Consider the following 60,564-nt stretch of genomic DNA (forward strand, 5'->3'; position numbering starts at 1 on the left):
TATTTTCTGACCTCGTAGAGAAAGACAGTACTTTTGAGTGCTTATTGATTATCTTGTTGTCAAACGAGATCGTTATAAGTCACACTGTTGTCAGTCACGTCATAATGTCGGTGTTAATGACCATGCGAGTATTCACGTGATCGATTGATCGCTCATTTCTAAATCGTATATGCGGCTCATTAGAGTTTAATATACTTAACGATACTTCTAGTTTGTCACCATCTTCATGTGATACAAATAGACATCGCTATAATGGAAACCAATGTGCGATTTGTCCCTTTCACGGATGAAGAAAAGGCTAAGCTTAATGAAAAGGTTTGTGTAGAGGCCAATATTTTTTCAAACTGAACTTATGTTATGTTTTCGAATCTCTTGAACAATTGAGTCACAAATTACGATGTTTGATGAAGGGATGACTGGTTGAGTAGCGCTTGAGGTGCTCTCGTTTTCAATCGATAGCAAATATTTCGTAAACCGTGCACATAACCAGAATTGTATAAATGCACCACCCACCTCAAATTTCCGGCTCAACTACAGAGCACTTTTGTACCGATCTTCTTTTGCTGATAGGTTTGCCGCTCAGAGGACTGAACAATTGTTCGCGTATTCAATACGTCTAGTAGTAATTGCTCTTTTGGGCTAAGTACTGATTTTGTTTAGTACCATATCGTTATCGGAGGACTTCAAATATTTATGAACTTTGCTCTGTTTACCCCCTCACCTGAGGACCTCAAGATTGAAGATTAATTAGCTCTATTGAGTCATTGTGGTTGAATAGAAACCCTCGTAAGAAGCATTGGGTGGTGCAATTAGTTTTCTGTATTGTTAGAACTTCACTTCAATGACAAGCACGTACCCAACTGAAGTACATGCAATGAACAGTTTAACATAGTAAATTAGGTGAATTGTTCAAGATGTATTTTTCACGAAGATTTTGAGTTAAAGTTTCTATGTGTAAGCTTTTTCCTTCACATAGTTAAGCTTATTCACCACTGATACTACACTAGGAACAACAGCATTGCGAATTATGATAGTAGCGACAAGTCCGCACTGACTCAGCCAAATTATCGCAATATCGGTAAAGCCAGGAATTCCCCGTTCCTGCGAGTTTCGAAGATTCGTATGAGCATGAGATAAAATAACAGTTCAGCCGGAGAATGCTGTCTTTTACCTCTTTTACTAGCTTGATGGAAACTCGTGCGATTCATCCGTCTACTTAATTTTATCAATTAAAGGTTATTCATTCCCCTTCTGTTTAGGTTCGAAAAATGAAGTTTTCTCGGCCGCCACCAAAACTCCCTTCCGTAAAGACGACGGCAGCGATAACCCCGACTCCGCAAAAAGTACCGCAACTACGTTTAAGCATGGACTGCGAGAAAAATGGTAGTTTCTCGAATGTTCATTTGGCAGCTTGTAGTGAAATTGAGTAGTTTTAGATAAAAATTCATCTATAGATGATAGTGGAATATCATCATGTGGTTCGGAGAATTGTGAAACCCCTGTGAATTACAACTCGCTCACTAAACTTATGGAACAGGTATTATTGATTTCAAAGATCCTATGTACGAGACATGAACGAGTTACCAGTAGTTGATCGAGAAGCCTCAGAAGTAGCACCGTACGGCTCGAAAATTAAATTTAAAAAAAGCTAAGAACTCGGAACTGCCTAGGATCATGGGGAGGGCTAATATTGCATAAATACAGCGTATAAATTAAATTATCAGTTAGAACTGCTTCTTGTGGCTAACCTGAACATTTACTTTATACAAACCGCATTTGAACTTAAATTTCACAATGTTTCATTGTTGTACTTGCTTTCTACGTCTGAAATTACCGCGAAAAGATCTCATCAACCTCAACATCGTGTCCCACCTACTCCACCCTCCCCAGATACCCTGGCGCCAAGATCTGCGTTTTTGTTTTACAAATTTATAGTTGACAATTTTATATCTGACTTATTTTGGGCTCTAGTCTTACCAAAATTTCTCAGCAGCTGTATTCGTTCGTTGAAATTTATCCCTAATTAACGATCTTCCGGAGGCCAGACCTCTTTATCGCTTGTATGTCTTCTTTATACTTGCTATGGCACAATCGTGGGAGGGATAGGGTAGCTTTAATTTTTGCTATCACCCTCATCATTACTGACTGTGAGTCGAGTCAGCTAACGTGTAATCTTCTCATGTTATTCAAAACCAAGGCAAAATAAATTCGTGAACTATAGTACTTGTACATCTGTTATACTTCTTCTTCAAGTTAAATGCAGCACGTCGCGAAGCTGGCGATTTTGGAGTCACTGTGGGTTACAATAGAGTTCGTTATGTAGATTACGAGTGGGATCGTCTCCGCGCTCAAAACGCCCCTATTTGTTTTGGAAAACGTTTGAGAACCTCCCTAGTTCCTACGAGGTATGTTACAAGGGCAACCCTTGATCACGCTTCGCTTCTGTTAGCGGCCTATTCATTAATTGTGGTTGAATAGGTTGTTGAAAAGACCTCATTAATTTCAATCACTCGCTCGTGGATGCGGTGCGTGCACGAGAGTGATTCTTCTCCGTATACCTCGTAGAAACTAACGCCATTTTTGAGGACGACTATGGGAAATTGAGCATAGCCATGCTTACACTTGTAATGTACATCCCGAACTTCATATTTTCTAGCAGAGACCCCAACAACGTCAGTTTCGTGATACGCTGCCTTTAATCAGTGATACGAATCAGAAAGAGTTGCACAAATGTACTCCGATCAGTAGTCAGGAGGCTTAAAATTCTAAAAAAAGATCGTAATAATAAAAACTTTGTTCTGTAAAGTGAATCTCTTAGCAAGGGAGTCAATATTTGCGTCAAGTAACTACAACTTACTAATGTGGTCAAGTATGCTAGTTCATGTATTTTCCTTGAGGTACACCAGTAATTTCAACACACCTCGATAAAGTTTTCAAGAAATTCCGAGTTGAATATACCGTTTTTAGTCCTTCGAAGTTGCTTGCGATAAATATGTTTGCGATGGCGATGACTGGGTACAGGAAGATTCCTCGGATGAACTAAAGAACGACTTAAATATTGGTGATTTATTCTTTTTTTTACCAGTGTTATTTTGGTTTTCTGTGATTTTCCTCGAGTGCAGTGGCTCGGTTACGAACAAGCTTAATGAGGTATTGAAGGAGAATGATTCATTTCTACTACTGGCCCATGTCTAATTCAAATGCTGTTCCAATTGTTCATAGGTCACAAGTTGAGAAAAAAAAACCATTTCGTCTACTGCAGTTATTCAATTAGATTCGGTCCGATGGACTAGAGATTACAACACTTTCTAGAAAAAAAAAAATTCGCGTATTCTAAACGGGATAAACAGACTTTTTCAAATTACGAACAGAAAAGTACAATTTTTGAGCACTTCTGCAAGGAAGATACGGTCATATTTTGCTCATTGATTTAAACACCGCCTACCACCTGTTCCCACAATAACTCTCGATTGATTTGAGCGGGCGCAAATAAACTCTCGAGTCACCCATGCTACCTGCAAAAGTAGCAGAAGGACACAGGCACGGAAAACGGAAAAATCACAATTTTCATCGAGGGAATTCGTGAAAAGATCTTTCCATTATGTTAGGGCCCTTCCTTTCATAGGTTTTTTCGTTTCGTTTTTCCAGGTCTAACCCAGTAATAGAAGATTCCGCTGTGGCTGGATCATCGATGGTTCGAAACCGCCCCCCTCTCAACCAAACCTTCCATCACTTCAGGGTTGATACATTGGTAACAAACTTGTCTGGAAGGGTAAAACCAGTTGTTTGATGTATTGACCGCCTTCCGCAAGTCGCTGTTGCTCCGCAGACGCCTTCATAAAAACTCGAGCTGTTCTGAATTGAAGTCGAGTGTGCTGGCGCACCCCAAAGAGATTGATTAATGCCAAACACACCATCCCTTATCCTTTATGTCCTGTTTACCTCATTCGTTCATGAGTCCTGTAGTTAAGATCTCATGTCCGGCTCACCTAACTTTTTTAGAATATGCAACAGCTCGCTTGAAACGTGATACACTATGCTTCACGCTTTCAAATGAAGCACGTTTGATGGTGTTGGTAGCATTTTCTTCTCACCTGCGAAGTGTCCAGATTTCCGAAAAGTGAATAGAAATGAAGGAGAAGGCTTTCCTAGACATTTGTTTTTATCTTTTTTTCGTATGGGGCGAGCAGCTGGAACTGGGTCTATCGCACGGGCGCGAGCTCCATAATCACGTGCTGTATACACCGAAGACACATTCACGATGTATATTTTCCACGGATAATATATACGCACGCAATACAGGCCCTCATCGGGTGAAGCACGCCAACTCTCCCGATAGGTAAACAATGACCGGGCGGCAGCCTGCCTTCGCATTTCGTATCGAGTTGCTATTTTGTGGGTGCTTTTTTGTGGGTTGGATTGGATATGAGGGATGAAGGCTTATGTAATTGGACCAATCATGAAGTCTGGAGAACACAGAAAAACAGCCACATAATATGCCTTTTAATTGCAGCCATTGGTGGATGTTGTTGTCTGTTCAGCGTTAGGGAGCATCCTAAATAACTGCTCCTGCACAGTAGTTGTACGTCAAACAATGTAACATTTGGCATAACCCCATTCCTCAAAGATGTTCTTAGCCGTTCATATAATCAACAGCCATTCATATAATGCAAACGGAAGCACAAAGGGGTGTTATCTGTGGTAGTACGCTTAAAAAAATTAAACAGTGCAAACTGAATAGTTTCCCACATACTATCAAATATTCGAAGTAAATTTTATTATCAAATATCCGAAATGTACAAGGAGATAAATTTTACATAGCAGATCCGCCCTTAAAGCGGGTAGACGTTTGAGCATTTTTCTGATCATACAGACATATTGCAATCAAGGTCCAGTGCAAAATTTTATGAAAATTCCCAGCATAAAATATGGAGCGGCGTTGCCTTTCACAATAAAAGGAACAATTTTTACAGATATTGGTACTGATGTAATGCAAGAAGACTATATCAAACCGAGCACCAGCGTGGATTTGAACTCTTTCCAGTCTGACGATTTACGACTTGGTGAGATTGGGAAGATAGAAGACGATATCAAGAGTACCGAACTTAAAATCGGTACTGATTCATCTCTCACTGTCGATGTCACATCATCAAGCCCAGTTGAGAAAATCGATGCGACCAGTCCCGTTGTCTTCAGCGAACGCCTGCAAGCAACACTTTCTCGGAAACGCGCCGAACTTGTGGAATTATCTCCTCGTCCTGACTTACCTATTGGGAAGTTCGAGGAGCCACAATATGGACGTTCATTGTTGTCCACTACGTTTCCTACGGCGTCTTTGCAAAATATCATGGAATCGACTTTGGGAAATTTGGCAGGCTACAGGATCCTAGGAAGACCAATGATCTGTCAGGCGCGAGGTAAACCACCTCCAGATCCGTCGATGATAGCTGAAATAGAGACGGAGTTGAATAAGGAATGCGTGGAGATACGGAAACCGACTCCAACAGTGCTGAAACGGAAGCATGGCAAGAAGAGAAAGAAAGAGCCGGAGGACGGAGAAACAGCTGTAATGCCAAAAGATGGTAAACAAACCGATGCACCGTTGGTCACCGTGTTGCCGGGAAAAGAAATGAGAGGGAAAGATGATGCGCGCGCAGTTGACGAACCTCCTATAAAGATCATTTTCCGGAAGGATGCAAACAGGAAGATCTCAGGTGTTCGTGTGGAGATCCCAGATGTGGCACCCACAACTGCGGTGGTAATGAAGAAGCCGGAACCTTCTCATAGGTATCTCTTTTCATTCCAATACACAGGTTTTACCAAACTCTCTAACTTTCGTTTCATCTTGACGAACTTCGCTTTTTTACTGTTCCCGTGGTTCTAATTGTCTTCAATTCACTATTTTTTCAGTTCACCACAACACAGACCTGCGCAGAAATCTTCAGCAAATCCTGTGTCCTCAGTCTCTGAGTAAGCCCCTTAGTGTAGCTGTCTTTCTGGAACCTGTTAGCAGCATTCTTTCTATCTATTATAGAATGAAAGTTGTAAGTCGTCAACATAACGAATGTGGTACTGGTCTGAAAATCCGTATCAAACTACAGCCACCGAAGCCACTCAGCAGCAGTGAAAAGAGTCCGAGTCAGTCATTTTTATTCGCGTTCTTTTGAACAGTGGTTAAATTATGGTTTTTTTCTTTCGAAATCTTCGAGAATGCATGTAAATTTTTGCAGTAAAACAAGAGCCAGCTGCAAGCGTGGAGAATGAAAAGTTACCGACTAAGTAAGTTTTCCTGTATCTGGCTACGTCTCTTACTAGTTACATTTTTCTTAATTGAATTCAAACGTTTAAGGAAATGCTCCAATCCCATCAACGTGGCGCCCGTGAGAGCTGCGGTTGATGCAGACGCAGAAAGCGACGACGATATTATAATTGTTCATGAAAGTATAAGGTAACCTATCCAGTGATCTTTTTATTGATTTAGATGGGAACGCATGCTTTTCAAATAGTCGTGATCTAACAGCTAATTTCGAATTTGCTTAGGAAACCGTCCGATCCGGTGAAACCTCCTCTTTGGGCTCGACTAAATGTGGTTGAAGAATCGTTTCTGGCCAAGCTAGCATCCCTACTTAAAATTGGTGAAGTTGATATCTCAAGACCAACCTGGTTTGAGGAAGTTTGTGGAGAAGTGAGTTACAAAGGTATTATCAGCCATATGTGTTTTTTTCTTTAAAATTTTCTAATCAACTAACCGACACCATCTTACAGGGTTGTAATGCTTCGTCCTTATATCTTCCAATAGTCCGTTGACAAGTCCACAAGTTCACTGTGAAGCTTTTTATTTGATTTTGATTTCTTAGAACTTACCACTTACAACTTACTTAGAAAGTCACTTAGAATGTCCAAACCGATTTATTTAAATCCACAAGAATAACTTAGTAGGAATATTTTCCGGGTGAATTCAAGTGAAGCAAAATGGCTCTAATGGAAGAAAAAGACAGAAATATGAACCAAATAATAATATGAAACAAATCTTTGCTTTTCTTGCAACTGTTGCTTCATTTAAATCCACAAGAATAACTTATTATGAATATTTTTCGAGGTTCGCTGAAATGTGATCAGTTACCAAATTCTGTTATGCATTGAAGGTGGAAACACTTATTTAAGGTAGAGAAGTCCGTGTATCACCTGGAGTTCAACATCTCTGCCCTCAAAGGAACCAAGATGAAACTCAAAAAGCGCCTCGAACAGCTACAACTCACTAGCCATCATTTAAAGGTGCTCCTAGCAAAAAAACAGAATAAATCCTTGGATAGTAGCGATAGCTCGTACAGGTTAATTTGTTTAAAACAAAATGCCATTATTTTTAATTTTGAGAAATAATGTGATATCCCAGGCTAAGAAAGGGTGCAAAACAAAAATGGCAACATTGCATCGTTCCTCCTACTCCATCGGCAGTACACTGTAAGAGAAATTGGTTCAGATTCGTTATCGAGAGTAGAAGTAATCAACTTTCGCTTCAGGTCAGCGATCGAATTCACTGGATTGTGAATTTGGCATTGAAGAACGTGCTTCTCAATGTGCTGCGTTCACCGATTTTTACCGGAGAAAAGGTGCGTTCTTAGTTGTCCGACTAATGGGACAAATATGTCTCATTAGTCTTTTGAGTCCTTAGGTTTATGTGTTATTCAGGTCCTGGTACAATAACATTGCCACCAATTGCTCCTGTCCACATGCTTCCTCCGCGGTTGCAATCGCATCAATCGCTCCGGCGAAGTCAACGCAAACTCGTAATCAGGATGCGATCTCCGCCAGGTTAATTCTGAGGTAGCCACCCACAAGTTAACTTTTTGATTGACATTCGTCGTTTTCAGAAGTTGTCCCAAAAGATCCAGTGCCTTCCTCCTCTCAAGATGCCTCTTTATCTCAAAAAGGAAGTGGAGGCAGTGGGACCGTTTTACAAGCTGAGAAGGAAGCTCGAAAGGGGGAATCCTTGAACTGCACAATCGCTAATAAACGTTTGTGTACTTTATAGAACTACTTTTCTCAGAAGATTAGTTTAAAAACCAGTTTTCAGTGTCATCTCCAGAAGATTTGAAGGTATTCCACATAGATGCATTGAAATCTTTGGCAACAATGAATAGCCGCTCACAGGACATGACTGAAACGTCGCCATGTACGGTGTTGTGCTTTCTTCTTCTTTAATGTTTCTGTAAACCTTACATCCTCGAAATGGACATCTCACTTATGATGTTCTAAGGATGTAATGATTACTTGTAGCCAGTCCGTTGTCAATGTCTCACAATCATATATGAGGTGTTGCAGATTCGTCTGATTTTGTAACGTCAAAATATTTCTACAAGAATGGGGTGTCATTTGAGAGAAGATATGAAAGATTGCAAGGATCTCATGGTAATTGATTTTTATGTTTTCTGTAGTTATTATTGGCATTCCTAGAGGAGCTGTAGCCAGAGTTTTCAACAATTTTTACTGATTCTCTTTAGTTTTTCAGTAATGGGATTTACTCATCATAAGGTTGATGTCCCGTTTTGAAGTATTGGATGTTACCAAGGAGTTTTTTCTGTCCCCGTCGTTTTGATGGGGTTTCTGTTTATTATGCTTTTTGTATGTACATTTTCTGTTTTTTTTTTCTATCTCTCTATGCGCTTTATTGACTTCCATTTCGTTTAGACTGAAAAGTGATACATTTAGTTTTGTACGGGATGTAGTTGCATTACTTGCACAACTACGTGACCATAGACATCCGGTTTTATCTCAAAAGTGCTACGATTCTCATTCATATGGCTCCTCCAGTTGTTACTTGATAATTTATAGCTAAATAGCTCACGCTGTGGATAACTAGGTAATTATTTTCAATCGCTACGTAACTAAAGTCGTCGCCCGTCACTCGTAGTGAAAAAATTAATGAGTTTTTTTTTTTTCGAGTCAGCTCTCACTGAAGACCTCTTCTTAGGTCCAGATGCACTCACACCACTATTTTTATTTCATAGCAGGTATAAATTACTGCTCTGGGTGTAATCATACGAGGATGAAGAAGGAACCACCCGAACCTATATCTTTACCCTATTGAAATGTGTTGGCGTTACATTTTTCCCAGCTACATATAGTTGGATCAAAACGACATGAAGCACGGACAATTGCGCAAGTGGCTGCGCTCGAAGCGGCGCGGTACAGCGTAATTGTTGGGATCGTGTATGGATCCTAGTTACCGCCACCCATCTCTGCAGTTTTTCATGCTCCCACCTCGATTCCAACCGCTGTCTCCTTCGCACCGCTTCGAGCGGGCAGCCGCTTACGCAAACTGTCCGTGCTTCATGTCGTTTTGACCTGACTATAGCCAGACTTATGTTCACAAACAGTGAAGCACGACGGACGGCACTTTTAAGTACTAGTGGTTATACAATATACCTGTAAATTCTCCTCGCTATGGTTTCAATTCATTGGTTTTTCATTGGTGGCTTTAATATGATATTCACTTGCGATCAAGTTTGTGCTTTGCTGAGACTGATGATCGATTGACTGCGTTCAGCACGCAGTAATCGTCGATACGGCCACAAATGAAATGAAGTCATAGAAGGGGCCGTTATTGTTAATATTTACCTACTAAATTTCTGTACATATTGTTTTCACATGGTTTTTCTCTGTAATCAAATAATCTGTGTAGTTTATATTGTTTTTGTCCGTTGTTACTTGATGAATTGTTACTGCATGAAGTGTTCTTAGAGAAAAACACATCAGGATATGCAAACCAGTAGTTATCCTTTCTAAGAAAGCTTATCCCATGGGATTCAAAGGATGCTTATAGATGCGCGGAGAAAGATAATAAAACTGCAGAGAAGACTAGTTGGCGACGGATTTCCCAGAATGTTGGGGATCGGTGTTATTCCACATGCATAGGAACTGCGTGGACTTCCCCGGTACGAAACAAAACATATCCTCCTCCGGTTTAGCGGGAATTATTGAGTGCCGTTATTGCAATGCTGCAATCATTCTAGAGTTCTCTGCTGCACGGCAACCGTCTTCCGCTCTAACGTTACCGCAGGACTCTTCGGAGCACGATAAAGCCGAAATCAAGCAATGTTAAAGTACTTATAACAGATGGAGAATAATGGGTGTCGATAGTAATTTGTGTATCCTCCTCCAATTTATATCTCTTTATTACTCCCGGTAAACTTTGAATATGAACACAACGATACGGGGTTGAGCATTAATAACGCATAATTGCCTTTTCTCGATATGATTTTCTCCTTTGAGCGTTTAAAATTATGGACTTGGCAGGAAAAAAAAAATAAAAAAACTAGCACAAAGAGCACTCTAATGCAAAATAGAAAGACTACAAGAAACGAAAAAAAAGAAGAACTAAAAGAATTGACCTGGCGATGAGAGAAGTTAAGAACAATGCATGAAAGCTCGTTTAAGTTGCTACATCGCAGCACCATTAACAGATGGGATAAAATTCAAGAAATGAAAAAAAGAAGACAAATAAATACTATAACTATTATTACACAGTTTTACGACTTATGATTAAGTCGAACAAAAGGAAAACTGTACAATGCAGGCTGTGACACGTTTCACTCGCCACGAGAAGGCAACGGAAACTAATAGGCATCGAACGGTCGTATCCTTGTTGGATAATGTGAAGCCACATTAGAAGGTGCACAGATAGCTGTTCGTGCAGGTGGATTCCATACACCGTCGAATTGTTTGACGTTAGTTCGGGTACGTTGGCTGAAATGAACCGATTTACCTGAAGAGGTACAGTAATCCTCACGTTTCTACACAATCGCTCTTAAATCTTCAAGACGTCTCTATACATCACAATATTTTAATTTTTTGCAAGCTCTAGGTTATACATAGGGTAGCGGTGCTAGTAATATGTATATTTAACAATTTACTTGTCAATCTCATCCAGAGGACGCCATTATTAGATCGTTAAACTCTGGTTGTAGTGGAACAACTTACTGTTGACCATGGTTATTCATTTTAGGTTACTCAACTCATAATATAGAAAATGTTTATAGGACAGATTCTGGCCCATAAGGTGGGTTGCTAGCCCTGCAGCTTGAGTAGAGTCAGCGATGGTAACCGTAAAATCGTAACATGCTTTTTCCATGAAAGCCCGTAGTAAAGACGTTTCTTTCCGGAATCTATTTTGTGACCACATACTTCAATCGTTTTCCAAAGTCCGATAAATATCCTCTCTCTGAAAATTGCAGTGATGCGACATTTACGGATTGCTCTGGATAATCATTAAGAAAACACGGAAAAATCCTGACCTGATTGTTACGCTTGTCGATTTAATGGCTCCCCTTAGGTTAGTGGCGAGAGAATAGCGAGCAAAAAAAAAGGCAAAAAAAAAACCGAGGCAAAAAATTAATTATCTGTGTAGTGTACACCACAAGAGGTGAGAACTACTAAGCATCACTTACAAATACAAAAATAACTTCTAATGCAAACAAAGAATATTCGAGGCAGTTGACAGCTTCGCAAATTTCACAAGTCATGATTTACGGACTTTATAACTCAATTTACAAGTCTATAAAAACTATTTTTAAAGAATATAACCATTCATTTAAGCATTTTCATGGGAGAATTCTGTTTGAAACAATTATAACAATTCTACTAAGAAAAGGTGACGGAAAGTGAAATATTCCGCTCAATAGTGGGCTTTTTTCAAATACCATCAGTCATTAAAAAAGACCTACCCATTCTTATTCTTGCAACATACAGCTATGACCAATATCACAAGAATCACCCAAATCGCACAAAGTACAGCGGGACCAATCAGAAACAGTACTGTAAAGATGCGTATTTTCGTTTTCTTTTTCTTTAAAGTCGAAAAAATCAGTTGTTACAAGTGAAACGTACGAGTGGTTGCATCAGCTGATTCTTCCTGCTTTTCTTTGCTTGTGTTCTCCTTTATTTCGACTTTTGGTTTGGTTGTTGGAGCTGTAAATTGCCATTTGTCAGAAATAGAAGAGTAAAGGATAAAATCATTGGAGTATCAATCCGCTTGGGATGTATCAACGCGTTTTACAGCAATTCCCAGTCTTCGAGGATTTCTGGAACGCCTGCTGAGCTATATGTACAATGACTTGCAGGGGCCAGCCAATGATCAAGTCAGTGTTTTTATCCTCCCAGACAAGACTGGTACCAACTTATTGACCACAAAGGGATGAAAGGCTTCGTTGGCACAAAGGCGATTCCGAACTATTGACCATGTGGCTACAGCGGACCTCATACCGACTGCGCTACACCCGTCCCTATCACAGAAAAATTCTAATAATTCCCGTTTTCCAATCGTAAAATGAGTGCTTACTTATAAATAGTGGAGATCGAGGCCGTGAAATTGGCGGACGAGCAGTTGTCTTATCATCCATTCCGTGCCATGCTGTCATCACGAAAGGATGTTCACCTACGTCAGAAGAGTCGTTGTCACCTGGATTGAAATGAAAAATGTCATTTCGCATCTGTTATGGAAGGAACAAATATTTCAATATATATTCACTTACTTGAGCTTTCAGGATCTCTCAAAAGATGTGTTATATCCTCAACGGAGGAATGAATATGCGACTGAGGTGTGCATACAAATCCATCACCGCGATATCCAGGCGCACAAACGCATCGTGGACCATCCTCGCGTTCTTCGCACGACCCATTCGTTGAACAAGATCGTCCAAAGCGAGAGGTGCATCTCAGTTCAACAGCTTAAATGTTTTAAAAATTATGTTTGATTGATAGTTATTCGGTCAAACATACTTACGGGTGCATTCTTTTCCGTTGCCAGAAAATCCCTTCCGACATCGACACTCATAACCACCAACAGTGTTATGACATACTGCATTCTGCCCGCAAATCACCATCCCGGTGAGGCACTCATCAACATCTAACGGTGATACAGCATATTTCAATTCAATTTAAAGTAATAAATTCCTAAGTGGCGAAAACCTTGGTCGCAATTAGATCCTGTCCACCCGGCTGCGCAACCATTTGCACAAACGCCTGACGACATATCACACGGAAATCCAGCAGCACAGTGACACGATCTTTGACATGAAAAACCGTATCGTCCAGCAGGACATTCTGGAAATCATCGGAAAATGTGCTCCGTTTTAAAGGAAAGAAAAGTGAAAGAAGGAAAGTAATAGAAATTACCTTCGTCGCATAAAGGAGGTCCCATTGTACCAGACGGACACGGCCCTATGACGTCATCAATCCGAAGCATCCACTTCCCTGGCTGGCCGACATTCGAATATGATGATAGCATGTTGTTCGGGAGTGTATGGAATTTAGTTGGTGAAGCGATTCCTGAAATAACAAGTAGTTCAATCGTATGGAAGTAGACGTTAGTAAGAAGGAAGAGTGAAGTGAGTTGCAGCTCCAAATTTTTACAACTAACAGTTTTGCTTCGCACTTTTACTGAAGAGTAGTATTGCAATCCACCGGCTACTCAGAGCTTTCATATGTATAGTCGGGTCAAAACGACATGAAACACGGGCATTTGCGCGAGCGGCTGCGCTCAAAGCGGAGCGGTGGAGCGTAGCGGTTGGGATCGTGTAAGGATCCACGCTACCGCCACACACCTCTGCAGTTCGCCATGGTCCCACCTCAATTCCAACCGCTGTCTCCACCGCACTGCTTCCGAGCGCGGCCGCTTGCGCAACGGTCCGTGCTTCATGTCGTTTTGACCCAACTATATAATAGGGTCAAAGTGACATGAAGCACGGTGCATTTGCGTACACGCTTGAAACGGCGCTATGGAAATCAGCAGTTGGGGGACCGTCGCAAACTGCAGCGATGGGTGGTGCCAGTAAGGATTCCAGTACGCTCTTAGCCGCTCCGTTTCACCGCACAGCCTCGAGAGAAGCCACGTACGCAATTGCACCGTGCTTCATATCGCTTTGACCCTACTACGTACCCTGTCGTCTATTTACAGCATAGCAAAGAGATTTGATTTGTGGTGCATAACGGCGTGAACTCGTTACGTACAATGCATGGGTCTCAATTTCTGATCTCTTTTTTCGCATATTCAAGAGTTGTTACATGCTTTTTGATTGGATCCTTAATTTTAAGGATGACCATAAATTCCGCTAGCTTACATTATTTTCAAATGCACATGTCTTTCTTCGCACCTAATTTGTACTAGACAACTTACCTGGTCTCTAACACGCGCAGCGCTCATCCGGACAAACATAATCGTTGGCATATAAAATGATTTAAAATAAATGCCAATGCGTGTTTTTGCAGAACTCCACCTGTTATCGGCCCTTTCGATTGCGTTTTTTCGTAGATTAACGTCGCTATCGTGGCCTCATCCGATTGTGCGAGAACAATTTGGAACGAGTTCAACTGGAAACAATGGTAGTTGGACGAGCCTTTCAAAGCTCAAAAACCTCTTAGAAAACCAACATTTTCACTTCCTTCTTGTCTCATCCGATCAAATGTGAACAAATGCAAGGTTTTTGTACGGAAATTCGATAATCGGAAGTTATTCTGTACACTGGCGGATGAGCGGCTCAGCAGCGAATATGCGGAAGAGTCTGATTCTGGAAAGTATTGCTAGTGCTGAACACTTGACTCGTAACTCGTTTAATAAGTACCATTTATGTAAGTGTAGGCGACTAGACCCTCTCTAACATAGTCATATTGGACATGAAGAGCAAATATGGCAGCTTCACGTAAAGTATCCGTCCTCTCGACAAGCCCAGGTAGCGGTCGATCGAATGAGAGGATTCCATTAGATGAGAGCTATAAAAGATTCAATGTTTAGGATGGAAAAGAAAGAAAAAGAAGACATCTTCGCTGGAAATAGGAGATTGGAGCTAAATAGCGCTTGATTGTTCAGGGAGGCAAATGACTCACGTATACGGTATGATATTGCTTTCCAAATACGAATACCGGTGACGGAAGATCGATTGTCGCTATAGCATTCATCTTTCTTGGAACAACTACAGAATCGTTAGCGATTGGATAGAGGATCGTTTCTGAATAGGTTATTCTTTAAAGATCATAAATTAAAGTTTCCTTTTCTGGATTTAAAAACAAGCAGTTGAACGAAGTTAGACCGAGGAGACACCAAGGACAAGTATGACAGAACAGGTTAATGTCGATTACTTTGAGTAAGTCCCGAATTCAACCCCTTTTGAATTTTGGCATTGTAAAGTTGAATCGTGGATTACTTTTCTCAAGCAGAACCAAGATTGTTATCGATCATTATTTTGGCTAACGTTTCGGCATCGTCGCCTTCTTCAGAGACTTGGCAGCCGTAAAGCCGTGATGTTAGCGGACAATCGGTTGTCAGAGTTTTATTCATCTATTTATTTATTGAAATACACCAATGGTGCACCAAAAGAAGAAAAAAACGCATGTCTAGGTTAGAGCATTGATAACAAAAGAAAAATCTACCACGTCATTGTCAGTGGAATCGAAAGGAGTGAAGTTGCGCCGAAACGTTAGTCAGAATAAAGATAGATAAAAATCTTGGTTCTGCACAAAAGCAGTAATGCAGGATTCCGCTCATTACTTTAAATAATTATATATTATAAAAATTTGATTAAATATTCCTGGACATGTATCGTTTATCAGTTGATTGCTTTTTCAAAATTTGAAATCATTTGGGGAACTTGATGTCCGATTTAATACCTGTTGAAAAAAGCAAGATTTATAAAGTCTTACCGTGGCACTGCATTCCATCGCCAATAAATCCATCCGGACAGGTGCATGAAAAGGATCCTACCAGATTCGAACACCTTGCTGCCGGATGACACATCGACAAAAAGCACTCGTCAATATCTGTGCATCCAGCTCCTTCAGCGATTCGTTCAAATCCAGAAAAACATTCGCATTCGTATCCACCAACCTGAACAATCTCTTTAAATGGAACGTGAGTAGATGTAGACAGCTATAAATTACCGTGTTAATGCATTTAGCGTGTGGTCCACAGTGTTGTGACCCTGTCGCGCATTCATCAATATCTGAAAGCGCTAGAATGTTAGCAACGTAAGACAATGTCTAATACTTATCTAATATGGGAAAGTAGCGCTTAGTCTCTTTTGATAAATTAGCGTGAAAATTCTATTCATATTAGGATATCGAAGATTAGATGCAGGTAGTAACAAAGTTTAGAGTCAGGTCAAAACGACACGAAGCGGTTCAGTTGCGTAAGCGAATGCGCTGGATATGGATGGATCGATGGAGATAGCGGTTGGAATCGAGGAGAGACCATCGTGAACTGCAGCAATGAACGGTGGTAGCATGGGTCCTCACTCGATCCTAACCGCAGCGCTCAACCGTACCGCTTCGAGCGCAACCGCTTACGCACCGTGCTTCATGTTGTTTTCACTCTACTATATGTCGCTTGCTGGACTTCCCCAGCGTCCACAAACCGATTATAGGACAAATAAAAAACAAATGTTGGCAAAATTTATAACCCGAAGCAACGTAACTACACGTGACCTACCAGTGCATCCTATCCTTGCATCTCCATCGAATCCATCCTTGCACATACATTCATAGGAACCTGGTCGATTTAGACATTCTACACCAGATCCCCTACCGCATACGTTTTCATTCTCACGACATTCATTGATATCTGTAAAGAATGAATATGAAGCTTCTGGTCATGTCATCTCTCTTTTTAGAAATCCTGGTTTACAGAAAATGTTTCCTTTTTTTCATATAAATTGTATGTACAAACCTACACAACCGCCTTCCTCGAATCGATAACCCTTGTCACAAGTACAATCATAACTTCCTGGTCTATTTACACATTGAGAATGGGCTCCACATACAGAACTCTCAGCACATTCATCAATATCAATGCATCTGTAACAATGAAATTTTACAGATGTATAGTAAAGTTAAAACGACATGAAGCACTTGCGTAAGCGACTCAGCTTGAAGAGGTACGGTAGGGCGCAGCAGTTAGGACCGGCGCGGGATCCCTGCTACCACCATTGTTGCAGTTCGGGATGGTCTCACCTCGACTCTAACCGCTCCCTCCACCGCACCGCTTCGAGCGGAGCTGTTTACGCAACTGCACCGTGCTTCATGTCGTTTTGACTCGACTATATTCACAACGGAGACACTTTTGACTAATAGATAGAACTGACTTTTAGAAGTTTGGTTACTGTTTTAAAGTAAAACAACAGTCAACGAAGATCATTTCAAGAAAATATATAGGCGTCGGCGCTTACTTCTACCGGGACGATTGCACATTCGATTGAAGTAAGGCAGAAATCAGAAGAACAGCATGGGTTGACGCAGATACATCACGGTTAACTGGATTAACATAACTACCGATGACTGCACACACAATGTAACAAACAGTGTAGTTGTGCGCGATATAAAACGTCTTATTCTTGGTTAGGAATTCAGATCACCAACTAATTAGTGATTTAACTATCATGTATAGTTGGGTCAAAACGACATAAAACACGGTGTAGTTGCGTAGACTGCACATCTTGAAGCGGTGCGGTGAGGAGAGCGGTCGGAATCGCGGTGGGACCATTGCGAACTACAGCGAGAATTCAGGAAAGGAGATTTAGACTTTAACCTTTAGATTTTAACCGCCTCAATCGCTTATGCAACTGCACTTTACTACATGCAGTTTTGACCCTTCTATAATTTCATCCTTAGCAAGTTGTTGTTAGAAGGAGATAAATGGGGCTAATTTTCACATCCATCGATTCAGGTTCAGAAGTTATCCATAGTAACGCCGAACTTACATGTTCTTGTATGGTTTCCATCCTGCGTTGCACTCGCATCTTCCTTCCCGATATGTAGCATGGGTATCGCATGGAGGACATATTGGAGTCGACTAAATACTTCAGAATATCAAAAATGACATGCCGAATAAATAAAACAAATGTCAGTGGAAAATTAGCTTTCGATAAATTATGACTGCTCATTAAAGACGATTAAACAATGTTTTGATGTAACGTCCGCATCAAGTACATTAAGTACATTAATTCGTAGTATGTGATAACCTTACCGGTTTGATCTTTGCTGGTTTAAATTCCACAGGTTTGATTGTGGGTGCTAGCTCAGTAACGGTAGTTGTTGACATGGTTGTAGTGGGTAGTGTTGTTGATACCTGGATATTCAAATATTTTTCTTAAATCAGAACTTGTGGCGACAGCAACTCTGCCTGTATTACCGCCGTAGTAAATCGTCTTGTTGTTACTGCAGTGGTAGTTGTGGGATGTGTGGTGGATACGAATCGATTACGAAGCAATGCTGGCTTTGTTGCTGCTGTGGTACGTCCAAAAGATGGTTGTACAGGTACAATCTGTACTGGGATCTTCTCTTCAGCGTTTTGAACCGGTTTTGAACCTTAATTCGAAATGTAACTACATGAAGTGGAGTGATTTATAAGAAATCAATAATTGATCTCTCACCTTTGCATATCTTGCTTTTCTCATCATATTCGAAACAAATGCAGAGGTATGATCCCGGAGTGTTCAAGCAATCCGGCTGGGCCGACGGGCACACATCATCCAGTTCGCATTCATCTTCATCTGCGAAGAAAAAGATGAACGAAATGAAAAAAGAGATGGAAATACTAATAGATATATGTGAATGTTATTCACTGCTAATATGGAATGCTTACCTTCGTCACATGTCGGTGCGCCTTTCCATCCCGGTGAACATCTTCCGTTAGGGCAACGTCCAGTTTCTTGGTCACATGGATCTCCACCATCGCAATGGCAGCTGTAGTTGAGTTAATGATCAAACAGGAAACAAATAAATGACTGAATAAAATACTGAAGAAATAAAAATGAATGAATAAATGTCTAAGGAAGTGACCCGAGAGGGGATTTTCTCTTTGAAATCATAACGAGATTTCCTTCCTTCGTATTTACAGAGCAACATTGAGAGAAACTTTGAAATTAAAGCTGTATGTATCCAGAAATTTTTGTGCGTGTATAGTTGGCGTCGAATGTATTGAACCGAGGACTTCGGAGTGCGACATGGCAGAGGGAGGAGGTCACATGTTTCAAGCAGGGAAGAATTGTTTACCGGTGCCGGTTAAACATATTCGTCACCGTCCACTTACCGTTATAACAAAGGCACAAGGGTCCACTTAAACTAGAAACTACTGTTCGCGAAATATTGTCGTGGGATTAAAGGTGTCAATGCTGGAAAGTGCTGCCTGTTAAAGGGAGCGCATCATTAAATCTTCGATGATTGGATTTATCTTGGACACTATACAGTTTGGTTTGTAGGCTATATGAGCGATGTCACGTTCAATTTACCCTAGCCGTCCTGAAAAACGATGTGGGAAACGGTACCAGCTCCTATGAGGTACCTCAGAACAAACCACCTCTGTATACCACCTCAGTAGCCTTATTCACTGGTTTTACTTGAATAAGCTGCTGAGGAGACTTAATTTTCGACAGCCCGCTAATGGATGCGCGTGCACAAGGGTGGCACGTTCTAACATTTCACGTATTTCGTCCTAAAACCGTTTTTTTTAGGATGATTAGGGAAAATTCAGCTTGGTCACGCTCTTACTCGTAATCCACACTATGAACTCTATACTGTGATCCAAATATCGAAAATTTCGTGGTGCCCTGCCTTCAAATTCTCAGGTAGGCCCCAACTATTATGGAAAAATAGAGTTCCTGGAGGTTCTTGGGATATTTCACGAACATTTTTAAAGTCAAAAGATTCCAAAAGATCAGAACGGGCAAAAATCAGAATTGAGAGCACATGAAAGAACTTCAATTTCAAATCATTTACGAAATAGAAAAGCGGTATGATGTTATTTCTATAAGATACTGTCTCTGAGACAAAGGAGCAACGTATGAGTAGCGTTATTGCTAGGCGGACAAAAAGTTGAAATTCTAGACGGCAGAAATTCCGCTCAGAACGGAATAGTGGAATTAAGCTATTAACATATTAATAATTAACCTATCAAAAACGATAAAGGATAAAGTCACTGACGAATCAATCCTCGAAGGATGCGCCAACGCCTTCCCCGGCAATCCGTAATCGCTGAGGTTTTGGAACGCGTCTAGGCCTACACAATGGGTTGCGGGGGTCAGCCGATGATCAAGTCAGTGTTTCTATCTCCCAAGACGAGTCTAGTACCAATTTATCGACTCCGGAAGGATGAAAGACTTAATTGGCAGCAGAATCATTGACTGTGTGGCTACAACGGCATTAAGCCATTAGAGCCATTAAGCTATTTAACAAAAAAAAAGAGTGCGATTGAGTTAAAAAGTAAGTCATAACAGGTTAGGGAAAGGATGAACCAATTGAAGCGCCTTCAAATGAAATGAGGAAGAGGCATATTCGAAATACTACACGGAAGTCAATGAAAACAATAAATTAATTCATTAAATTAACGAAAATGAAACAAAGGAACAGTTACGATGTCAATAAATATTAGTATCACAGCAAACAATGAACAATTCTCGATAAGAACAGAAAATAGAAGGGATTTCAATAAGTAGTGTCAAATTAGCTCACCTTTTAGAGCAATCGTTAAACCATTGTGACGGGGCGCAACTATCAATACATTCCAGTCCCTTGAATCCAGCACCGCATAGGTAGACCTTCAATTAAAAAACAATTCTTTATTGTCATTGCTTTTTGAGCAAATTCTGATTGAAACTGCATCAGAAATGTGAATATACAGTAACTGTCATCTTTATAACTATGTACCTGACTCTCATCAACGCGGAAAAGCCATTCTCCGGGAATACCGATGTCACTTTTTTCGGATAACAGTAAGGCATCGTGGGTGGCAGAGTCGGGAAGTGAGTAAGAAGTGTTCAATGTGGAGAATCCAGCCTGAACCGCTGATTTGCGGCTTTGCGAGAAAAAAAAGACGAAAAAAAGAAGAAAAATAAAGGAGTGTATAAAGAATAACACAACAATCGTACCACAGCATTATCATTGGAATTTAGTTTACTGTAGACAATATGGGCGAATGTCATCGAATCACCAACAATCAAAGCTAACTGGAAGACGTTCCCATCGGCTTCCTGAAACATTTATCGCGGAATATGACGAGAGTAATGAAATAACTTCAAGATCAGCAAAGAAATAAAACACATCATGTTTACAGAAGGAGAAATTTCTAGAACAAAATTAAGTAGAGACTCTAGTCTGAAGAATAAGCCAACTAGTAAGAAAAGAAATAGTAATGGTCTTCCTAATTCGACTGTATTTCCCTCGGTAGCACTTGCCGTAGGATCCCCGTACACTTCACAAACGTGATGGAGTCCTCGACAACTAGTTAATATCGATTAGCGTGTTTAAGATACGCTATCGCGTCCGTAATGTGTGCAAGAACCACACACCGTCACGTGTTCCATACGAGTCATGTGCGCAAGCCAACGCAAAAGCGGATGCGCTACACTGGACGTAGAAAAAAGACTCGCATATGCAAACACATTTGCGTGACATACGGTAGCAATTGACAAATAACATTGACAGACCCAAGAATATGTCTAAAGTGACCTTGAGTAGATGTAATCACTGACAGCAGTGATGTAAACTGAAGGTCCTGTGGTGAAACTGAACACCTTCCTAGTGTAACATCTACATCACCCTTCCATAGAAAGGCAGCGTATCACGGAGCTGAAGTAGTTGGGAAAAATGTGGAAAAGAAAACACAGGCACGCAATATAGATTACAATTATGGACGCCCCTACTCAATTCCTCACAATCGCCCTGAGAAACGTCGTGGAAGTGGCGTTTTTTCCTACGATGCACGTAAAAACGCTCCTCGCTTGTACACACGCTGCATTCACCAGTGTGCGATCAAAGATCTGTGAAGTCTCGTCGCCAACTTTTTCAAATAAAACCATTGAATAAACTGTTGGCTGAGGAAACCGGAGCGGGTACCGGAGGGTGGGGCGTTCTAACGCACCTCGTAGGGAAAAAAAATTCCCACGCCGTCTTGCAGGACGATAAGAATGAAAAGAGTGAGGCAACGGTTATATTCGTAATCTACACTCCGAAATCTATATTTTCCCAAGGGTTTCCCGATCACGTCACTTGCGTGACACGCTGCATCCGAAGAAACTTCGAAAAAAAAATTAAATGAAAGAAAATACAATATATAACATTACCGAGTTTGGCGGCCTTCCTCCTTCCCAAGTGATAATCACGACGCTTTTCACTCGAAATTTCGATCCATAGCGATACTGTATATTCACCTCATTGTGAGCGATGTTTACTATACTGGTATCTGAATGTATCTTCTTCAGTTTAGAAAAAAAGAGCTTTCTGAAGAAAAAAAAAGATTTCAGTCGACATTTGTAGTTTTTGCGTGAGCTGAGTAAATTTTAACTGTATAAAAAAAGCGCTCACCATCGGTTTCTCTGTAGAAAACCCGTGCTCCTTCAGTGTTCATCCAATAAACCGCTAATACTGGTTCATCGATCGGAAGAGCAGCCGGGGATGGAATGCTGGGACTGAAATTCACCAGCCCCGAAGAGTGTATCTGAAAAAGGAAAGACGTATTGGTAAACAAAATCAACAAGGAGACTAGATGTCAGAAAGGCCCACACCTTAATAAATAAACAAATTTAGATCCAAGAAAAAAAGAGACATTTTCAAATAAATAAAAAATAGACGTTTAAATAATAAAAAGGTGAAAATGTGAAAATGGTGAAAAGGGGAAGGGGGCATTCAGTCGTGCTCTGAAAGCTTTTTGTTACTTTTCTCAAAAAAAAAAAAAAAAAAAAAACTTAGCTTACATGTCATACATCTACTGAGCCTAATGCTTAATGCTCAGAGCCCCCTATGATTTAGTTTTTCACTTCCAGAAATAACGGTGAGTCCCACCATCCAACTAAATTTCACCCTAATAAAAATAAAAAGTCATTCCAGCGGCCCTTTAACAACTTCAGGATACAACCTCCATAGGAAAAATCCACTGCGCAACTGCGCCGCATCCCGCTACCGCATTTGTGTTCACGACGATTGGCGTGCGAATACCGTAGGCGCGTGCGTGTCGGGAAGCCCATTGTAGTCATTAGGACACTACGAGCCGGTAAAAACACCGCCGTTATGCGCCGTTAACTGCTCACTCTAGTACTGTAGCGTAGATAAAAGTTTTCCGATCGGATTTTCTTTCCCTAACGTATAATTTGATGATCCAGCGCTATAATTTCGCTCATCTATGACCCCGATAATACGAATTGAAAAGAAAGTACCAGGAGAGAGTGAAAAAGTTTGTAATTAGGATGGAAAGTGCTGATCAAAAAATCCATGGTCCGTTGGTGTCATTGAGCTTATCGATTTTTCCCCTAATTAACTCCTAGACGTCTCGATCGCTCTGAAAATCAGGGAGTGTGCGTCGAACTTCAAATTTAACCTCTGCACTTTGCGTTAAATGTTGCGTATTTATAGGAGTGAATTGACGCAGCCAAAATGTATTTTCTTTTTTTTTTTTCTTTTTTTCCGGCGCACCATTGTTACATGGAAAGATAAAATTGAATGGTGAAACTCAAGAGTGAAACATTGTCTATTTTTTCGTACAGTTCCTTTACAACTTAGTTATTATCAGGCTTATTTTCGAAGAAATTTTTTTAATTATTATGAGTATTTTAAAATTTACTTAAGAACTTTACTTAGAGCAAAGAATCAGTCTGCCAATATTTTTTTTCGAATCATCTATCATTGTTATTATTATTATTACTGTATTATTATTATTATTATTATTATTATTATTATTATTATTATTATTATTATTAATTGTTTTATTATTACATTTATATTATTTCCCGTTTCATTTTTTACTGTTATCACTTTTTTTTATTCATTTATTCACCTGCTTATTTGTAAGTATTAGTTGTTGGCAGACTTATTTATTTTCGAATAAATTTACTTTTAATTATTATAATTATTTTAACATTTATTTAATAACTTTACATCGGGCAAAGAAAAAGCCACCACCTATATTTTTCTTCTGAACAACTTAATATTGTTATTATTATTAATTATTAATTGTTTATATTTTTATTATTTTCCATTCCATTTTTCATATTCTTAATACTTAATTTATTCATTTATCTATCTGTTTATTTATAGTTAATAGTTATTATCAGATTTATTTCGAATAAATTTATTTCCAATTGTTATAATTATTTTAACATTTATTTAATAGCCTTATTTCGGCCGAAGAATCAGTCTGCCACGATTTTCATTTTTTAAACCATTTGTTATTATTAATTACTTATATTCTCTTCGTTTTCCATCTCATTTTTTATACTATTGTTATTTCATTTATCTATTTGTTTATTTATAATTAATGGTTCATCCTAGTAGAGATCAAAATCGTAACCTCTAAGCTGGTATCAATATCAATAATATTGCAAAGGGGATTAGGTATGAATTCCTGAAATTTGATCCCGATCCGCAAAATTTCACAATGATCGCTGCGAATTCGCTCGTCGAGGAATTCGTGGCGATGTTTGAAGGATTGCGGTCACACGCGAACTGGGGGATATGATACATATCCGTTCAATTATGCAAGTGAAAGTTGGCGAGGAAATTCCGGAGAAATTTCACCTGAAATGAAATTCAGTCAGTTGCGCGTGGATCAGCTGACATCACTTTGGGATTAGGGAATCGATGGAAAAGATTTAGAATTTTTTTTTGTTGATTTCCGGGAGGATACTCCTCCCGATCCGCTATGATTTTCAAAAAACCCTTGTTCCAATAGATGATTGAATGTGCGTTGCTTGTTTTCAAATGTGGTTAGCGGCGAAAAAAAAACAAAAACTGGATAAATGGACTAGTAATATTAAGAAATAAAAACTATTCGTGACGTGACCGACCGCCGAAGCGTCATAAACAAACACCGTTGTCCTTGTTATTGGAAAGAGCACGCACCGTAGCCAACTGGATCGGCACAAGAAGTGTGTTTGGAACGGATCATCATAAAAGATCGATTAAAAACGCTGGATTATCGACGAGGATCAAAAAAGCGAAGAAGCAAACGGAAAAATGCAAATTGGAATCGGGATTTATTCCGTTATTTATTTAATTCATTCATTTAGAATTCGAATTTGAATTGAACCTCACGAAATTCTTGTTCAGAAATCTTCCAGCTTGAATGAATGGAAGAATGTATGAATGAATGAATGAACGAATAAGTGGATGAGTGAAAGAACGAATGATGAATGAATGAATGAATGAATGAACGAATGAATGGTGGTATATTTCCATATGTCCTCGACGAATTAATGCCAATTGAGGTGTTTCTGTAAATTTCTGAATTTGCAAATTATATTATAAAACAAAAGTAAAACTGGATCGGTAAAAAATAAGAATTAGAACAATAAATTAAAATTAATTGATTAAAAATTACTTCGAGTTTAGCTAACTTTTCGAATAATCGAGAACGGAATTTAATCGACGAAGGAAGGACAGAGAGCAGAGAGCAGAAAGAGAGAGAATATGTATGTACGTGAGGACATTCGCCAAGCATGAGGCGAATGCATGAGTTGCAGCAGATGCGTCGCGGTCGTCCGGATAAACATAAGTGACCTGACCATATGATGAATAGGAACTGCCTCCATTATAATGTTTCTTATTGTTCTGTGAGGACTATTCACAATTTTTCACATAGTACTCAATTTTTTAAAAATTTTTGAGAATATCGGAATGTACAGGACACATTGGATCACTATCTTTGTTCCAAAGAATTGGCAGCTAGATTTTCTGAAATTCACTTTTTCATAAGATTCCTTCATAATTCATTCAGGGGAAAGTTTGAGAAAAAAAAAATAAAAAAAAAACAAAAAATAAAATGAAAGGAAAAATCGAAAAATTGCGTACTGCTGTAGCAAGTTGAAAGGTTAGGAAACACCTGTAAGACATTTCAACACTAATTCTTTTCAAGTTATAAACATCCTAGCATAAAAGTAAAATTACATCGTAGTAAAAGCATACAGCTCTTAGTAAATTTCAGGAAAGTCAAGAAATCAAAAAATTATTTCTTACAAGTTATAAATGAACCCTATAAAATGTATAATAAAATTCCATCCTAGCAAAAGTATGAAAAAGTTATAAATGAACTCTATAAATGTGCAGTAATAGTAATAATAGTAATAATAATAGTAATAATAATGGTAATAATAATAATAATAATAATAATAATAATAATAGTAATAATAATAATAATAATAATAATAACTGTTTAAAATTCGTGAAATCCAAGAGATGCGGGTCTCTCGAAGTTCATCCCGAGTTCTTTTCCCCACTTTCAATTTCAATCAATTTTAAAAATACAGAGAATTTCCGCATCAAGGATCCGCTTAGGATCATATGGGACTATAAATCATCGTTCTTATCGATGACTCAGTGAAATTTCCCGGGAAACCACCACAATCAAATGGAAACCAGTCTTGTGGATAGCTCTTGAGAAAGCGCCGGCAGGCGTTGGTGTGGATTCGCTAACGACTCTGTGGATGTAGTTATATGCGTGTTTTGACCGCAATAGGCAGTTTATGACGACGCTCACATCCTCTCCACCGAAGAATCCGACACTCAAACGTTTGTCCCACAGGAAAGAAAAGAAAAACCACAACAATCACTTTTTGGGAAAAGTGATCCAATCAGCTGAAAATGAATCCCAAATCACGATTCACAGTATTTTCCTAAAAACCTTAGGTTCTCTTCCCTTAAAAATTTCTCATCTAAAAATTCCTCTCGAAAAATATGAATCGCTAGGGTTTTCGGATGCGGTTTTGGGATTATTGTGTCTCACTTAACATTTAACAGAAGATATAACGGCAGAATAGAAAATAAAGCGAAAACGAGCTGATGGTGAGTCAGTTTTAAATTTTTTGAGGATTCAAACAACAACAAAAAAAGAGGAGACGTAACGAGGTAATGATTAAATGGATAAATGATTAAGGCAATTAATTAAGGAAAGTGATAGCAGAAACATAGGATGTAATCGCTTAAAAATTTATTTTAGATGAATTTCAGAGGAAAAGTTGGATATTTTAGATTGGAAATCAATGTTTTATTTTATTTTATTTTATATTAAATTTTAGAATATATTGGTTTCCTCAAGGAATATATTAGTAGAACATAACAGTTTTCAAATAATATCTTACGAAAAACTTGAATAACAAAAACTTGGCACTTAATAGTTTAGAAATCCTGGAAATCTATCTTATCTGTCTCTTTATCCTTTATATACTTTATATTACATTTTTTCCACATTTTATACTTTATATTAAATGAGCATTGTGTCAGATAAAAAATATCCTCGTATTTAGGTATTTCTCTGGACCTTAAGAGAGTCTTAAGGATGTTAAAGACCCTGAGAACATTGAGAAGATGAGGAAACCTCCTTGTTGACATCCGATAAATTACTTCGACACTAACTCTTCTAATGGAGATTGATGAATTTTAGCGGTCACAGATCCTTCAGAATGAGGTTAACCCAATTATAATAGCCGGATACTTTCGGTAACGTTGATGAGCGTTCCATTTAAGTGTTTGCGAAAAAAAAAACCACTTACAAGACCAGAATAAAAAAATAGAAAAGGAGAAAAATAAGTGGAGAAAGGCGGATTTCAAATCCCCCACGTGGTGACCTTGAAGGAAAGTTACCCCGCAGAAACCTCCTACTAGAGAGGTTAGACCTCTCAATCTTTCACTCAGGCACCCGAGCCAAATACTGTGATGATGAAGCGATCCTGACAAAGGTTCCTGCCACCTTCTTCAATAAGAAAATGCACTGATTAGGGTTAGCCAGGGGTTAGAGAATTTATTTGAATTATTACAGTTACGTTTCACAGCCACCTCATCATACATCCAGGTACAAATAAGAAAACTCGTCCACGAGAAACTCGTCCAGCTCTGGCAGAATTTCGACTTGTGGACAGTTTGTAACACATGATCATAGCGAATCCACTCTAAAGCACGGATATATTTCAATTTAGGTCGAAGATTGATGCAAAAGTGACATTCCAAGGGGGAACTTATCCAATGGATGCATAGAAAAATCTAGAAGTTAAAAATTTCTCTGTGTAGTGGTCTAATATTTTAATAAATTACAAAAATAAGGGAGTTAATCGAAATGAAACTCTTTTGTAGTAGGTTGCTTGTCTAAATCACAATTTTCCAATAATATAAGAAAAATAACAATATAATACTAGTAATAGTATTATATTGTTATTTTTCTTATATTATTGGAAATTGAGATTATTATTATTGAGAGTAAATAGGATTTTCTAAGAGAGAATCTAAAATCTCGCATGAAATTATGAGAGTATGAGGAGAAGTTGATCCGCGCAATTTTTAGACGAGCTCAGAAATTCAATTTTGCCGTCAACTCTTAATATTTTCATTTCATACATGATTTTTAGTGCTTTTTTCCGAACGAAAATCCTATTATTATTATTATTATTATTATTATTATTATTATTATTATTATTATTACCATTATTATTATTATTATCACTATTTTCGTTGTAATTTCATTATCCCATTAGAAAATTGAGAGACTAATAAAATAATAACAATAATAATTAATAAGGATAGAACACTTCAATTCAACACCACATATCATCTCAAAAGAAAATATTTCTTTTTATTTTTGTTCCACATAAAAGAATCCCTAGGGAATTTTGGGTAAAAAAAAAGGAAATACCAATTTTTTTCAGCCTTTAAGTATATGGATACAGTAATGAATTGGAAGCGCTATTCCCTAGCCGTAGTATCCGGTAAAAATCCTCCTAACCCCTGCGACACGAGTCCATCGTAGAACAAGCTACGTCAGGCCCCAGTGATAATCTTGAAAGCGCTAGCATGACCCCGTTCTTCGGACGCTTCCAAAGCCTATGCGGTAACCTCTTTTCGAATCTCATCAATAATATCGGGATGATTTCATTGACCTTGACAATAAAAATCGAAAAAAAAAAACAAAAGTAGCTCTATAAACATTCGAATAGAGCACCTAACAGGAAAAATCCGAGAAATATGGGAAAAGGAAAAGTATGAATGCGAAAACAACGAGAACTCACGAAAATAGTGTCGTAGACCTGTCCAAGGTATCGGAAAGGATTCGCAAGTTTATACGGTTCACTCTCGGCATCGATTAGTAGATCACCCTTATGTTCACCGTATGGATAGAGTCTAGCAGAAAATATGTAAGGGACAGTTATGTTGAGATCAATCTGCGGGCTGGAGATTTCGCCAAGTTGTCGTTTATAGCGGCGATGTGCTGGAAATGGATCGTAGGATCGTCAGGGTAGATGAGGTGAAACGAGGAACGTTTATTCTTTAAACTTACCTCCATAACGAAAATTTTCTGACCATACGAGAAGAAAACAGCAACATTGTAGGGCGTATAGCCCAACCAGAAGCGATCGGCGCATACGATCCGAATGCGCCGATCATTGCACCGAACCGCCCTCCTCATCCGACGACAATTCTCTATCTTCAATGTCCGACCAACAGCAGCAGATGCGCGGCCCGGCGGCGCAGCCGAACGGCTAGCAGATCCTGGGACCCAGTGGATCGTCAAGGAATGAATTATTGTTCTCGATGAACTACACGGAAAACCTTTAGAATTACGCTTTGGAAATGGGTTGAAAACAATGAAAACGTTTCATTAATTCAGCTTCAGACAGAATTTTTGAGTTTCTTTTGAGCTTTTTTTTAGTTGATTTTTTGCTGAAAAGTCCAGGATCAAATGGATCACTTTTGATCTGGAAAGTATGTCAAACGATATTATTTACTTAATTTTTGAAAGATAAATGTATTTTCTAGACGACAATTTTCAGAATTATTCTTTCGAAATGGGTTTCAATGAAAATATTTCATTAATTTAGTTTCAGACAGAATTTTTGAGTTGTGCTGAAAAATCCAGACGATCCGGGAACATTTTCAATCTGGGAAGTATGTCAGAGAATGATATTCACTTTACTTCCAGTATATGATTAATATATGTGTCTTTATAACTTTTAGTGTTAAATTAGGAATTAAGGTTTGGCTGTGAAGGACGTGGGTCCTCTAACCCTGTGAGTTGTGCTCGCATTCTCCTGCCAAACAACACCGGTGATATGTCTGGCACTGGAAAAAATGATATTTTCTAGTGAATGGACTGAAATGTGGGAAGAATAAAATATAGAGGAACATTTAAGGGGAAAATGTTTCATCGCGCATCGATAAGCGCTCATCGAGTAGAATAAAGGACCTGGAAGCGTGGATATTTGGGGGAAAACTGTACGAAATAACGTAAAATGTTTTTTAAAAAAGATAAAGAAAAATAAAGGTAAGGAAAGAAAGAAAAAAAAAGAAAATACAATATATGGATTTTTAAGTGAGCACGTAGTTCTTACTCTGTGAATTTTGTTTCCATTCCCTTGTCATGTGTGTGGTACTGAAAAAAAAAAGAAATTTTCTAGTGAACAGAATGAAATGAGAGAGGAATAAAATATAAACAAACATATATGGGAAATTTTCTAGAATTTTTTCACTGGAAGTTAGTTATCAGAACTTCAATTATTCGAAATAACTCCAAATCCTGCGCATTTCGATGGCTACTTCAGTACTACAATACTAGTCCCTGAAATCTCCCCCTGGTTGTGAAAGTAGACGCTCATCGAGTTTAATAAAGCCTCTGGAGGTGGATTTGTGTGGGAATTTGGAAAAAAAATACACGAAACAACAATGAAAATTGAAAAAGATAAATAATATATAATACACGGATTTTCAAGTTATTTCATCAACTTCAGTTAAAACCATAAAAGCGGATTTATATGAAAATTTGGGGAAAAATAAATAAAATGATAAAAGAAAGTGAAGCAAATAAAAAATATACAATATAAATGTTTAAGATGTTTCCTAATCCCACAATTCTTATAAGCAAAGTTTTATGCGTTATTTAAATCCATCCTTCTTCTTTGCTTTTTCTCTCCTTTCAACTGTAAATTCACTACTTTGATTTTCTTAAATTAATTTTCTAGGAAATAATTTACGAAAATAGTTATAGTTAATATAACTTCAATAATTGCTATTTAAATTTTAATATTATAACAATACATGTATGAATATATTTCTTTTATTTTTAAGGTACCATTTTGACAGTGGGCAATAATCGTTAACAATAACCGTTGCGTACACTACGCCTACGCATTCGCAGTTCGTGAAATTTGAAACTACAGCTGGAATCACCATTCTATGTGGTGATAGTGGTTTTTTCCCTGACCGTTCAGTGTGGCGGCGATTCGACTCCTCTCATTCGAATCATTTTCTTAGGACTCGTATTCACTTTTTATTTCATTACATAACGTTTATCTTTTTTTTTATAAGGATTCTCGTTATCTTTTTTCGTTTATGTTTTCGTGGAGTTTTATGATTTGCTTAGCGGCTAATGATGATGAGAAACCACGAACTTAACACGACCAGCATATTTCTTCTAGCAGAAACCGGTGCCACGGTTTCTGGATGTGTAAGATCCATCATATCCATTCAATTCATGTAATATATCAATATTATCACTAATAATTTAATCAATACCCAATTAGGTTTCGTGAAATTCGTGAAATTTGTATGTTTTATATATATTTTATATTATTATATTATTGTATTATATTATATTTATAATATTTTACAAATGCAAAATTGATTACATTACGATTATTTCTGACAATGTTTTATTGTTTATTTTCCTTTTTCAGTTTATTTTATCGTATTATTTTTAGTTCACTTTTAAAAATATATCAGTATTCAATTAAATTTTATAAATTGCATTATTTTTGTTGAAGTTTAGGAGCTGATTAATGGATTATTAAGCATATCACAGTTGTGTTTTCTTTCTAATAATATATGTTATTGATTTCAAATTCTGAGTATTATTTTTCAAATTTAATAACTTAATTTAACTAATTCCCTGATTTTACCGATGGAAAATTGATTACGTTACGATTATTTCTGATAATATTTCATTGTTTATTTTAGTTTTTCATTTTATTTTATCGTATTATTTTTAGTTCACTTTTATTATTATCACTATTATTACTGTTATTGATTTGAAATTCTAACTAGTATCTTTTTTAGATTTGATGATGTTTTAGTGTATAGAAGAGTATAGATGTATTAGAAGAAATATTAGTTATATCACGATCATTTTTATCAGAATATTATTGTTTATTTCATTCTTTTTGGTTTATCTTATTATTTTTTAGTTTATTCTACTTATTGTCATAATTGTTTTTAATTTGATATTCTGACTATTATTTTCTTTATTTAATGAACAATGATTTGATCTTATTAATGAAAGAGTTATTATATTACGGTCATTTCTAATAATATCCGTTATTGATTTGTCATCTGTGTACCATTCATGGTCATTTGAAATTTATTTTAAAGCAATGTATTCTACTATTATTTCTATTTCTATTTTTCTATCCTACTGTTTCGATTTCATTAATATTTCATTTATTTATTTATTTATTTATTGAAAACACCTGCAGGTGTGCCATAAAACAAAAAACAAGATGGAACAGAGCTCACTAGAATTTCGCCTGAATCTTACACAACAAGGCTGGCCCTTCAAAACATGAGGAGTGGTATAAATATAATATAGTATAAGTAATAAGTATAATAATGATCAGTGTGGAAACTTTTTCTCACGTGATTTGCTGCCGAATTATCATGTTTACGTTAGAAATTATTCTATCAGATGATTTTACGCAAAATTCCCGTCAAAATTCGATGAAAACTAGTGTTCGAAGGGGAAAACAGTGCGAATTTTCCTTACGTGCACAACATTTTCGCTAAAAGAAAGCGACATGCGAACCGGCCGACCCTCAACGGCGCCCGACGAATGAAACCGTAGCGAATTAAGCGATTGATTCTCCTCCACACGCAGTTACCTCAATCATCTGGTTCTGGCTCTTTATCCGTGTGTTGCAAACCGTCTCTGCAACAGATCCGCTGCTGAAAGAAAAAAATCTCCAGAAAAAAAAACGCCTACTTGAATTCCCAAATAAACCTCCTGAGAAAAAATGCAAAAATATAATTGTAATAAAATTATTTACGTGCAAATCATAAAAATTACAATTTATACTAACGAAAAAATGCAAAATGATATTAACTTTTGCCAGAAAATAAAATGATAAAGTAATGTACGCCAAAAATTGAAAAAAAAAATTATTTTCTTTTAGTTAATCCTCAAGGTTGACCTGAAATGTCAGAGTCGATCTCTGTCCTATAACCTGTAAACCTTATAAATAAATAAATAACAAGGGAAAAAAGGACAACTGAACTTCTTATTTTTAGGAAATAAAAAATTGGACTAAAACACACACAGCCTTCATTTTTTCCTACTGTTATTAGTAATGTAAACAGAGGACAAGGATTTATTCCGACATTTCAGGACATCCTAGAGGACGGACTAGAAAAAAAATAACATTCATAAAATAATAAATGTCATCGCTGTTTTTGCAATGCGGACCAATAAAAATAAATAAATAAATAGTGAACAATAAATGATCCGATGTCAATGAATCACCGAATTCTACGCACCGAATGTTACGATGCGACCCGATAATTTTGCAGAATAGTGCAATTCGCAGAAATATTTCGTTTTTTCAGAAGAATTTTCTTCTAAGACACGTTTTCAGGGGCCTTGGGAAAAAAATCGCCGTGGTAGCACGCAAGACGCAGTTTTAGAGAGTTTTCAAGAAAACAACCGACTTTTTCTTTTTTTGGTAGCCACCCACGCCTCGAACCGGTGACTCTTGTACGTTGTTTCTAAATGAAACTGTAGCAAAAAAAAACCCGTAGCCTTTCTTGGGAATTTTGTCGCATGTACATTTTTTTCCCAAACATTCTATCACTCATTAGAGAAATAGCGGCGGAGAAAATCTCGCACGTTGTTACGGAAATGCGGTAGCGCGCGTAAAAATTTCGAACCGGATTAATGGGACCGTCCGGTGCGTTAGGCTTAAATAATCCTGATATCACATTAAGCAACGTCGTCGTCGAAGTGCAGCAACGGATGCATAATGAAAAGATGATTAGGAAGGACGAAATGAAGGATTCGAGACTACCGTCTCAAGCTGATTTGAAATCGCTTCTTATTCGGCACCAAATCATCGTTTAAACCAAATTCCAGGCATAAACTGGGACCTTCTAGCAAAAATTGGAAAAATTTTGTTCAAATTCTTCCTTCGCTACTCTTGACACCTTCCCTGAAGTGGATATAAGAAATAAATATAAAAAAAAAACAAAAAATATATATAAGTAAAATTTAAAAATATATATGTAATGCAATGATACAAAAAAAAATAAAAGTGGTAAATAGATGAATATACAAATATAAATAGATAATTAAATATAATAAATAAACAAATCCTATGAATGCAAAATGCGAATCTGATCTAATTGCTCAAAATTTCTGAACTTTTTTATTTTCACTGTTAATCACCACGAATTATTCTAGATTATTCTAATATATATTCTATTCATATTCTCTTCTATTCTAAATTTATCTAGTCTAGATATCTAGATTAATCTAGATATTCTAAATTCTAGATTATTTGTATAAATTTATCATTTGTTTACATTCAAAATCTCCTTTTTGCTTAGTGAGAAAGTCAACAAAGAAAGATGAAGAACGTCGTTAATAACAAGAGGAAAAATATTTTTAGAGTAAAGAAATGTTTTCGTTTTGTCTGATTTCTACAAAATAATCACATCCGGCCATCACAGTACATATAACAGTAAATCGATTTCGATACGAATTGGTTCTCTGTTTCAAATCCTGTAATTTGTAATTAAAAAGTATTTGATTCAGAACTTGCTGTTCTGTGAATGGAGAAGGAGGAGGAAGAGAAAGAGAAAGAGAAAGAAGAACAGGAGAGGAGAGAACGGAATGATTCGCTGTTGAAATTTTGTTCATCTCCCTACACATTGGGTGCGATTTTTTGCTTCAGGGCAAAAAGTACCTATAAAATGCATACGCGATCGACCGAATCGATTGGGATCAAATCATAGACCCACTCGCCGCGAGATTTTTGTTCCATACACGATAAATAGCAGTATTTCCAATCCGTTCCTTTTTTCCTATCCATTAACCAACTTAAAAGATTTTCTTTGCATTTTTGAAAAAATCCAATTAAACGTGGTATTTCTCATTCGAAAAAAAAAACTCATTTTTTACTTCTAACTTCCAGGCTCTACTACTGTACTACTACAGTACTGCCTATACATCCAGCTTCCGATTCGTTTCCGTTACACAAAACGTTTCCTGATTTTAAGGGAATTTTGGTATGTGGACGAAGTTCCACTCAGGTTTAGTCGCATGCGCACCGTATATTCCTTTAGAATATGGTCGCTATTAGCTCTACGACTGCAATTTCTGGATTTGTCCATCCTTGCTCGATAATTATAAATAAAATAACAACTATAAATGATAATTGATAATAGATCACTTGGATTAAATTGTTAAACTAAATTAAATTAAATTGAATCAATTGGATAAACTGGATTCACCACTCCGCATCCGTATTGCTTAGATAAAATATTACTGTCTTACTAGCAGAATTTCTCCTGCATCCAATCCAACTTTTCCGATTTTTTTTCGGTTATGTACAAAACCGTTCCTTCGGTCGCTAGTAAAACTTCGGAACAAAAACATCAACAAAGAGATACGGTAAGTCACCGCGTACCCGCTATCGAAATGATTTCTATTCTCACCAACCGCACGCACCTCCTTATCCTCCCTGTTATAGTTCCGTGAACGAAAGTGGACTCAGCCGTATATCATCCGTAACGATTCCCGCGCATATATCCCGATTTGCATATATCTCGCTTGATGCGAGCGATGAAAACGCTCGAAATCTACGGCTTGTTGCGCGTTGTGCGGTGAGCGCAGCGCGCGTAGTCCGAGCGTAAAGGTGAATTGCGGTCAGGAGTGACGCCGTTTTCCAACCGTCGGCAAGATGAATGATGTGCGATGACAAGAAATCAGCCGAGACAGGTGATCCTGACCCGTCCTCCGAATCGACGAATTCAATGTAATTTGAATACGCGGGACTAGACCGAGGATACAGAAACTGCAAAAGACTAATGAATTGAGTGATACGGAGTTTTTTTGGAGGGAATGAGAGGGAAACCAAAACCTCCTACAAACCATGCGTACCTCGAGACATTATGCCTTTGACCAACTAGTCAACCATTGCAATCCCGAAAAAAAAGAGTTATTTATTTATCTACTACACCAGTAAAAATTCATTGGAATTCTCTGGCGCATCAACCCGTTTAGGATGTTGCAGATTTAGAAGTGTTAATTGATTCATCTCCGTGTTTTCTTTTTTTTTTTTCATGTACTATTAGTTAGTGATTAGCAGAGTTAATTTTGAAGAAATTTCCACCTGTCTTTGGTGTATCAATCCGCTTGGGACGCGCCAACGCGGTCGACCACAATTCAGAATCGTTGTGATTCTATGAACGCCACCTGCTGACCTATACAATATATATAACACAAAAAAAAAAAAAATTTTTAAAAAAAAAAAAAAAAAAAAAAAAAAAAAAAAAAAAAAAAAAAAAAAAAAAAAATGACTCACGGGGGGCAACCGATGAGTCAAGTCAATGTTTTTATCCTCGTAGACAAGTCTGGTGTCAATTTAGCGTTTCCGGAGGAATGAGAGGCTTGGTTGGCACTAGTGCGGTTCCGAACCATCAATCATGCAGTCACAACCAAACCTCTAACCGACTGCACCACGCCCACCCTCTACACCAGTAGAGTGCAATAATATGGAAATTCTCACATTCTATGGACTTTTTTAAATGCAGCGTATCACGAAACTGACATAGTTGGGAGACCCATGGGAAAATATAGGGTTCGAGGTGAAGATTACGAGTATGAGAGTGGTCACACTCAATTCCACCTAATCGTGCTGACAAACGGCTTGGGAACGGCGTTTGTTCTCACGAAGTACGTTAGAACGCGCCACCTCTAGTGCCGTCATCAGCCTATTTTTTTTTATTTGCTTGAATAAGCTGTTGAGAAACCTCATTTATTTTCGACCTCTCGCTTGTGGACGCTGCGCGACCGTAAGGGTGGAGCATTTTCGTGCACCCCGTAGGGACAAACGCAGTTTGTCCCACCGCGTTCTTCAGGACGGGAATTCAGTGGGGCCAAACTCATACTCGCAATCTACACCCGAACTCTACTATTCCCCCAGGCTACCCAACTATGTCAGCTTCGTGATACGCTGCCCTCAACAGAAAACCTCCATTTTCAGTGGCTGGTGGCTGACAGGAGGTTTTCTGTCAAAAAAGGCCCCCGGTCAAAGTGACACTTAACTCTTTGATCGGTGCCTTGGTCGTATGAGATAATCCATAAAGACTATGCTCTTTGCTATCCTGATTATAGTAGGTGAAATAAAAAGTTCTGCGCGTTTTTGCTGGATGTCTTTAGTGAGGCATATCTGACGAAGTAAACACCACACCGGGTCATAATATACGGCAATTTTAAGCTGACATTAGGCTTCGAAAAAAATTCTTTCTCGGTCTTGTGTTTAGTGGAGCCAGTTACGTGTTGAAGCGTTCCAAAAATGGAGGTAGAAAAAGAGAAGATTCGATACATTCTTCAGTACCACTACGACAAAGGCGAAAAGAGGTAGTGAGCGGTCAAAAAATTGTGCCGTTTATGGGCCTAATACAGTACCGAATGCAACTGTAAAGTGGTGGTTTCAACGATTTCTTTCCCGTAATATGGACGTCGAAGATGAAGCACGTTCTGATAGGCCAATCGTCGAAAATTTCGATAAATCATGGAAATCGTAAAGTCGAACCGCCATTTGAGGACGTATTCCATTGCTCAGGAACTGAAAATCACCCAAAAAACCGTTTCGAACCACTTGTATAAGGCTTGTCTCAAGAAGAACCTCGAAGTATGGGAGCTACACGAATTGACGCGAAAAAAAAAACTTTTTTTTCCTGAAACTCAACGAAATCGATCCATCTTTAAAACGAATAATGAGTGGCGATAAAAAAATGGATCACATCCGGAAACAAAAACCGAAAATTATCATTTTCCAGGCGTCTCCAAGCCCGCAATAACGACCGGGAAGATTTTCCCGTGTGCTTGGTGGGATTGGGGGGAAATCATCCACTATGAGCCCCTCCCATTCGGCCAAACACTAAAGTCGGACCTCTACTGTCAACATCTGACCAGAATGAATCAGGTAATCGACCAGAAGCGGCCAGGATTCGCCAATAGGAAAGATGTTAGGTCCCATCAGGATAACTCCAGGCCGCACAGATCCTTAAAGGCATCACCCCACGAATCTGAGGTGGTGCAGATTTCAGGTGGACTATTCGTATACGAGATGGGAGACTGCGGAGAGAGAGGTGATTCCGTCCATTTCTTGCTAATTGCCGTAAAAAGCGGCTGGAAGATGCGGCGCCGCACAAGACTGGCGCGCTCCAATCGAACCCCTTGTACAAAATGGTGCGCCAAAACGAATGAAGCCGTATCTTCCGGGCCGTTTTTTTACGGCAATTAGGAAGAAATGGACGGAATCACCCTCCTCTCTGTAGTCTCCAATCCTGTATACGAATACTCAACCTGAAATCTGCACCACCTCAGATTCGTGGGGTGATGCCTTTAACGAGGCGTCAGAAGCTCCAAGAGCTCGGATGGATGGTTCTTCCGCACCCGCTGTTTAGTCCAGACCTGGCACCAAGTGACTATCACCTTTTCAAGTATCCGCAAAATTTTCTCGATGGTACAAAACTCTCCTCAAGAGAGGTTTGTGAAAATGAAGTGGCCAAGTTTTTTTTTGCCAGTAAGGACGACAACTTCTTCAACCGCGGAATTATGAAATTGGCTTCAAAATGGACGAAACTTGTCGAAAAAAACGGCGTACATTTGATCTAAATCAATTGTTCCGAAGTCCCATGTTAATTTCATCGTTGAAATAAAGCGAAAAAAACTAAAGAACTTTTTACTTCACTTAATATAAACTTTTTACCAAACAACGACTGTACGCCTGGAGAACACCACTCAAGGCTATATGACAAGAAGAAAAAAGAGCTTCAAAGGATCAAAACCAATTTATTTGATTCACTCACTTGACACAACTCAAATCTTCTGCCTGTGAAAAAAATCACCAGAATACAATTCAAATTTCACATTGATTCCAGTGAATTTCTTTCTAATGGACTCTTTTCTCGGCTAACTGAACTTCTTTCAATATATGACAAACATTAAAACATCAAATGGTGGATTTCTAAAAAAGGAAGAAATCCACAAAATGTTGTGTGCGCATATAGAAACGACCATCTATTTACGACCATTCACCTCAAACCCGATTAGTAGAGGAGGAGTAAGAGAAACCATAAAATACTAAATAATGAAAAAAAAAGAAGAAAATTTTTGTCAAAATTTAATTACATCGAACGAACACTAAACTACAAGTGAACAGCAACATAAATGTTTTCAATGATTAAATGTATCGATTAATTGATTAGACTATAATGAATACAGATAAGTATCGTATGCGAATAGACAATTACAGATTGCCATAAATAAATTTGAACCCGTTAAACAAAGTGTGGGCTATGCTTTCTTATACAGTACGATTTCGAATCATATGCAACGAAAACAATGAAAATAACAATGATACACTTTTTCACAGAATACTGTATAAAACTGTTCACATTTTTAAACACATACTAGCATTTGGATTGCACATTATATTCTTTTTTGAAAAAAAGAAAACATCATGCCTAATTTAATTAGACAGATACATTCGTCAAAGACTGCCTATTAATATATTCTCGTAGACGAGTTATATGTTCAATAAAATAAGTTAGCATTGTGGATTGAATAAGTCGTTTCGGTAGACCACCTTTTAAATCTGTTCGCATAATCCATTCCAGGTAGGAGTGTCCTGATGTCACGTCGCCGACTGCACGTATACAACTGGGACCGTTCGAGCCTCTGCGATAACAGAACATGTGATTACGGTCTTCTCAAAAACTATGAAAAGGAATTATGTGCAAAAATTATACAAGACAGTTAGTCGTCACCTTAATCTCTTTTTTTTATTAGAAAATGGCAAAGAGGTAAGTAACAGGTAAATAATGCAAAAATGTAAGAGGTAAACATCAAAATCTTTCTCGTCATCTCTCCGTACATAATCGCAGAGTTAGAATTCTTTGAGAAGAAAAAATAGTAACAGTAAAATAGTAACAAATTTTCTAAAAACTAGGGCAAAACACACTACAATAAATGCAAAGAGGATGTAGTAAAAGAAAAAAAAGTACAAAGAAAAAAGGTACAAAAAAGGCAGGTATAAATCCCGCTTACCCTAATCTACACTTGTTCGTGGATAGCAATTTGCAAAAAAAATCTGTGGAGATAATCCTAATAAGAACTTCGTACGAGTCAATAACACTTAGGACAAAAAAAAGCGTGTACTTTTCTTGTCAACTTCACAGCTTCAGACTATACAGCATAAATTTGGTAAACGTTTAGTGACTTATTAGTTTAGTTAGTTTCGGCTTAGTTTTTGTAAAAATTCGAAAAAAATAAAAAAAGAACACGAACAGAAATTCAGCATTTTCTCATCTAGAAAAAGCGTCTCCGTTGAAGCGTTAAAAGCAGCATATCGTGAAATTGACGATGTTGGGATCTTTCATAGAAAATATAGGTTTCGAAGTGTAGATTACTAGTATGAGCGTGAAAATTAGGGGGAATTGAGCTCCCAACACCGTCAAATCCCTCAAATGCTATCTTCAAACTTACAGGTGTAAAAAGGAGGAAAATTGCACCCAAACTACAATTACCTGATAATTTTCTTGTTCGCATGTACAGGACATGCGGGTGATTCGACGGATACAAATATACCAGAGTAGGTTTGTATGGTAGAATCGAAATGTATACGACGTACATCGAAGAAATCACTAAAAAAATAAAAATGTAAACTTTTCGGGTTTCATCTAAGAAAGTGCCATATTCTTACCGTGAAGCAACGTAACCCTTTAGTGCTGGTGCGGTCATTGAGTAGTACAAATCAGTGACGGAGTCAAGGGTGGCAATGATCTGAAGCAAAGTTAATAAAATCACATAAATGTGATGTAAAACGTTCGAGGAGGCTTCAAAATGGTTTCGAACTCACCCTTGCTTCAACCAACTGTGTGTTCCACCGAAGAACGTCCTTCCATGCTGCGTCAAACAATACTTGAGGGGTGCAAGAAAACTCCGCTCGGATGAAGTACGTCGAATCAGGAGCTTGTAATACCTATATGGGAGTTTTTAGAAAAAAAAAAACTTCTTTAGGATAACAAGTCTAGTACACCGAACCATAGGATCTTTCAGTTTCAACGCTTTCCATTCTCCTAATCGTGCATGTCGTAGTTGAGTATCGACCTTCTCGGAAGCGTCTTTCAAAGCCTGGAACGTTCGAGATTACGAGGAAATAGTATAATAATATAACATAAAAATGTAATAATATAATATAGCATAAAAAGTCACCCAAAGTAACCAAAGCATCTCACCTTCTCGTATTTTTCTCGTAATTCAGAAGAGATATGGCTGCCTCTCAATCGAAGCGGACCATTCCCGAAGTTACGGAATGTTTCATCTTCTGGAACGGAAGGTGAAAGTCAGAATAGGATATGCGGAAACAATAGAATCGGAACAAATGCGGAATCCAAGTTGCAGGTGAGTTGTAGTATCCATGTTGTGAATATGTATTAAAATTCGTGATATGTATTTATGATAATATTCATGTTTACTCGCAAAAAAGAAACTGTATCGAATACCAGGAGCGCAGACTAAAGTGAAAACACCCACAAAGAATTGGCTTATAAAGTTTACAGAGTCGAGCGATGAGAAAACAAAACAACCAGCATAATTTCTCTCTCATTTCAGAGGACTGGTTAATGCAATCATTTTTCCTTGGTAAAAGACTTCGAGAAGACAAACTGTCCAATTAATCCACAAAAATTAACGTAAATTTGCAGCCTTACAGAAAAACAGATGTGTAGGTGATGTAAATTCGGAAATATCGATGATTCACGTTGAATCTTGGAATGAAGAAGTTGCAAAGGAATATCTACTTTTTCGTAAGGATATAAACGAAATTGTAAAGTATTGGAAAGATTCATGATATTGAGAATTTCAAAGCAAAGAACTCTTTAAAACAGAAAATCTTGAAAGACAAGCTTTTAGAAATGTTTTTCAAAATCCGTGAATTATCTTTGCTGAAAAAATCTTTCATTGGAAGCAGTACGACGTAAATACAGCTTAGATATTCTACAGATTAGGAAATGAGGTGATAAAACTGATTCAACAAGCGAATTCTCAGAAACTCACCTGAGGAAAACTCCATAGCGCTCCGAAACTCATCCTCTGAGATATATCGTGAAGCTGCGGCGTGATTCTGACGTGTTTCTCTGAGTGAGTTGCCACGAACTGAGACGGATAAATCATCATGGAACGACTCACTATGTTCGCCTGGAAACGACATCTCAATAAATACTAACGCATAACATCTCGGAAGGCGAGTCGCCTAATTGAATAAGCAGATAAAACCCACATCGTCGTTCCCCTGGCAAAACTTTGAAAGGCATTAGCCAGAGTTCGAACCATGCAATGGAAAAAGAAGCTAATACCAGCAAATATTGTGGTAAACCACCTTGTTTATGAGAAAAGAAAAATAAAATCTGCAAAAACACAATCGTTTAGAAAATCGGCAAAAAGGCAAAAGTGCACAACGACCATAAATACGTACCTTAATGACCATATACACAGTCGAAAGTGAAGTTGTGATGGCAACTGGCAACCAATGTCGAACAACAAAAACAGCATAGAATAGAAGAAGCACAACCTTAAGAAGCCACGTTGGTAAAAAGAAAAAATTCAAACGTGGCAGCTCTTGAAGGAAACGAGCAACCATTAAATTATTTTCGGCACTAACGGAAAAAAAGACACTGCGTGGAAATAAAATAGAACTCACCATACGTACAAGTGCGCATAAAACTATGTCAAACAATGATATGCTCATAAAATGTGCATCAAAGAGGTTGATTTCTTGAAGGAACACTTTCGACCAGTCATCACCTTTGGTTACCTAAAATTAAGACCAATAAGATACTTTCTTTTCAACCCCTCCTCTTCTTGAGGTGGCGAATCTGATTGATACGCTATCATACAATGGAGTCTCGTGGCGAAAAGTGAGATGGAGAGAGGGCACCGCAAAAAGCACTCTAATCGCTACCAAAGCACGTTTTTTGAGGTTCTAGCCACTAAAAAGGTTCTTTGATTTAGTAATTACGTCAACTAGAATAATTCCTTAATTGGTCAATTATCATTTTTTTTGTCAACATTCGCTGTGATGGCTTTCTAAACATCTGTCTGGAAGCTTAAAGGCATCACCCCACGAATCTGAGGTGGTACGGATTTCAGGTGGAGTATTCTTATAGTACGGAATAGTAGGTTATGGAGAGGTGGCTGATTCCGTCCATTTCTTCCTAATTGCCGTAAACAACGTCTCGGAAGATGCGGCGCGTGCACAAGGCTGGCGCGCTCAAATCGAACTCGTTGTAGGAAATAGCACGCCGAAACGCTCGAAGCCGTATCTTCCTGGCCGTTTTTTACTGTTGAAATCCGTACCACATCAGATTCGTGGGGTGATGCTTTTAACACCCGGAAAAAATCGTTCAAAATTCGTCGTGGCTTCCTGTTGCCTTGAAGTAGATCGCGAAATATTTTCGAAAATCGCTGTATATAAGGCCGAATTAACGGGGAATGGGTATCGTTCATTTGCGTAATGGCAGAAATGGTTGCTGCTAACTTGCTGACTCCTCTTGATTTCACTCTGATTACTACGTGACCGGAGTCTGTATCGAAGTCCAAGGAAGAATTTGACGAATGGTTTGGTGATTGTGGATTGCTAAGGAAAGGGCTCCCCAATAAAGAAAATCCACGTGAAGTCATGAAGCATGTGAAGGTGGACGGTTAAGATGCGCGCTGGAAATTCGAATTTTGCAAACGCCATTGTATAGTCGGGTCAAAACGACATGGAGCACGGACAGTTGCGCAAGCGGCTGCGCTCGAAGCGAAGCGGTGGAGCGTAGCGGTTGGGATCGTGTGAGGATGCTCGTTACCGCCACCTACCTCTGCAGTTCGCCACGGTCCCACCTCGATTCCAACCACTGTCTCCACCACAGCGCTTCCGAGCGCGGCCTCATACGCAACGGTCCGTGTTTCATGTCGTTTTGACCCAACTATAGTTGCGTAAACGACTGCGCTCGAAGCGGTGCGGTGAACCGAGAGCTGCCGTTTACGCAACTACACCGTGTTTTATGTCGTTTAGACCCGACCATAAGAACTAACTAAGAAATAACTAGATCAACCAACCCTGTTTACTGGCTCAGACCTCGAGAAACCTACTTAGCGATTTACTCTTGGCGATTAGAGCACTTTTTTGGGATGAGCCTCTCCAACTCCCTTTTCCCCGTGCTCAGTGTCAACATAAAGTATTTAAACAACTGTGAAAAGAATCGATCCAGGATCTTCTTCAAAATTCGTAATACTGAATTTTAAGTGAAGTTATTATGAGGAAAAGAATTCCAGTCGGTTCAAAACGACCCAAAAGCTGGTGCAATTGCGTGTGCAGCTGAGGAAGGACCCTCGCTAACTCCAACCACACTGTAGAAATGAGTAGGTTCGATTGGAGCCAGCAAGGGTCCCATTTCGAGCGCAACTTTTTGCGCAGTTGCAGCAAGGTTCGTCTTAACTGTATCTCTTATGTTCCTTCCCCAGATTTTCCAAAAATCCTACCGTTCATAAAATGGAGTATCTGCAGATACAACACTAAACTATACAAACTATTCTGGTTAGAAATGCTAGCATTGACTTATTTTACCTTATTTTTACTATCGAAAGATGCTAAAAAAGTGAAGTTAGTTGGAAACGTAAGAAACGGAAACGATGAGCTTGTTCAACTAAAAAAAAAGAATAAATTGCGAATGCGAATTATTAATTCATAGTAAATCACTTACAGTACAAAGCAGCCATAGTAGCGTAGTGAGAGTGGCGTCAAAGATGGAGATAATAATAAAACGGCGCCGATCTTTGCTAAGTCCGGACGCCTCAACACCGAGAAGCGGAGCACGGCCACTCATTTTTGCTGCAGTGCCGCGTCTACCACCTAATCCAGGCACATCCTTCTCGCTGAAATAGGTCGACGGTAGACTGTTACATTACAATGAAATGTCAAGGTAAATGAAAAAAAGATGAAGTATAGGGTTGCTTCATAGAGTTTTGCGCAGCGCGTGCTATAATGTACGTTTCAAACATCTTTTCGCTTAAAAAGTAGCGGTCACAATCAAGAAAATGATTTATTTCATTATCTATAGTAACAATAAAGAAACTATGATTCCCGAGGATGCCACCATAACTGCGTAGCGTGTACAAAAAACATATGTATTGATTCTGGAACTTCAAAACGGAAATAGAGGCCGAAAAATGAGCAACGCTGGTTATCGGCAGTTCCGAGTTAATGGCTGATAAGTGCTACTAATCTCATGCTTTACACACAACCTTCGACGGTATCGAGACTTTTTTTTTCTGCCCAGGAACTTGTTTAGGAACTCAAAAATACAAAATTATGTTAGAGCTACAACTTGTCGATTGTAGCATTGTCATATTGTAGCAAGAGCCAAGATTGTTTGAAAAAAAAAAACTTTATTACGGCTAACGTTTCGGAAAACTTTTTGAAAAGTCAGATCATTTGTAATTGATCCTCTCAAATGCTTCATCCAGAACAAGTCATCATTCCTTAAGATGCTACATCCAAACCCGAAACAAAAAAAAAAGAAAGCCCAAATCGTTGTGTTTACCTAAGAAGCCGCGTTGCCGTAATATTAGCGGATCTTCGCATGAAAAAATCGCTTAACTGATTTCGTGATTCGACTACCGAAAACTTGCAATCTTTATGTCAAGATTCAAGGAAGGTCAAATTTTTACGCTTCTGTTACAGTTACGTTTTAGAAGAAATAGTCGTAAAACCACGTTTCTATAAATGAAAATCTGATATCTAGAAGTACGATAGATTTCACTAAAACAGTTCCATCAAAAGTAATCAAATCAAAGAAAGAGTAAATCAAGTAAACACAAATATGACTATGAATATCATCGAAAAAAGGAAAGCAGCAACTACAAGTTTTAAAAGGTAGTCTCCAGTTTGAAGGAGTATAGTAATCCAGCAGGTGTACGGTATATGCGGTCGAAATTCGAGAAGATGAACAAAACATTGAAGATGTACTAGTCAAATAATAGCAATTATTGACTTTTAACTTGATTCATTCTGTCATTTCTCTCTTCCTCTCCTCTCTTTCTCCCTCTCTCCCATTCATAAAATCAACTACAAATATAGACTTCTCTCTAGGCTGTAACAATAGTTGGAAATTCTTCGCTCTCTTATGATTTCTCTTAAAAATTTTCAAAGATTTTTTTTCGTGAAAAGGAAAAAAATCAGAGGAAATTAGGATGTCGCTATATTGTGATCTACAGCGTAACATAACAATGTTACGTCAGTGTACTGCTGTAGAAACGGTCCGAAATTGCATCCATTGCACCCATCGTCCAGAAATTTCAGGAACCTAACTAGTAGTGCTGGGGTCTCGGTAAATATTTATACGGTGTTTTTCTTTATCTGTTGTATTGAACTACATATCATTCCTAATTAAAATTCATTTGTTGTATTGAACTGCATATCGTTCCTAAACTAATTCTGGAGCAGCTCAGTCGACTTCTCTGGAATGTTCTCAACCGTTGCACGTCGCAATCGCGTGAGAAAAAATCACTGCCACTGTTGTTTATACTCTTCACACTGAAAATACACACCTTACACCGAGTACATGACTTTAAGAACGTTAGCTGGTGGTCATAAAACCATGTGTTGGCATTCGTTGCAAAGGCGAACGTGCGTCCAATTGTGTTTACGACATTTACGGCCATTTCAGTAGGTATTACGATGACAAAGTAACCGACTAAGACAGGACTTAGAGGCAACAATGATGTGAAGAACGATAAATTATCCAATAACTTTGCTGAGAGTCCATAGACATACGATTTATTTGTGGAAATAGACATAACATATCTTTAGATCAGTTTTCATTCTCTTCCAGAGAATGGACGTCGGCCACGAATTTCTCTACGAGGAGCCCAAATTAGGTTTTTTTTTTTGTTTTGGGGGAGGGGAAGGGAGGGAGGGACTCAGTGGCGCCCTTATTTAACAATCCTCTAACTTACTTTTTTCTCTTAGTAACTTTAGTTTACATATCATAAACCCTCCAAAACTAATGCTCAGACCTTAGTGCCCCGATTGATTTAATTATTTTCTTTAAAAAATAAGTGCTCCTCAACAACAATTTACCCGCTTAACTTTGGAACTTTTCCATACATTTTTTTAAAAATTGTATGGAAAAGTTCCAAAGATCCCTATAAAGAAACGGCGAGCATTCCGAAGAGGAATCCAAAGAATCGAGAGGCACAAAGAATCAAAGAGTACGACTATGCCTTAGTAAGTTCTCAGAAGTATTCAAAGTACAGTAGCACCTGAATTTTGAACCTTTTTTTCTGAAAGACAACACAAGAAATCGGCAGCTGTAGGAGGCATGCACTGATGAAGAAACACATGTCAGCATTCCTACGGTGATAGGAACATTCAGGGAACATATCAATTCTCTTAAGACCCGATACAAAAGCGTTGCGTTAATCATAAATCCCTGCGCTAATCATAAATCCTTCAAATATTCATGAAAACGAAGAAAATAACTTCAATTTAGAGAAATAATTAGGAGTCATTATCCTTGAGGAGGGATTTTTGACGACTTTAAAGAGAGGAATTAAAAAGAACGCTCTCAACCCTCAATTTCACTGCATGATTCTGTTTTCAGCAGAACAAACTGCAAGCAGGAAACACGTGCTTCATGAATGGACGATAGAAAATGTACATCCACATATTTTCAGCTACACAGCAGTACAGTACCGTATAATATAATAAAATAATAACAAATATTTTCTCTCATAATGTATATCCGTAATGTATATTCGTAATGTATTGCGTATCCGTCACAATGTCATGGGACGAATGCGGAATACACAACTGTTAGGCGATATACCAAATAATACCGGAGCAAGGCATAATATTTCTTAATTAGACGTACTGGATGAGCAAATTAAACTATGACCTATTCAGAACAATTTTCAGAATCCCTTTTCGCTGGTGTATTGTAAGAGATTAGTAGTTATTTCGTTCTTTTCTCGATCCTAGTCTTTGTTAAACCATATTCGGATTGTACAGTAGGGTCAAAACGACATGAAGCACGGTACAGTTGCATAAAAGCGGCTGCGCTCGAAGCGGCGCCGTGAAGCGTAGCGGTCAGGATCGAGGTGGGACCAACGCGAGCCATAGCGAGGAATGGTGCCTATAGCAAAGGTCCCCCCTTAGATACTAGTCATTACGCTCCGCCGTCCCGCACAGGATTAGGCCTCAATCCTGCATTCTTCAGGAACGGGAACGTCGTAGTCCCAGTGTTTTTTTTTCTTTGTCTTTTCTGAAAAACACCGCAAAAATAATAAGGGATTCAAAAACCTCTTTTCCAAATAATTCTGTACAGCAAATTTCAAACGACTGCTGCCGAGCAGCCCCAAACGACAAACATTTTTATCACTACGGCAGCTTACTACTTTTTTTTGGAGAATACGAATGTACGTTTGAATATCGAAAACGTTAACATCTCTACACGACCCGTCACGCACAACAAAGCTCTCATTGAATCCTGAACGCGAAAGAAGAATCGCCAATTAAAATTACCTCATCGGAGAGACAGACAAATACAACATACGTGTTCGAAGGAGGGAAAGTCGAGTACGTATTGATTGTTGGTGGCGGTATATTTGGTTCAAAAGGGCAACAACATCGACTCGAGAAGCAGTCGCTTATCAGCCGGCAGTGATAGACATCCTGGGTCATTTGATCGCACCAAATGTTACCCAGTGTGTGATGGTTAGCTTTGAAAAAAGACGATAAGTACTTTCTGCCGATTATCGTGACACTAATTCCTGATAGATTTCAGAAAACATAGTAACTAGTTCTTAGAGCCGTGATGCATCCCTTTTGCATAAGATTGAGCATAAACTTCAGCAGTGCTTTTGGATATTGATGGGAAATACCGTGATTTCTATGACATTGCTGTAGGGGCCGAAAATGTTTGCTCGGACGTCCGCAAAGCGCGTTCGATTAGGTCAGAGCAATGTTTGTGAAACGCTGCATCAATCAAAGGGCGACCACGTGATTGCAGAATTCTAGAATTTCTTGTGTGAACATTTTAGTTGTCCATGGTTTCCATGCAGTGGAAGCAGCGAAGCGATTGGGATCGAAAGGAATCACCACTAGTTCCACTCAGACTGCAGCGATAGATGGTGGTAGCTAGGTCGCTGCACTCGGAGTGAAGGTCTTACCTCGATCCCAGCCGCTACCTCCACTTTCCCGCTTCGAGCGCAGCCCATTACGTAACTGCGCCCGGCTTTAGGTCGCATTGAATGACTATATAGTTGGGCCGAAACGGCATGAAGCATGGTGCATTTGCGTACGCGGTCGAAACGACGCGGTGAAGGCAGCAGTTGGAACGTAGGTGGAGTTCCAGTACGGTCCTAACCGCTACGCTCCACCGTACCGCCTCGAGAGAAGCCGCGTACGCAATTGCACCGTGCTTCATGTCGTTTTGATCCTACTATATGTTCGGTTCATGATAGTGCTGCCTTAGTTTACATATCCAGAACCACTAAATACACTAAACAAGCGGACGTCAACGAATCGTTATGTGTAACTATTTTGGACCTCATTGGAGGATATATGAACCATTAATAGCTAAGAGTTGCCTTCCAATGTTTGCATTTGTGCTGCTTGTATAAAATCAACGGCAATGATTATCGACAATATGTACAGAGCACAAGTGATCGCATGTAACATACATTTCATCCCATGAAACTAAACGCAAATAACATGCCGGCACGTCATTCCTAAGCAAAACGAGATCCGTGATCATACTATATGGGCCCAGGGCACGAATCGAAAGGTTTTGAACTTAGCGGATAAGATCTGAGTAGAATTTCCCAACCTCCTCCCGTTTTTTGGCAACGACGGACAAAGGTATGGGTTGGTACGTTAGTTCTTAGTTAACTGAATCTCTTAACCTTACCTTCAAGTGTTAACACACCACTCAGAAGGCAAACATGAACACTCAACATCATGTAGCATGATTCTTTATAGCAAATGCAATAGCAAACGGAAAGTTATGTCTTTGAGATTTTTCTTAAACCTTAACATCTTAGATATATCTTTACAGCCGCAAAAACAGTGCACTACGTGTGTGCAAACAAATAAGTGATGATTATTCTAATTCAACTCCAATGTCTAATGCAAGTTTAAAGCTATAATGTGAAAATAGTTGAGATAGTGGTTGACATCACATGCTATCAACGTTAAAATCGCTAAAATCAATTATCATGGGATCGAAAGTGATACAGTCGAGCCAAAACGACTTGGAACTCGGTGCAGTTGCGTAAGCGACTGCGCTCGAGGCGATACGGTTGAACTAACGAAGGCCCCACCACGATCACAACCGGTAAGACCATGGGCGCCGCTTAGAGCGCGACAGCTTACGCAACTGCACCGAGTTTCAGGTCGTTTTGACTCGACTACATCATATGCATCCCTTACTCAGAAAATTCATTAATTTCAAAACCATTCCTGCAAAGATTCCCAAATTCTGGTAGATAAGCATCAAACAACAACCGAATCTAATCAAACGTTATCAAGGAAGCAAATTGCTGAGCAAGAACAATACGCTTTTGGTTTTTTTTTCTTTTTGTGAAGAGATCGAAGTCGACAAAAGTTAAAAGCAACTGTTTTCGTTGCCTATAATCAATATATAATATATAGTACTTCTTAAAAGCAGTATTTAAAACGGATAGCTTTTAAAGGCATCACCCCACGAATCTGAGGTGGTGCAGATTTCAGGTGGAGTATTCGTATACGGGATGGGAGACTACAGAGAGGGGGGTGATTCCGTTCATTTCTTCCTAATTGCCGTAAAAAACGGCCCGGAAGATGCGGCGCCGCACAAGGCTGGCGCGCTCCAGTCGAACTCCCTGTAGAAAATAGTGCGCTAAAACGCTTGAAGCCGTATCTTCTGGGTCGTTTTTTACGGCAACTAGGAAGAAATGAACGGAATCACCCCCCTCTCCGTAGTCTCCCATCCTGTATACGAATACTCCACCTGAAATCTGCATCACCTCAGATTCGTGGGGTGATGCCTTTAAATAGATCAAATAATCGAAAAAATCAATGTGCAAGAGACTAACGATTTCTGCGCGAGGTGAGAGGTAGGAGAGGGGTGAATCATTGCAATATTGGTGCGAACCGTAAAACATCGTGTCTGATCGTTTACCTTGAATAGCTCCACATCACTTCACATATTTTTGTTTCCGGATCTTTTTTTTTGGATTTCGATCAGGAGCGTACTATTGTGGGGTGAACATTTTTGAAGGAACATCAGAATCTTGAGTTAATTTCGTGGAGGAAAATGCAGTTGGAGGAAGGAGGGAGGGAAGGGGGGGGGGGCACTCAGTGGCGCCCTTATTTCTAGACGCTCTATCTTATTTTTTTTCTCTTAGTGACTTTAGCTTACATGAGAGAGACTAAAGACTCTAAGACTAATGCTTAGGCCTTAGGCCCCCGATTGATTTGTTTTTTTTACTTCCAAAAATAAGAACTCCCCCCCTCCCCCCTTCCCAACTACGTTTTATCCATTTCGTGAATACAAACTTCAGTTGAGCGCAAAATACAGTATTAATATGACAAATGTAAATCAACAACTATTTAACTGGAAACCATACTCACTTAACAGTAGCGGATGAAAATGACGTCATTATATCCAATTCTATAATACGTCCTAATATTAATATAGTAATAATAATAATATAATACGTCAAAGAAAAATTACCAGCGAAATTCTCGTGAGCATCGCAAAATTTGAACAGAAGCGGTGAATCTGAACAATGACACAATGGGAATTTGAACAGATGTTGCTAATTTTTATGACCCACTCGCTTCGCAGAATTACTTACTTTTCATCAGCTTTGGGAAGGAAACATTCGATTTTTTAAAAACTCTAATCTTAAACATGAATAGGTCAACGTGACCAAAAACCAATGTTCCGAGAGACTGTACCATGTTTACGTTTCATATAAGAGATTTTTCGGAATAATAGCTGTTTCGAGGAGCTACGCTGTATGAAATTCAGAACGGATAACACAAAAAACACGACATTTTTGGAATGAGAAGGTTAATTTTATCGAAACGTCTCCATGTTCGACAATATTTGAATCTTTGCATGTAGAATACGTAGCTTTTTTTATTGATTTGCTTCAGCTGTGACCAAGATTGTATTGATCTTTCTTTAATAGCCGCTGAAGTTCCGGCGTTATCGCCCGCCTTCAGAGCCTGGGAAAATCAAAGTCAACAGTGATTTCTCGTCTCTAATGCCTCATCATCACACAGAAAACACTTAAATGGTTTGCGGACTCAAAGAACAACAAAACCAGCTAGTCCTTCCTTCATTTGCCGAATCTGGTAACGTAACAGGGCCCCATGTATCACAACTGTGAGTCCCAAGGGTTTCTAGAAGGAACCCATCGGCCTGCCCCGCGAAACAAAAACTACGGAGTTCTTGATCTGGTTAAAGTTTGTTTGTGATCGCATTGCACTCATTGTTTCTGTTCACTTTGAACACTTAGCTCTTATCCAGAACACCTTTGGTGTTTTCCAAAACTAGACAGAAAGGACGAGTGCATTGCATTCAAAAACGAACCAAGCACACATGAAGAACTCCTGATGTTTTGATTTATGGGACGTGTCGCTACGTCGCTCACAAAACCCTTGTGACTCATGGTTGCGGTACGAAGCGGTCTACTAAGTTACCAGTTTTAGCACACATGATGTAAGCGCTAACTGACGGGTTCGGCTTTGAGTCTGCTTATAGTTTGAGTATTTTCTGTAGGACGATTAAGCGTTGGAGAGGATAAATCCCTGAGGGCTTTGATTTTTTCCAGACTCTGACGAAGGTGATAATGCCGGCGCTTGCGGTTAGTAGAGAAATAAGCGGGGAAAATATAGTTGTTAAGAGGGGGGGGGGGGGGAGAGGGCACTCAGCGGCGCTCCCATTTCTCCACACTCTGCCTTACTTTTTTTCTCTTAGCTACTTTAGCTTGTATGTCATAGATCCTCTAAGACTAATGCTTAGTTCTTAGGGACCCGACGGATTTGATTATTTACTTCCAGAAATAAGGACGCCACTGAGAGGCCTCTCTGCCAATGTTGGCTACAAGTCAAGCAAATCACTTAAAAAAAGTCGATTTGATCCCTTCATCCCAAGAATACCATGGCATTGATCGCTGACTCTTCATTCTGAGACAATAACATGAGGTCTGGTTACTTCCAGTTTTATCGCATTCCTACTCAAACTAGAAACTTTCTTACTCAAAATGACCTAAATGAGTTTTAATTCCCAAGCAGTAACGCTTTAAAATTTCAGGATATTGTTTGACTTTGCGATTTGCGTTCTTGCGATGATCTAGCTAAGTAATCAGATTTTAATTCCTAATGAAAACTTTGTATCTCCACGGCAATCAATAAGTATCACTTGACTTACTTTCGATTTATGTTGATAAAGTCATTATATTATAAAATTAAATTAAAACGTCAAATATAATTATCATTATAACATATTATTAGTAGACTTTTCACTAGATATTATTGTCACTGCATATTATTAGAAGACGAGTTTTTGAATGAGGAAATCACCGTACACATCCTGAATAATGAACGGAAGAAGAACATGGAAGAAAATCACGTCGACGAGATAGAATTATCTTAGGATCCATCACTAGCAAAATCAGATCAAATTTCGGACTTTCATGGAAAACACAACTCCTGAAGCAATTGCCGGGAAGCTCCATAACCATTCGATCCAGAAAATAAACTTCTTAAGAGTCTATTTAAACGACTATGAAGCAACCCATCGAAGCAACAATGAAAGCAACACGAGAAACGAGATTGCGGATCTGATCCGGACCGTGCGTCGAAGGGCGGATCGATTCTGCACTGGCACGTCAAATCACGTGTTTACGTACCAACCATCCGCCGTGGATTTTCGCTCGCCAGCGCAGTTTTATTCTTATCATGCGCGTGAGGCGGTGGGATATTACGCTTCTGGTGGATTTAGGTGCATCTGGACAGCTGATAGGCCCAGTGCAGGACGTGGATGTGTCAGATGTTGCCTACGATTCCTTCGATGTATAGTTCACTGTCAGGTGTGCAAGTTTTAGCTACAATCCTTGGGATTGAGTAGTCATTCAAAATCCAAGAACGTTCGTTTATGGCAAGTGACCATCGATGAGCAGTGGAAATCGCTCTGACGGGGAACTGTCAATGCTCTGTGACACAAGACATGGGTGGACTGTACTCCATGCTCACGACGTATTCTGTATAGGACCTTATACTGCTCAAAGAGTGCCTTTGATGATCCTAATGTTATTGTTGGGTCAAAACGACGTGAGAAACGATGCAGTTGCATAAGCGATCGTGGTCGATAAGGGATTTTTTCGTCGACTTGGGATCTTCGTTAACCACATCATCGCTGCACTTCACGATGGTCCCACCTCGATCTTAGCCGCTAACTCCACCGCATCGCGTCGAGCTCAATCGTTTACGCAACTACACCGTGCTGCATGTTGTTTTGACCTTACTGTACCTTCGCCAATGCAGAAATCTTCACTGCATGACTATACTTACAATCGCATTGATATGCTCGAAAGGCATCGTCTACTCAACTTAATAAATGATATTTGATGTAGTCGAGTGAAGGCGACCCGGAGTTCGGTGCAGTGTGGGAAGCAGTTGTGATCGGAGCGTGGCGGTTGGGGTCGTGGAGAGACCTTCCTTGGGACTACTCATCGTTGCAGTTGGAGTGAAGCTAGCAGTTGCCCAACCCAGATCCCAACTGCCCGTTAGCTCCACCGCGCCGCTTTGAGCGCAGTCACTTACGCAACTGCATCGAGCTTCAAGTATTTTTGATCAGGCTATAGGACCTGTCGAGACGACATTGTCGTCGATTATGGGATTAAACGACAGAACCATAGGTGCGATAGGGAGAAACCGGACCCTTCTCTTGTGAGGGGAGTCTAGTTCTTAGGGTAAAGTTCAAATGATGAGGATCCTTTCGCCAATCTCCCAAAAGTGAATAGGGGTCGGAGTATCTGCCTCGACTATCGCATGTATGGGCAGAAACTTGTGATTACGGCGAAGATGAAGACACACCCATTTGAAAAAAATATGCTACTGTAATTTAGACCTAGTCCGTAACGTAGGTTTATAGTCGGCGTCGAACATACTGTGTCAGCGTGACGCGTTACGTCCTTGGTGGCCCCGGTCCTGTCGATGAAAGAGATGAGAGGATCAGCTGGAATTCGTCCACACGTTTGACGCTGATTTTATTTAATCTATCTTAAAACCATCGAATATCTTCAAACTGATAACCGCTATGCGCCCTCGATTGGAGCGGAACAAGGTAAAGGGGGATGTTAAGGTCATACCAATAAATATTTCCGGGCATTATCTTTCCCCGCTAAATAGGTCTTGAGATCTACGGTAAGTAGTTTTAAAGGGAGTTAGGCTTTTCACTATTTAGATTTCTTTTTGTAATCTCTTTGTCCTCTTCTAGAGTCAACAGTCCTTTCGAGCGCTGATACAAAACCAGCAAGAGTGTTCACGTTCTTCGAAGCTTCTAAGGAGTTCCTACAATTCTTGTCGGGTACTAGTTTAGACCTCGTTAATTTATCTCGTTTCACTTTTTTCTTGTCTTGGCTTACTAAGCGTAGCAATTTGCTGAAAATCGAAAAAAGTGAGTGGGCATAGAGTTTCCGTTACACAGATTTTCGTCTCTCCGAATCGAAATCTAGGAAATTACTGAGAAAATTAGAATGTTCGCAACGCTCGTCACTCAAGAATTTTGAACTGAAGTGCTCATCACAAACTTTGGTAACAAACAATGCCTTTCGAGAATCGAGAAGGATAGTTGGAAATCGTAACAACATCCATCCAGAGTCAGTATTAATACATATTTTTGAGGTAGTGAATTTCTGCTAATGATATAAAACATGCTAAAAATGCTACTCGAATCTGCAACGCCAAAAAAATGCTTAATTTTTGCAAGTATCCATTCATTCGAAGTGTTTTGTTGTGTGGAAACCTAGATCTGTAATAGGTACTTTGCTTGTCTATCCCGTAAAGCTTTTGCATTCATTGACAAAAAAAAAGTTCCAAATGTTTAATCTTTCCTCTTATCAGGGAGACCATTTAACGAAAGCTTTCTTTTGAACTTCCGGTATTTTTGTTTTTTCATAGCATTGTACAGTTTATTGTACGAAAGCCTTCTGTGAAGAGGTGGCAAGTGACGCGAGTCATTTTTTCCTTTTAGTTCTACGGCCTAATTATTATCCATGAATATGTCAAGAAGAATGTTTTTTTTTCTTATTTAGCTCGCACAGGAATGCATGAGACATTATTGTATGAAGATACATTGGGTGTTGACATAAAAGTTGAAACAAATGGTTTCTCTGTTACCCATCCTCCGGATGTTCCAGTGAAGCCAATCGAAATGGGTCTTAAAAAGTTGTTCTTCGATGTGGAATTCACCAAGTTAGTTTCCATCTTCTTTTCTCAAGCATGTTGACAGCAAAGCCACATTTCGAGAGCATCGAGTGAAATTCTTTTCCAGATGTCTGCGTCTGTCTACATTAACTTTACGGTGCCCATCCTCGCAGGAATTATCGTTAAGTCCAGCGCAGTATGCCCTTCTCCATGAAAATAAACTGGCTATTACTCGTAGTGCCGGATTAGCGGACATCCTCGTGAGTGGTTTGGGTTTTTTTTTCATGTTTTTGATGTATAAAGTTTTCTACGTGTAGTTATTCTCTACCTTTATTTGTGGTTTTTTTATGCAAACCACTTCTGATAGACTTTTTAATTGCTCCTTTTTCGAAGATATAATTAGTCTTTTCGCTTGTTCACATCGCATATTTCGAATCTGATATACAGCGCGGAACAAAATTGATAAAAAAAAGCTAACGCTATCAAATGAAAGACGAACACCTTTTATACCTTGCAACTACACTTCTGAATAAATCTTACAAGGAAACACAAGGTGTGAGGATTCTGAAGAAGAAAAAAATGGAATAAACACAAGCTTTTTAGTTGATGTTGTAATTTAAATCATTCTTCCCTTCAAGGACTATTCGAATCGATGTCGGAGTATTTTCTTTAAGTTTCAATCTATCCGGAGTGCGGGAGTAGTTCTTATTGTACCAGCGTCAGCTGGTTCCACTTGTATTAAAACTTAAGTCATCCGCAGCCTGTCTTCCCGCTCGTAGACTGACTCGTAGTGGCATACACTCAAAATTTGCATTCGTTCCTCTGAGTGAATTGCATAGTGGCCTAAGAGGAACGAAGGAACAAACGTGCAAGGATTTTGCTGAGAAATTCGAATATGAGATTGGCAGTTTTCATTTCCGGTAATTATATATTATAGAACTCAATTACGAACGATTCTTGATGTACTGTAGGCTTACACTTGATTGAAAAAACAATTTGTGTCTTCGCGAAACAATTCATGCATCAGTCTCTCCGCGCTCCATCAAAAAGTGTTGGCCAACACTGATGCGCCGCAAACAAACAGTCCACCTTGAGAAACAACCTAAATCATATGGATGGCAGAAAGTCATGCTTGATTCCTTATCACAAAACAAACGACGCAAACAGTGCCTTTGAGAAAACTCATGATCAGTTGCCCCGACTTGATTCTGGAGAGAGAGAGAGTTTCTGAGGCACTGCTTGGAATTTCCAATTTCGATTCCCGAAACGAGGAGGTTCATATGGAGCTGCGAAAATTGGCTTTAATGGGTAATGGGTTTAATGGGTTTATTTTGTTGTTTATGCCTCACAATATCTTTAAAGACGTAGCGGGAAATCCGAGATTTTCTTACTTATAGTTGGATCAAACTGACGTGAAGCTCGGTGCAGCTGGAGCGCGGTGAAACTAGCCTTTGGGTCGAAGTGAGGCCATTGCGAACTGCAGCGATGAGTTGTGCTAGCAATTGTCCCCCATCAATCCTAACCGCTATGCTCCAGCCGCCAGTTACGTAACTGCACCGAGCATCATGTCGTTTTCACCGTCTATTTTATGTGAGCCAAAAAAAGTCTATAATAGGTGTGGGAAGTTTTTTTTGTTTTCTATGATACGTTTGGTAAGTCATTAGTTTCTCAGCACAGTGAAGAATCGATAAATTATAATGTTTTTTTTTTCGCAGTATTTCTGTTTTTGTTTTATATGAACAAATAAATATATTATGGATGGCTATCATAGATGGACCACGATGGTCGCTCGTGCATGTTCGGCACAAACGAGAGCGTCATTAAAGGACGTCTAGCAGTGAAACGAATGTTCAACGAGAACTGCTTGGGACCATTCCATTTCAAGCCGTCGGTCACAGGCGAGATTCGTGATCAAAGTAATTCCCATCTTTCCAGTTTGTTACGGTAACAAGAGGTGCTAAGGTGTTTTTCAAATCTTGCTTTAGATAATAATAACATAGTAAATGTGGACAGCGAAGCTACGTCAACAGATAAGAAAACATCAGAGGAGGGCTTGGTATTGGCTTGATAGCTAAAAATTCCTATATTCTTTGACTTCTTATGGGCAATTTTCTGAAATATCCTATTTATTTTGCTATTTGCTTATTTTTTCAGACAACTGACATTTCTCATCCTCCTGCAGTGGTTCCAGGGACCGTAAGCACAAGCAATTCCGAGAATAGCAATTCGCAGTCGTCATCTGTCAGTTCGATTGGATTTGGTTTCAATGGAGACAAACACTTTGAATGTTTCTTCACATTTTGTTTTCAATGAATCAAAGTATTTTTGTAGGTTGGTCGTGGACAGTCTATCGGCCAATCAGGTTCTACGAACTCGTTTGATAATGAAGCGCAACTCCCGTGTCCTGCAATAGCCCCAACAACTCCACAGACACCCTCAGCGGTTCTGAAAGAGCAGCGAAAAAGTATAAGATTCTTTGTAGGGATGTCAGATGCTCCGCGTTTGATCGGATCACGCGGTGCTAACAAGCGACGCATAGAACAGTTAACTGGTTGCAATATTTTGGTAAGTTCTCCTACTGTCTCGTCTTGCCGTGTTTGCCCTAGTATTTCGTGGTTATTGAACATGAAATAATTGCAACAACATGAGCATAAAAAAATACAAGATTGGGCATCAAAACCGAATTCTCTGGAATATGAGACCATTCAGATTTTTGTTTTATAAAGGATTAAGCCTTTAGCGTTTGTCAGTCCTTTCGATATTTGGCTATAGATTTTTTTCTGGCAAACAAATAAAATGCAAAAAGAACGATTGATCTCCCGATAATGTTGGAAATAGGGGATGAGTTGGACCTATCCCTAGAACTGTGCACGAATTAGCACTCCTAAATTATTGGAGGCAGTCGACGTCAACGTAATCCTATGGTCCTCTTGCACAGGTTCTGTGTTCTCTGATTTAGATTTTCCAGAACATTCGTCTACTAGATAATATTTTTGGTAACGGTGGCGAAATGCCAAATAAATGAGGAAATGTTGGAGAACACAACATTCTTAATGTTGAAACAAGTATAGGTCTATCCGCAGCTATTTCTAGTCCTTTCTAGCGCATCTTGCTAGAAAAGTCTGTTACTACGACGTATTTTCCTCACTTCACCAACTAAGATTTCTCATTCTGGATAACGAGTATATTCTCTATCGCCTCTTATAGACTCGATTCCAACCCAATTTTTAAATTATGGTATTGATAGTTGTTTTTTGCATATGTGATGTGTACCATGTGAATAAATAATATTTTTAGCTTCACACTGAAAAGAAAGAACATGGAGAGTTCCCTGTGGAAGTTTTTTCTTCATCGGTAAAGCGTTGTGAAATGGCACGCCAACATATCTTGTCCTTTCTTAGTAGCGGTTATGCGACTGTTGACGAGGCGTCTGCTAGCTTATCTGGTGTGAAGAACAAGGATGTGAGGTTCCATATAAAGAACCTTGTTTGTATTTCTTTTTTCGAATAGTTCCTTCGAAATTTTTCAAACTTCCTTAGGTACGCGTGCGTCCGAAAGTACATCTCGATATTAGTCCCAAGAAATTGCCGAAAAGGCATGCTGACTAGTCATCTTAATATGTGTTTCTTCTCTTTTTTTATAATTGTTTAATAATTATATGTTCTGTTGGAATGGTTTCTTTTTCTTCCTTGTATGATCACATTTTGTTTGTTGTTTTCTCCTTCAGTGTACGATTTAGTAGTACTTTGTTTCTGTTTTCGCAATGATAAGCTGGAAGTTTCATAGTTTTCAACTGCAGCAGTAGTGGTAC

At 38.9% G+C, this 60,564-nt stretch overlaps 4 protein-coding genes across 9 annotated transcripts; 2 read left to right on the plus strand and 2 right to left on the minus strand.

Annotated features, from left to right (window-relative positions):
- Positions 1-252: 252 nt before the first annotated feature.
- On the plus strand, positions 253-8,550 carry RB195_011944 (uncharacterized protein; the record flags this gene model as incomplete). Its single annotated transcript, XM_013452221.2, has 18 exons — positions 253-315; positions 1,260-1,383; positions 1,437-1,537; positions 2,968-3,061; positions 4,974-5,787; positions 5,911-5,970; positions 6,035-6,138; positions 6,231-6,279; positions 6,350-6,448; positions 6,541-6,685; positions 7,165-7,331; positions 7,394-7,461; positions 7,521-7,610; positions 7,690-7,812; positions 7,872-8,015; positions 8,075-8,173; positions 8,323-8,409; positions 8,510-8,550. The coding sequence occupies 18 exons, from the start codon at positions 253-255 to the stop codon at positions 8,548-8,550; spliced, it is 2,472 nt and encodes an 823-aa protein (XP_013307675.2).
- A 2,066-nt stretch (positions 8,551-10,616) lies between these two features.
- On the minus strand, positions 10,617-29,378 carry RB195_011945 (uncharacterized protein; the record flags this gene model as incomplete). Of its 2 annotated transcripts, XM_064193576.1 has the most annotated exons (29): positions 10,617-10,746; positions 11,724-11,814; positions 11,887-11,967; positions 12,338-12,457; positions 12,531-12,725; positions 12,782-12,904; positions 12,967-13,101; positions 13,174-13,326; positions 14,274-14,367; positions 14,428-14,564; positions 14,619-14,766; positions 14,881-15,002; positions 15,694-15,877; positions 15,931-15,992; positions 16,478-16,609; positions 16,715-16,842; positions 17,745-17,836; positions 18,011-18,112; positions 18,176-18,351; positions 18,417-18,536; positions 18,629-18,729; positions 19,966-20,016; positions 20,494-20,579; positions 20,689-20,817; positions 20,910-21,011; positions 22,104-22,222; positions 22,345-22,477; positions 29,025-29,224; positions 29,294-29,378. In XM_064193576.1, the coding sequence occupies 29 exons, from the start codon at positions 29,376-29,378 to the stop codon at positions 10,617-10,619; spliced, it is 3,531 nt and encodes a 1,176-aa protein (XP_064051159.1). The 2 variants fall into 2 exon arrangements, with proteins under 2 accessions (XP_064051159.1, XP_064051158.1); XM_064193575.1 differs by lacking the exon at positions 19,966-20,016.
- A 10,381-nt stretch (positions 29,379-39,759) lies between these two features.
- Positions 39,760-52,178, minus strand: RB195_011946 (uncharacterized protein; the record flags this gene model as incomplete). Of its 4 annotated transcripts, XM_064193580.1 has the most annotated exons (14): positions 39,760-39,964; positions 40,813-40,929; positions 40,989-41,068; positions 41,145-41,267; positions 41,330-41,419; positions 41,524-41,612; positions 42,344-42,484; positions 42,567-42,693; positions 42,762-42,857; positions 42,987-43,100; positions 45,034-45,205; positions 51,945-51,984; positions 52,048-52,095; positions 52,172-52,178. In XM_064193580.1, 14 exons carry the CDS (start codon positions 52,176-52,178, stop codon positions 39,760-39,762), a joined length of 1,449 nt encoding a protein of 482 aa, XP_064051160.1. The 4 variants fall into 4 exon arrangements, with proteins under 4 accessions (XP_064051160.1, XP_064051161.1, XP_064051162.1 ...); XM_064193577.1 differs by lacking the exons at positions 52,048-52,095; positions 52,172-52,178 and having other exon boundaries at positions 51,945-51,973; XM_064193579.1 differs by lacking the exons at positions 51,945-51,984; positions 52,048-52,095; positions 52,172-52,178 and adding an exon at positions 48,886-49,013.
- Positions 52,179-54,366: 2,188 nt separating this feature from the next.
- RB195_011947 (uncharacterized protein) lies at positions 54,367-60,361 on the plus strand (the record flags this gene model as incomplete). Of its 2 annotated transcripts, none has more annotated exons than XM_064193581.1 (10): positions 54,367-54,415; positions 55,825-55,914; positions 56,642-56,801; positions 56,881-57,013; positions 58,525-58,669; positions 58,739-58,809; positions 58,908-58,994; positions 59,085-59,318; positions 60,051-60,215; positions 60,293-60,361. In XM_064193581.1, 10 exons carry the CDS (start codon positions 54,367-54,369, stop codon positions 60,359-60,361), a joined length of 1,203 nt encoding a protein of 400 aa, XP_064051164.1. The 2 variants fall into 2 exon arrangements, with proteins under 2 accessions (XP_064051164.1, XP_064051165.1); XM_064193582.1 differs by having other exon boundaries at positions 54,376-54,415.
- Between the last annotated feature and the right edge of the window lie 203 nt (positions 60,362-60,564).

The sequence above is a fragment of the Necator americanus genome, chromosome III (assembly GCF_031761385.1).
Source record: "Necator americanus strain Aroian chromosome III, whole genome shotgun sequence".
Taxonomy (NCBI): domain Eukaryota; kingdom Metazoa; phylum Nematoda; class Chromadorea; order Rhabditida; family Ancylostomatidae; genus Necator; species Necator americanus.